Source organism: Dermacentor andersoni, chromosome 4 (assembly GCF_023375885.2).
Source record: "Dermacentor andersoni chromosome 4, qqDerAnde1_hic_scaffold, whole genome shotgun sequence".
Lineage (NCBI taxonomy): Eukaryota > Metazoa > Arthropoda > Arachnida > Ixodida > Ixodidae > Dermacentor > Dermacentor andersoni.
In genome coordinates, this window is record NC_092817.1 from 189,902,341 (window position 1) to 189,974,429 (window position 72,089).

The 72,089-nt window shown below is 49.0% G+C and overlaps 1 protein-coding gene across 1 annotated transcript; it reads right to left on the reverse strand.

Moving 5' to 3' along the window:
• Window positions 1-18,325: 18,325 nt before the first annotated feature.
• On the reverse strand, window positions 18,326-40,584 carry LOC140217190 (uncharacterized). The gene is made up of 2 exons (XM_072287583.1): window positions 40,156-40,584; window positions 18,326-19,626 (listed from the first exon to the last, which is right to left on the reverse strand). Exons 1-2 carry the CDS (start codon window positions 40,569-40,571, stop codon window positions 19,299-19,301), a joined length of 744 nt encoding a protein of 247 aa, XP_072143684.1. The 5' UTR covers window positions 40,572-40,584; the 3' UTR covers window positions 18,326-19,298.
• Between the last annotated feature and the right edge of the window lie 31,505 nt (window positions 40,585-72,089).

Below are 72,089 nucleotides of genomic sequence, written 5' to 3' on the forward strand. Positions count from 1 at the left end.
TACGGTCGGTTTATGCAGTAAAAGCGTACGGTGAAGAACTCGAAGGCACAAGGTCTACAGCGGCAATGTAAGCCCCAGGTGGGTCTCCGTGCGTGTAGAAAAGTAAGTGCACCGGCTCAGCTCCACCAAGCCACTCGCGGCGTAACAAATGAAGCGGGAGCGCCATTGGTTTACAAACACACAGAAGTTGCACCAGCACGGAAATCAAGCACAGCAAATGGCAGAGTAACAATTCGGCGACGGGTGAAGAAGTCAGAAGAGAAAAACTACCGTCACACAGGGAGTCGCATAGCAAAGGGACGATCAGAGACGACCGCGGAGGAATGTCGATGTCTTCCAGAATAATTTGGCAGGAGGCTGCTCTTCGAATGGCGCGTCACAAATAGGACAGAGCACAACCTCGGCGCGGGCGCATTCAATGACGTCGTGATGGCTTGAAAGAAAACATAATCCCAAAATGACGTCGTGGGAACAAGACGCGATAACAAAAAAATTCGATAACATAAAATTCCTCTTCAATAACGACTCGGGTTACGCAGGCTCCTAATGGCTCAATGTGTTGCGTACCAGCCGTGCATAGCGAAAGACCTGAAAGCTAAGTCATCACTTTCTGAAGTCTGTGGCAGAGGCCGGCATGCATCACCAAAACACTATAGGCAGGTTGCGAACGTAGTTCCTGCGCCTACTGGGGCGCCCCTCGCGACGGCGAGCGCGGAACCGGCAGGATACGACCGGCCCGCTTCCGTTCGGAAAGCCTGTATGCGCACTGTTTCGGGCGTAGCTGTTGCCTTTTCTGAGCAATGCCGAAGTGCAACTCGAGCTGTTGAGTAGTGGGCTGCAACAGCACGTACACCAACTCACGAGGAACAAAGTTTTACAGGTTCCCAAGCCGACCGTATGAAGCAGAATGGCGTCAACACTGGATAGCACTCGTCCGACGGCATAAGCTGTTTTATGTTCCGGCGTTATGCCAAGTGCGCTATAACGCTGAATTCTTTGCTTTTACAGTAATGATGGCAGCAACGGGACACCTGCAGCCAGTGGCGTAGCTAGGTCGTCTGGCACCCGGGGCCCATAGGTCTTCAAATACAGGTCTTCAAATACATTCGTATTTGGCGTCCTGTATGTACAGGGAAACTACCGCGGCGTCCTTGCACTTCCCTGCGATGCCAGCACGGCAATCGCAGCTCCCCGCTAGGATTTGTCTGCTGTCGCCGATCTTCAAGAATCAATGTCGCCTATAATTTCATGCGTCCACACCGTAGATAACGAAGTAACTTACGCTGAGCTTCACGCATCTCGCTGGTGCATTATTTTTCGTTTGCGGAATAAACCTAGCAGTCACTTCCGATCAGTGCGAGGTCAACACTTCCCTCACGTCGTAGACGTGCCCCACTTCAAATAGACGACTTCCTTTCTCTAAATTCTTTCACGAAAAAAGCTATGAGGATCTTGTAATTCCAGAAACCCGGTTAAAATTAATATTGGCACGCTGTTTCACGCCATCGCTACCGTTCGACAGGACGCCAAACACGCAGCGCGGGCTGCTGACGCCGTGAGTAATCCTACCACTTTCGCTCAACTATTCGTCAGACGGCGCTAGGGGTCGGAAAGACAGGGCGCCGCCTAGCACTTGCAACGTGCCCATACGTGCTACTGACTGTACTCCTTCCACGACCACATCAATCACGTTGCGAGGGGAAATCTGAGGCCTTGAAGATGTCGCAGGGCACGCAGTTCTCGCCTCTCGAACAGCGGTGACTAGTCTTCCTAAGGACGAGTGCTAGGCCGACGCTTCGTGGGCGAAATGCAGCGGCGGCGAGGGCAAGGAGATATAAGAATGGCGAAAGCGGATTCGTCCGATGGGCCTATAGAATCGAAACACAGATTCGGTGAAGCACGGCGTTGAAATCCTCTTGGCCGGTAGTTAAAGTCGGTTGCCAGAAGCGAGCGGTAGGTGGCATCCGATGCCGACAGGAACGCGCCGCGTGGCCAGCAATTGCGCAAGGGTAATGAATCGGCCGGTTGTCTGCTGTGCGCGATGGTTTGTGCACGCGGGGATACTGTGGCACTGACCGGGCGGGAGACGATGATCTCTGCGTGGGTGCATGAAACGCGGCACGGGTCAGCGCTGCGGACGCCGTGACGACCTATGCAGCTGATCGGCGCAGCAACAAGAGTGTTATAAAAAGCAAGGGCAATGCACTCAGCCACATGGCTCTGGATGACGTGCTGCAGCGTGCACGGACATCAACGAAGAGGAGGGCGTCTCGGGTCAGAGGGTACCAATGAAAGTAGGTGGTCAGCTTCTTCGCAAACCGTTTCTGCACCATCAGTGATAGAGTCATCGGCGGTAACCGTCGAGCCATAGTAAGAACCTGCCAGTGAATTGCGCATAGCGAGCCGCTGCTTGCGCAACTCATCATAGCTCTGGCAGAGGGTCGCTGCTTCAGACACAGTGCTGGGGTTCTTTGCCTACAGCATCTGAACGGCATGCTTGTGAAGCCCCTTTAATATAGGCATGATCTTGTCGCTTTCCGCCATTGTCCCATCGACACGCTTGCAAACATCCATGACGTCCTCAATGTACATACTGAATTTCTCACTGCTCTGCTGCGGTCGTTCTTGCAAACGTCGCTGGGCGCTAAGCTTGCGGACTGCAGGCCGCCAGAACTCCTCCGTTGAAGTTAGTTTCGAAAGCCACCCAAGTCGATAGGTGAGGTCCGTGATTGCGGTACCACAAGTTCACAACGTCGCTCAGATCGCAACGTCGCTCGTAGGAGGCGAGGCAGTATTCCTCGTCATAGTATCCGGTGCCGCTGAAAATTGCAGGGTCACGCTGACGCAATGCACCCGAGCAGGCCGTGGCAGGCATCATGACCTTAGGCTGTTGTGACGAGTCTTCCGCCACGATGGCAATGGATAGCAGATGCCTGCTTGGTAGTTCCAGGTTTCAAGGCGTACCCCGGCCCTCCACCAAATGTAACGAAGCTTACTGGACTTGTCAAGTGGCAGCCAGAAAAAAAGCGCCAGAAACAATTGCTCCGCTTCAGCAGCGAATTGGCCGCGCCACACGCGATGGTGACAGCGCTTTCCAGCGTGCCGTTCTTCTGGCTCAGAGACACGCGATAGCCACGGGACTTTCCAGTGCAATACTTCTTCCTTACAATGGGAATTTCAGGAGTAACGCCAGCCACTCACCGTGGCGTCCAACAAGAGGACTTCGCAAGAGTTACAAAAAATCATGAGGCACTCCACTCTGTGAATGTGGATGACCAGCGGAGCTGTTTAGCATACGACACAGAGGTGACACAGAATTTTGAACACTGGTGCGGACCAATTTACCGCGATTTTTATATACACTAGCTTGGTTGACAGGACCAACGACCCGAGCAGCCGCAGGAAACTAGACAAGCAAGCGCTCTCAACGCCAACAAACGTTCGAACGTAGACATCGCCGACGTGGGTCACAATCTGGTATCTGTTTTTATCAGCCTAATATCTGATGCGGGTTGTATTCGGACCCGAGATATTAAACTTATTCTCATCATTATTCTAAACATATTATCATCAGTCTGTTATATGTCCACTGCAGGACGAAGGCCTCTCCCTGCGATTTCCAATTACCCCTGTCATAGGCCAACCGATTTCAACTAGCGACCGCGAATTTCCTCATTTCATCGCTCCACCTAGTTTTCTGCCGTCCTCGACTGCGTTTCCCTTCTCTTGGTACCCATTCTGTAACCCTAATGGTCCAACGGTTATCTAACCGGTGCCTTACATGACCTGCCCAGCTTCATTTTTCTCTTGATCTCAATTAGAATATCGTCTATACCCGTTTGCTCTATGATCGAAATCGCTGTCTTTCTGTCTCTGAATGTTATGCCTAGAAATCTTTGTTCCATCGCTTTTTGCTCTCTTTGCGCATATGTCCGAGCGCAAATGGTGGAGGATTACCAAGAGCCACTTGTGTCATTCAGAACGATAGTTGCGACGGTATAGAAAGCCGTCGCGGAGAATGAAGTGGGGCGCTCGACGGCGTATTTACCGCGAGACAGGACGCAGCGTGGGTTGAACCAACAAGTCAATAAGGGAAGCAAGCCAGGGATCCTTCCTTTGCTCCTGAAGCATGTCGGTGATGGCTAAGGAGGACACCTCGTGGGAGACACAGACGCGGTCACAACACCAGGTGGGAGAACAAGGCACCTTGTTAAAGGCACCAGGTAAGCGGGACAGAGCGGCCGCATCAGAATGATTGCGTCCCGATCGGTAAATGACGCGAATGTCGTACTCCTGGAGCCGTAATGCCAAACGGGTGAGTCGACCAGGTGGCTCTTTCACGGAGGGGAGCCAACATAACGCATATTGATCTGTAACCACGTCGAATGGATGGCCGTAAAGGTAAGGGCGAAACTTTCCTAGGGCCCATATGATGGCTAGGTACTAGCATTGACAGCATTTATGACTGCCGGAGCAACGTCCATCATATCGTCGGCCAGTTCAGCGAGTTCCCACAAGGGCTTCTGCTTAACTGTGACGACAGCCATGCGTACGTTGGCTGGAAGACATTGTAGAAACAACTCACGTATTACGGCCGTGTCCAAGGAGTCTAGTTAAACACCAATGAGGTGTTGCAGGTGACGTACAAACTGAATTGGACGTCGGTCACCGGGCTTTTCGTTGTTTAGGAGCTGCTGTATACGCCGATCCGAAGGCGGGACGAGAGAGCGAAGAAGAACCTCTGATTGTTGTATATGCCGTTTCCTGATGTTGCTGGACGAGGATGTCACGTATCTCGGCTATGGCCTGTAGCGGCAAAGCCTCAAGCAGGAGTTCATATTTGCGAAACTTCGACATGACGCGATGACTGCCGAATTTGTTCTGAGCTTGTATGAGCCATAACGTGGGATCGGCGAGCCATAGCCGTGGTAGTGTAATGACAGCTGTAGCTCCTATAACAACCGTAGAAGGTACCTGGCCGGTCGTAGGTGCGTCTCGAAATCATGCGAAAAGATCAGAATATCGTCCATGTAACATAGGCACGTCTTCCACTTGAGGCCGCGGAGGGCGCTATCGTTCTTGCGCTCAAAAGTCTCAGACGCATTGCAGAGCTCGCATGGAAACACATTAAATTCATATAAGCAATCGGGAGTAACAAAAGCTGTTTTAGGGCGGTCGGTCTCAACCATCGGTACTTTCCAGTAGCCAGAGTGCAGGTATAACGAAGAATTCGGCTCCTTGTAAGCCGTGCAAGGTGTCATCTAGGCGAGGCAGCGGATAGACGTGAACTTGGTTAAAACACGTTGGCGGGCTAGTTGGTTAGAATCCATGGTAGAGTGTATAAGCGCGACTGGACGAGGACGAAGAAAGAAACAGATACACTCTATACACTCTATCATGGATAGACGTCCTTGCACGAGATCTTGTTCAGCTGGCGGTAGCCAACGCGGAACCTAATTGAGCCATCCGTTTTCTTTACGAAAACAACCGCTAAGGCCCATGGGCTATTTGAGGGCTGTACGACGCCGCCCTGAAGCATGCCATAAACTTGTTCTGCGAAGATGCGACGCTCTGGGGCTGAAACACGATATGGGAGCTGACGTAAAGGAGCTTGGAGTCCACTGTCGATGTTGTGAGCTAAGACTGCAATACGGCAAAAAGAAGGATGTAGGTCATCGAATCTGGTGCGAAAGCGTTCAAGTAAGGAGATGAGCTGTGCACGTTGCTGCTGCGTAAAATGAGCGTCGACGCATCGAGGAAGGACGTCGGTAAAGGATGATCGAGAAGGTACAGAAGCATCAATGGCGCCAATCTGAAGAGAAGACAGTGGATTAGGAACGACACCCCACAGTAATGTGGAGGGTCAGAGAAACGGATTGGGAACATAAAGATGGCACTGGAAGTATCGTCAATTTTCTGCATGGCGAAAGGAACCAGAAAGCACTTGCGACGAACAGCGGTTTTAGAAGGAGTAAGAAAATATGCAGATCCCACGCACTGTGGGAACAAATGTAAGCGAAGCTTTGTCTGCTGTTTACGTTTATTGACGTTATTTCGCGGTGCTATATTGACGGCATGCGACAGTCGTGACATGGTGGGAAATGTTACCGTGGCTGCTGCGCTTGTGTTTGTTGTTCTTGCTCCACCCGACGCTTTATACAGGCCCTCGTCTCGCAGACACGAAGTGCACGCTTCGGCGCCATTCTGGGTTATAGGGCTGAAGCTCACAGCCTCCTTTCTCTCTATTCTCTCTCTAACATTCTCCCCACCTCCTCCCTCTACTGTCGTTGCTGTTGCGCTTGAGCACGTAGACAAGCGCGGCAGTTCCAGCATAGCATCCGTGAAGGATCACGCCTAGTTAGGCGTCCAGAAGGCATTGTGCAGATGCCACGCAGCATAAATCTTGACACGAACTTCTCGGGTCGTCTTTCCTTTGTGCCATACTCCTGTCATGTGGGGAATTTTCTACCTGGGCACCGGCGGATGCACATCGCGTCGCAGCTGGCTCTGCTAATCCACCCTCAACCATCCGGAATCTTTCGCCATCGGCACGAAATCATACAACCATCGTCACCGGCAAGTCACCAGCTTTTATTTGCAACCAATATTTCTGGGCTGGACTCTTTTCTTAGCCCGAGACGGCGTTTGAAATCCCTAAGCGGCGGTCACCGTGTTAAGCTTACACGCGCCACCGCGACAGCGGCACGGCGGACGCGGACGCCGCGTCCGCATCCGACAAACCCTGCAACGCGGCTCCCAGGGTAGGGGCCCGAGCCGCGGAGATGTCCGCCAGTAATTCCGACCCGGCAGGCCAACTGGACTGCATGGATGCAGACGACTTGGAGCCCGAGCGCGACATCGAGTTCTGCGACTACCGCCCCGGCCGGAGCGGAGCAGGTGACATGCCCAATGATACACATCCTCAGCCACCCATGCCTCACACTCCATGGTACCGGGTGACCGACGCTCACCGACGGAGGGTTGTCGCCGACGAGTCCTTCAAGACTCCACCCGCCCCATTCGACTGACGCGAACGTCGACACGGACCCGGCTGGCCTCGACTGCCACGGCCCCCCGCAGGGGAACACAAGGTGGTTCTCCGAATAAGAGGAGGTATATCACTACAACAAGAAGCGGTCTTACAGCTGCGAGACGCGATACAAACCGCACTCCGAGCCCTGCTGCCTCCGGCGGCGCGCATACGAGTACGCAAGGAACAGAACATCGCACTGGTCAGCACCCCGGACCCTGACCTGGCGGAACAGCTTTGCCACATTCAGACGCTCCTGCTCGGCAACAAATCGTATCAAGTCTCTGCGTATGTGGCTTCCTCGGACAGCTCCTGCAAGGGGATAATCACAGGCGCCCTGCCTATACCTACCGAGGAAGCCCTCATGAATGATACGGTCACCTACCCCTATGATATCAACATAATCCAAGCCAGACCCTTCGGAACGAACGGAGCATGCCTCTACACCTTCCAGGGCAGGCGAATTCCCAGCTACGTGTACTTTCAACGCCTACAATTTCAATGCAGACCTTTCCGCCCAGTCACCCAAGTGTGCCACTGCTGCCTCCGAACTGGACATCGACGTGACATCTGCCCATGTCCACATGAACGGCGGTGCGGGAACTGTGGCTTGCTTAACCCAGATGAACACCACGAAGGTGCGGATCCGATGACCATCCCACCATCGACCTGAGTTGCCCGGCTCGTCAGAGGACAATTGGGCCCCTAGCGGTGAAAGAGTGGCGCCAGCGCCCAAAGGGACCTGATACGACTCCATCGAGGCGGAGTACCGATGTATCAACGACAAACCAACAACCTGACGACATTCCTAAGAATGCCTGCAGCCAAGCACTTCACAGCATCACCCGACCCAAGGAATCGAAGATATCATACCACGAAAAGAAAACCAAACAAGCACATGCTCAACCCCGAGTACCTCCTGCCATACGGACACCTGCTGCACCACTCACGAGCCACCCGCCACGCCCTTCTGTGCAGTGCGGCACGAAAATCGACGCCACGTGGCCCGTACTCCAGCAACCATTGCCCACCCATGCACCTGGCTCGGCGGCAAGAGGGCGTCTGAAGATTTCATCTGGTTTGGCAACCGGAGGGCGCCTGGATCCGGACCCACAGCTGTAGCAACGGCAGGACCCCCTGGCCGACACTGGTAAGTCACCCGTTGAGCAGGCCTCCTCAGTACCTCCCCACCCAGCGCCGCCCCATGCACCAGTCCTCTCACAACAGACCTGTGCACAATATTTCCAAACTCCAGAATCCACACAAGGCCTCACGCAACTAGTTCTAGAATTTGTAAGCGACAGCCTCGAGGCTGTCAAAACACAAATGGTTAAGGAACAAGAGCAGGCCCTACAAAGAGTGGAGACCGCGTTTAATCAACGCATCGAGAAAATAGAATCTGCAATTAATCACCTCTTCGATTTGAATGCCCAATCATCACCCACCCGTAAGCATAAAGAGCCCAAACCTGCCGCCGCCACTCGCTCCCCTGAGCCCACGGAGGAGGTGACCAGACCACAGTTGGGGGTTTCGACCCCCGTAACGACTCAACATGGCCAACTCCAATGAGCGACAGAATTCGGGTAGAGCGGGCTTAACTCCTCCACCCGGAAACCAAACTTTATCTGACCTATTCATATGGCAATGAAATTGTAGAAGCATCAAAAAGAAACTCGCCCAATTGACCGCATACATTCAACTTTTCCCGAAGCCGCCAGATATACTGGCCCTGCAGGAAACAGGGCCCGCGTCTCTATCCTCGCAGGGATATCACGGGGCATCTGTAACATCGCGCACCGCTATTCTTATTAATAATACCCTCCCCTTCATAGACCGAACACCTACCGGGGGTCTCTCAGAAGGGGGAACCGAGTACACCACTCTCGAGATTATCCCGTCCAACGCCCCATCGGAAAAGGACTGTAGTTTGTCATCATATACAGTCCCGCTAAAAATAAGGGCACAAGGATACCGGAAATTCTTGCTCAAGCACACTATAGACATCGAATCATAGTGGGCGACTTTAACGCCCGCCATACGGCACGGGGTTATATAAATACCATGCCGAAGGGCAACCTTATAAATAACACTATGATGCACCACGCACTTACTTTAATCAGAGATCCTACTATACCAACGAGAGTGGGCACCAGTACGCAAGAGACACCACGCCAGACCTCACGATGACAAGCACACATGTGGTAGTGAAAGCACATGAGGTCCTTCCGGACACATTAGGCAGCGATCACCACGTGATACAAACAATCCCAACGCAAAATTCCAAAATTTTTCGGCCTAGAATTCAGACCCTCGTTGACTGGGATGAACTCCACTCGTACGTCGCCGTGGAGGATACCACACTGCAGACCTTGGAGTCTTGGACTCAAAAGATACAATATGCCCTCGACAGAGCTGGAAGAAAAATTAAGAACACCAAGAATGCCCCCCAAGTAGACCCCCACCTCCTCCATCTGTGGGAGGCTCGTCGAAGCCTCTCCAAACAATGGAAGCGCCAGAGATTAAACCGCAAACTTCGCCTTCGTATCGCTGCGGTCACGGAAGAGGCTCCGTGACTGCAGCGATACAATATGCCACCCAGCTTGCTCAAAAACAAACTGGGCCAACTTTTGCAGCACACTGAAAGGAACGCTGCGCACAAAATGCACTTGGAACCTCCGGAGGGATCTTCTCGATCCCACTTCCACCAAAATCCACGCGGACACTACTACTCAAAAGCTGATTTACTTAGAGGAGCAAACGGGCACGGATATTATGGCACCCATCAAAAATCTGTATATTCCACAGCCCATACCTACACATCCGAACGCAGCCGCTTTAACGCCCCCTGATCCAGGCGAAAAGCTGGATGCAGATGCCACACTGCCAGAGGTGAAACAGGCCCTTGGCTATATTACCAGGAATACTGCACCAGTGCCCGACCGGATTACGTACAAAGTCCTCCGAAATTTAGATGACATATCTTTGCAAGAGCTCACGGATCTCTTTAACAAACACTGGCGAAAGGGCACACTGCCTGGCGATTGGAAACACGCCCAGATTAATCTTATTCCGAAACATAATAAATCCTTACTGCTTCAGAATTTACGACCTATCTCGCTCATGAGTTGTGTAGGCAAACTTTTTGAGCACGTGATTGCCCGGCGACTACAACCGCACTTAGAAGCTAAGCATTTCTTCTCCAACACTCACTTTGGCTTCCGCCCCAACCTATCGGCGCAGGATGTCCTCTTGCATTTTAAAGAGACCTTATTAAATCCCAAACAACGGACAGCCTGCACCAGAGCCATCCTAGCATTAGACATACAAAAGGTCTTTGACAACGTAGGACACGACCATATCCTCAGGACCCTTGCCATCACTGGTTGCGGCCGTAGGATCTGGCATTATGTCAAAGCTTTTTAGAGCGCAGCTCTTTGGCGTCCGTTCCTGGGTTTCGCGTCGTCGTCGGCGTTGTCGTCGGCCTCGTAACCAGCTCCGCCCCCCTTTCATCCCCCCAGCGCTAGCAGCGACCGACTGATACCGCTGGATGCCGCTGACGCCGCTAGAGAGTCAAGATAACGTGACTGCATAGAACACCGTCGCCGCCATGCAGAAAGAGGAGGAAAGGGTCCCCCCCCCCTGTTCTTGTGTGGCGGATAGGGTGCTCTTCAGTTGCCGACGCGCCGGTTATTTCACGTAGGCCCCGGCACGTCGACGAATACGTGACCACCTTCCCACGGCTAGACCTGGTTCTTAGCGCTGCGGAAGCGAGGGTATCATATTGTTTGTGTCGGCATCGGCGGCGTTGTCCCTGAAACCAACTCCGCAGCTGGGGTTGACTCACTATCGGCGTCAGCGGCATCAGTCAGTCGCTGCTATCTCTTCCCTCCTCCCTTTATCGTGTTGTCCGCTTGCTGCGCGCGCTTCTGCCCCGATCGTTTGCCGCTGGGTGTACACGCCGCCCCCCTCCCCCCTCTTCCTGCGAGTCTCCGGTTGTCAAAGCGCCGGCTCGAACTTAATTCCTTTCTTCGCTCCTCCTCCAATGCAACCCCTGTGCGGTGGCAATCAGAGAGCCAGATCGGTGGCGGCGGATCTGTCCATCGATCCACACCGATGTTAGTAGTGGGGGACTTTAATGTTGACATAGACAAACAGCAATTTCCTAACACTTATGCGGGAGAACATCCTGTTCCTCTCGCTCGTAACGCGTCCCACGGCTGTGACAACCTCGCGAGGCACTTGTATAGATCTCGTCTTTGAGAATCAAGCATTGGTGTACCAAGTCGAACATATATCAGTCTATTTCTCCGACCACAAAGCTTCCTTCATGACTGTCAAGAACTGTTAGTGGAGTCTTTGTTAAAGGAATACGTGTGAAAAATAAAAAAAAAATTCTGTGATAGCGCATACATGTGTTGCTCGATTTCTTGGCCTCAATCTATCGAAAAGGTGAAACAGCTTATTTGCTGCGCTCAAATTTCGCATTAGGAAGTAACGTAATCGTCGGTAATTTTTTTTGGAAAATCGTACCGCCGAGATTAGATTAGGTCTACTCACATCGGCCGCCTTTGCCCTCCCAAACAGGGGCCCACCCCAGGGAGCAGTCCTATCACCACTAGTATTTAACGTAGCCATGGCCCCACTCGCCAGAGAGCTCGCAGGTATCACTAAATTGCACCACGCTTTCTATGCTGATGATATGACTCTATGGGTGCCACAAGGCTCTATTGGGGAGGCCCAAGATGTCCTACAAACAGCTATCAACGTTATCGAACAGCATGTTCGCATAATCGGGGTCTTCTGCTCGCCAGAAAAGTCCGAATTGCTCACTATTAAATCCCACAAAGGCGACCCAGGCATACACTTGTTCTTACACGGTCAACAAGTTCCTAAGCTACATAGAATTAGGATTCTGGGTCTGCACATCCAATCTAACCTAGGTGCGGGTTTTACACTGAACCTCCTCGATAAGCAAATAAATCAAATCTCAAGACTGGTTCGCCGGATTGCGTCACGCAATCAAGGCCTGTCTGAAAAGGACACCATGCAAATTATTGAAGCTTTAGTGGTCAGCCGCCTTGCCTACCACCTCTCGTATGACCAGCTTACTCAAAAACAAATGGATCAGGCTAATTGTCTAATCAGGCGGGCGGTTAACACCACACTCAGGCTGCCGATGCGCGCTAGCACTACGCGCCTCCTACAGACTGCTCTCTATAATACCGTCCAGGAAATCATCGAGGCACAGAGGGGTAAGCAGCTTCTGCGCCTCACCCGAACACCAACTGGGCGAAACCTACTCCGAACTCTGGGGTATGAGCCAAGCGGCACGATTCCGTTTGAAGAGCCGTGGTTCCCCATTCCTGTAAGACTCGCAGCTAACATGCAACTCAAACCCTTGCCACGAAACATTAAAGGGATACGGACACAAAATCCGAACATTTTACGATAATACAGAAAATGAGTCCTCAGTGTGCGAGTACACCGAAAACAAGTCGTCACTTCGCTCATTTTTCAGCGGATGGCTTTATTTTTGGCGTTTTTGTGAGCGCGCGCAACGCCGCCCGGCCCAAGCGAGTTGGAAGGCGTGACGTCACGACACCCCCGTCGGATAGCCAGCCGGCCGGCCACGGTCATTCGAGGCGCACTGCCGCCGCAATCGCGAGCATGGATTCGGGTTCTGGTGCCTCTACCAGCGATGAGTACACGTCTGCAGACGAGGACCGTTCCAACTTAGCAAGAAATATAACCGCTTACGCTTACGAGCCTTCCGCGTCAAGCGGCAAAGAAGAGCAGGCGGCCTTGAACGTGCCGGTCAGGCAGTCCGGGCCTGCAAAATGGTAATTTCTTTTTCTAGTAAACTTGAAGTGCAGCAGCAGCAGTTCCTAAAATTATGTTACGTAGGATGCAAAATGCCTAGTTTCGTGACCCGCGTTGAGGCAGAAAGGGAGCTATTACGGCTGAATCGTAGGTAGCGTAGCTCGTCGCTTTGTGCTTACCTACGCTGTCGGCTTTCGATCGCTGCACACTTCGTTTTTACGCGACGAGGCATGGCATGTGTAGAATTTTCCAGCCGTTTCATAGCCCTGTGTTTACGGCTACTTTCACATTCACGCCATTAGAAGCCATTTACTGGTTGAACTCGTTAAGATGGGCGGCTGCGCTAGGGACCCGTCGACCAGATCACTTAGCTACATCGATTCTGTGGCCATAGACAAAGGAAAGTCTTTAGCTGTGACATTTAATAGGGAAATGCTGCGCGAACAACCAAGTCATGAAACCCGACGCATGATTATGCAGAGACCTATGAAAATCCGTAATTTCTTGCTTGAGGTTGAAAAGCAACGTGTGAAACAGCAATGTAGATAAATGTGCTGCGCATTTTAGATTCCTACACATGTATGCTGTTGTCTGGCGTTCATTCACTGGCTGTGTTTTGTATATTTGATCAATTAAAAGAGCGCTCGTATGCTGTCGTTCAATATTAGACGCAGCGAGAGTGCACACAACATGGCTATTTTGTTTTGTGATAAGCACATGCATCCGCAGGGTAAACAATTTCTGTCACAAGCCGAGAATATCTGTTCTTGCACAGCCAATGAAAGGGTAATTTCCCTTCTTTCAACAGGCACTCCTGCGGTCACCGCTGCGGCTACATGCATACAGAAAGAGAGAGGGTCTGTTGCAAGAACAACAAAAGTTGGCGAACACAGCTAACAGTTACGAATGCGTCACTAAGCACCCGCTCTTTGAATTGTATTGCCTCAACAGGAGCCTATTGAGCGGCATGCCACGGCTTTTGAGCACAGCCGGGGTAGCCCGGTCGCATAAGCATCGTTGACGAAGTGGTCCGCGCAAGTGAAGCCATTTTGTAGAAGTCTCCATTCTGGGTGTGGTGGCTGACAGGCACGTATGCAAAGTTCACGCACCTTGTCTCTGGGAGACGTGCTCGACGGCGTGTCACGACCGATAATGCTGTTATAACAGCCGTGGGCGCAGTAATGTCTGGGCATTTTCTTCCGCTACGAAGAATGCTTCAATACCGATCGACGACCGTGCGAACACGCGTGTAAGATGTACCACCTGCATGGAGCGCTGACGGGGATAATGTTTCAGACAGACCACGTGCGAACATAGCCGACGGCGATAAACAAACGCTGCAAGGGACCGACACTCCGGAAAGACTGCGCCGGCTGTGGCTGACCTTGGCCGCGCGCGCGCGTGCACGCGGGGGTGTCATGACGTCAAGTTTCAGCTTCTCCCGGCGGCCGCTTGGAGGCAAGGCGCAACAGAAAGTCGCAAAAGAAAGGTGTTTCTCGTTCTTTTTTTCTAAGCAGCTTGTTGTATTCGTCATTTTTAACAGTTCAACTTTTGTTCTGACGCAGAAAACCACCCACCAAATTTTGTGTCCGTATCCCTTTAGTTCGCACCGCTATCCGGGTCAACGTAAGGCGCGGGCTGATTACTACGCCCGACGTTACCAAAATCGCGAAGAAGTCCTTTATGTCGACGCCGTGGTCGGTCCGCTCAAAGGAACGGTCACGGCCGCTACCATGACGGTGGACGGACGCATTAAGATCTCTGCCTCGATTAAAACAGTGCGCACCGATGTGGCTTAGGGGGTCGCATTAGCCCGAGCAGTGGCGCATACGGCTGCGGATTCTACCATTACAGAAATCTGCACCGATTCCCAAAGTGCATACCGCTACTTCCTTCAAGGCGTAGCACCTAAGACGGTCACACACATTTTTGCAAAACATTCCTTCGCTTCCCCACCAGGTGATTATCACGTGGGTAGCTGGGCATGAGTGTGTCCCCGGGAACGAGCGCGTTAATTCGCATGTCCGAGGTCTTTCCCTCCGGACCCTAGACGACTACTCACCCAACCCCATGGAAAAACCAGGAGAGGGGATCTGCACCTACCACCAGATTACCACGTATTACAGGGATGGTAGACGAGACTTACCTCCCCTTCACCATTTGCTTACCGCCCATCAGAGTTCAATGTGGTGGCAGATCCAGACCAAATCATTTATTTCTCCCTATCTGGCACATTTATTTTATCCTGGTCTCCATAACCCACACTGTACCACCTGCCGAGCGCCCCGGGCAGATCTTTTCCTCTGTTTGTGGAGCTGCCCCACGCCCAAGGCGGTAGAGCCTATTCTCAACCCTTCCTTTTCCTCGTGGGAGGCCGCTCTTCGAGCCACTTGCTCGGATGACAGCTCTAACTTGTGGACCGTGCTTGCCTAGAGATGTCGGCCGGGGGGCTCCGGGACGTCTAGGGGCCATACCACATTTAAATAGATCCAATAAAGTATTATCCATCCATCCATCCTCCTGTCATGTACTAACGCGATAGCGTTAAGGGCCCCGTTTCGCAGAAAATCCTGTGTCGACGCCGTGGGCGTCGCTTGGCGAATAATCATTCTGAACCACAACCGCGCAGTCCCTCCACGTGGCGCATACCTTGTGTGGCATTCTTTACAAAGTTATTCCTCGACATTTTGATAATGACAGCTCATAAACAAATGTCACAAAACACAACACCGACAGCGCATGATTTTTTGTATTTGTGACTAGGCCGCGTCTCGACCACGTCCTGACGTGGCTGGCGTTAGCGGCGTGCCGGAAAGCAGCTGCTGCAGCAGCCCGCAACAGCAGCAGCCACAGAAGCAGCAGTGGGAAAGTCGAAGGAACATGCAAAGAAAGCTTCGTTTTAAATGTACGGTTGAGCCAGTAGGGTCATCACAAGAACGAGGTACCAGAGCGGATGAGAAAGGTGGTATCACAGTGTCAGCGGCAGCGAACATTTCTGCAGGCCGAGGCGGTGAGTCGACGAAAGCGAGGTCACTCAGCGGCGAAAACTCGAATTCAGTGCGAGCACAGTTGCACTGAAAGCACAACGTACTCGACAGTGTACAAAACATATTGAACAACACCGCGTGCTGTGCAAGCCACCTAAAATCGGATTCGTTGTGAGCTCACATTGCTCAGTGTAAAGTCAGAAAGCGACGTCGCTACTTTTCAGAGTTCACCACAAAGTTTTTCAGTCATTACAGACACTGCTGTTCCCGTTTTAACAAGGATTGGAACAGGCACACCTTCGACGCAGATGGCAACAAACACTGGACGGGAACAAACAAAGTCTTCAAAAGTTCGAAAGTTGCCCCCGGAACTGTGACTTCTAGTTTTCCGCAGGGTCAGGCTCCGTTTGTCGCAGCGTTGATGAAAGAGAACGGCGAAGGGGTGAAGGCGACTGGCGTTCGTTGAAATTTCGGCGAGTCTAAGAGAAGGAGCCTGCAGCAGGACCATATGAAGTATTCTGAGGTGTCAATGCAAAACTATAGTTATTTGGCCGTACGTCTTCACGAGACAAAAATCCATGCCTGCGGTAAAACCGTGCTACGTGCCTTGGGTGCCGCAGGAGTAGCATGCGGGGCGGTTGTCAGGGGTGCGCCACGTGTGTTCAAAACGATCGAGGCGCCGGTTGCGAGATAGGATGGACAGCCTGCTGCACAGGTTTAGGCGACGGGAGAAAGGAGCGTGCTGGCACGTAGGAGTTGCCGATGGGTAGAGACAGAGGCGTGACCACGGATCCCGCGTACTTGAGAGGAGCAGTCGCCGGCAGCACAGGGGCTGCGGGTAGCACCTCAAACTTGCTCGCGAACGACGCGTTGTATCAAGGGCGGCAGAGTTGATGGGGCAGCACCAAGGGCACAAGGCACAAAGGACAGCTGGCGCGGAACCTCCTAGCGTACGAACTGCTTAATTTCGTTAAGTAACACGGAATGGTCTCCAGCAAAACCAGCAGTTGTTAAAGCCGAAATGGCTTCTTCTGGCAAGCAGGGACCGCGAGTGCGGTCGCGTTGCTTGCGCAGCTCGTCATAACTCTTACAGTTGAATAACGTCGGCTACCGTTTGCAGGTTCTTGGTGACAAGCATCTGAAATGCATCGTAATTGACACCTTTTAATATGTGTTTGATCTTGTCGGCCTCTGTCATGGATCAATTGACACGCTTGCAAAGGCCGACCACATCTTCAATGTAGCTTGTGTATGTCAGGCCACGTTGTTGAACTCGCTCGCGCAAGCCCTTTTCGGGCACGCAACTTGCGAAGAGCTGGATGGCCGAATAGTTCCACGAGTTTTGTACTGAAGGCCAACCAGGTGGTAAGGTCAGTCTCATGGTTGCGGAACCACTGATTGGAGACGTGGGTCAAGTAAAATATGACATTGTTGAGCTTATGCGCGTCGTCCTATTTGTTGCGCTTGCTTATGCGGTCGCATGACTCATGCCAATACTCCACGTCCTGTCGCACGCTCCGTTGAAGAAAGCAGGGTCGCTCTGCCGAACGGTGTCGGGACAGACCACAGTCGGAGGCTGGGAAGCAACCGGCTGGTCTTCGTCCGTGGCCATCACAGAAATAGGAGGCAAGGTACCGCGGCGGAGATCCAAGGTGGTAGGGAACCAGCAACTTCCACCAGGTATAATAGGGACGTTTGGAATCAGTATTGAGACGCAGTCGTAGGAAGCCAACTGACAATGGTAGGACAAAGGAGCTTCTCAATCGTCATCTCCTTCTTGCACGAGTAGCACACTCTGCTTCCCCAAGTAGCGATAATATTCTTCACTGCGCTGCCTTTAGCTTTTTTCAGGTGGCTTAGTTACAGCAGTATCAGTTTATGAATGGAGTTCAGCCAGCGTTTATAGTTTTGCACAGTGATCTTGCGATAGCAGTATCTTGTATCTTAAGTTTCACGATGCATTCTTTCATGTATCGGATACAAATTCTGATAGACGTCTTGCCACACGAATAATAATGCAGATACAAGATAACCAAATAATATGTAAGACACAAGTATCTCGAGACTGCTCAGCACTGCATAAAAACAAGGTTTGTTGTTCCATACAAGGTTAACCATTGTCACCAGGAAAATAAGGATGTGAGAAGTGAGTAGAAGAGCGGAAAGATGGAAAAGTGGTAGAGAAAGAGAAAGAGTGTGGATATGAGAAGTGTACTAATTGCGTCATCGTAAAGCAACTGGAAGGAGTGAAGTTAAATAGGGTAGTTGTTGGCTAGTTCGTCGCGCTGTTAAAATAACTGAAGATTCCCAAAACAATATTTCAGTAAATTGCCTGGCAACCACATGACGCCAAAGATAAAAATAATTATGGTCCGACCGTCGATGGTGACACGGAAGGCGACTTCCCCCCCCCCCCCCCCCAATTAAAGTGGCAAGTGGGAGTGCCCAGTAATTAGATGTCTGTGTTTTCAATAGATGCCACAAGTAATATGATGCAAGCTTTTTATTAATCCGATGGAGCGCGTAGCATAAGAATATGGTGGGAATAAATGAAACCACCGTGTCAACATTACTCCATTCGCATCTGTGACAGCAGATGCACAAGAATCAAAGGCAATGAAACACATTACGACCACCGCCAACTCAGTATAAACGAACATGGCACACATGTGTTAGCAGATATCGCCTCTTTTGGAACAGCAAGGACAAATATTTTGTGCACGTTTCTCCAAGTATTTCGTTCCCCAGAGGCACCCTATCTCATGTTGAAGATCTCAATCAGTGCTGCTATTGGCACATGCGAAACACATACTTCGTACGGTTAGCACCGTGTTTTTTCCAGTCTAGCGGTGTCAGCGCTGTTCACGGACAGGTCACGAAGGTACAGGCCCGACGTCGCAATGGTGAACGCCGATAAACGTCCTGACAGTATATTTGACTTTGACGAGCCAGCGCGACTTCTCGCTTATTCGAACTAATATGCGTGGCTCTTGAGGTTATGCTGATATAGGAATGCGCAATATTACACAATGGCCACAACACTGAACACAATTTCTAAGCGCTCAAGAACCATCGAACTTTACACACGCAAGAACAACAGTGGCGTCACCAGTGAAATGATTAAATTAGTAAAGTGAAAGAAAAATGTATGCATATATATCAAGTATTCGTAAAGAAAGAAATCGAGGAGAAGACACATTAGTTTGCTTAGCTGAAAACGTACATGTGGGAGAGGACGATAGCAAAACACATGAACTAAGCGCCTCCTAAGGCGTACAAGCGCAATGAAGGTTCAGAACGAGAAGCACAGAATCGCATTCTGCCTAACAAACCTGACAGCGTTGTGGCCATCGAATCGCGTACGTTGTTTCTCGCCATGCTAGGTGAACAAAGAAGGTTAGTACGACTACACACAACGCTACGACCGGTGCAGGACCATTGACACACGGGTGGTCACTGCGCTACATGAGGCAGCTTCCCCGGATGAAGCCCGGTTTTGTGCGACACTCGAAGGCGCCGGCGAACTCGTCCATGTTGTGCAGCGGCAGGAGGCACATCTCCCGGGGCGTCAGCGGTCCTGGTGTCTGATCAGCCGTGCAGTGCACCATGCAGGCACGGACAAAGAAGGCCCATTGGGCATCGGGCCAGTAGGTGCTGAACACGTTGTAGTCGGGGGACGCGGCGCGGAAGTTCGCCAGCAGCGCGTTGTACGCCAGGCGCAGTCCTTGTGCCCGCCCGAAAATCTCAGAGTGCTGCTCGTCGGGAGTGCCGGACACGTTGTTCTTGAAGCTGTAATTACGAGAGATTGGGCACAGGTTTATGTCGAAGGAAACAGTGAGATGTTTGATTTCGATGCGGAAACCAAAGCCCCTAGTGTTCTAGTAATACATCCAAGCGGGTGTTGCCCAGTTTGAAAGGATACAGCTGCTTCTTGCAGGGAAGTGCTAACTCTTTTATCAGTGTAAGAAGATATTCATGGAATTAGGTTAAATAGAGATGAGTATGCTGTTTTGCCCAGTCCGGCTTGCTGCCGTGGGTCTTCCCTCATGCGACCCGGGAGGACGTGTTAACAGTAGGCAGTTATTTGAGCTAATCGATGTGCAAGACGAAGCACACACGGTGACTGGTTTTGCTGGCGTTTCAGGTGATGCTGGTACGAAAGCTCGCCGTCACACTGCGGGGAATGCACCGGCACCGATGACCGGAGTCGTCGGTACCGGTGAACCGTCCTCAGGAAGCGTCCATCGATGCAAAACAAAAATTACTAAACCACTGTTAAGCGCACAATAAATGTGGTAAGCTGTATCATTTATATAAGGATTAGGGTAGAACTGTCGTAGTCAACTGCACAAGTTACATTTATTCACGCATTACAACGCCTGCGTGCCTAACTTACGTTATAGCTGGCGGGAGTCTTACGTTCTGACTTTGCAGTCGTGGTTTACGCGTTTGTTTTGCAAAGGGTGTACGACCACTAGGATATAAAAATCACCTGCGCTACTCGTGGCGCTCGATACTCTCTGCACCGCTCGCCAGAGACCGCCAGACTGGTTGACCGAGAAATGAAAAGCCTGCTGACCGTACTGTAACTGCCTAGTGCGCAGCTGACACATGAACATCGGTCAACAGTGTGGCAAAGGAGAAAAGACAAAAAAGATGACAGGGATAGAAAGAAAGACAGAGCTCGGAATTGATAGCCCTACTGGCATACGATGCTTTGCGAGCACGAGACGCGCTTAGTAGAAATACGGAAAGCAACAAGTCCTGCTGCGCCCGCTTCCTTGCGGTCTGCCTATCCCGTTACTCGCGAACATTAGGCACACCGTGGATCCCGAAGGTCCTATGAACTTAGCGAGGCTGCAGTGGGCCTTATCAGTTATGTAGGTGGATCCTTGTAGCCAGAGTAGACATGGCATGCTGTCGACGGAAAGACCAAGCCAAGGGTTTTGGCTCCTGCGCTAGCTTCCATCCCCTTTGTCTTCGCTCTCTATAGAGACGGACACCCACTGCCGCAACCAAAGGGTTGAATATCCCTCTGTTTAACAGCCCAAGTCTCTTCACGACATTTCCGAAGCCTACGTGTCGAACGCGGGCGCGCGATACAGACGAGTAAGCTTGAAATTTCTGCGACAACTTGCGCACTTGTTGGCTTTGTAACTCTTGATAAGCACTAGTTTCAGTTGGATGAATTATAGCTACAGTGGCATAGTGAGCGCTCTCAAAGGCAATCAATCCTACATGGATGGCTGAGCGTTCTAGAGCTATAAGCTCTCTGAACGCCGCGTGCTAGGCTAAATTTAGCTCCGATTGTGTCATGCCCGGCACGACAACGCCGCCATCTGCGTACGCGATATATCCATGATTGAGTAATGTATTCTTGCCTCTACACAACGCTACCAAAATAAAGCGCACGGCGTTTATTCAACCAATGAATAGCTTACATGCTTAACTTATGATACAACTATAAAATGTTGTCGCGGTGCCACTAGAGGGACAAAGATGAGGATCACCAACAAGACGAAAGAGACGACGTAGTGATGCTAACCTAATGTTCGGGCATACTGGTTGTACCGGCCATATCTTCTGCAGAGTTAAAACGGTCCCATTTAACCTTATATCTCTGCCGGTTTCATTTTTGGTGGAAGTGCGAGGCACTGCAGAAGACGGAACTCAGCAGCGGGCTTGTCTTCGGCCGTCTTGCAATGCTGACAGATGACCAGGCCGCTGGGTTAAGCACGGTTTCAGCATCCGCGACACTGCAACCGTCAGTCGTCTTTATCCATCCGCAGTAGTCTTGACCCACCAGTCGTCTTTACCCATTTGTCAGTGCCGTTAGCTGCTCTGGTAAGGGTACCGACAAAGCCGACATCGAAGAATGGCTTGGCATGTACAAACGCGCCGCTGTAGAAAACCGATGGGACCTGACAGTGATGCTTGTGAATTTTCTCTTCTACCTCCAGGGCCCAGCACACACCTGGTATGACACACATGAAGAAGAGTTGACCAGCTGGGACGTAAGCAAGCAAAAACTTCGCGACCTCTTCAGCAAGCTCACTGGTCGCAAGTGCACCGCCGCGAAAGACCTATCTTGTCGGGCTCAGACAGCTACTCATACGTTGCGTACATTCTTGATGTCCTAGCGCTTTGCCGCCGTGTCGATGTGAGTAGGGCCGAGGGTGACAAAGTGAGGCACATTCTGAAGGGCATCGCTGATGATGCGCTTAACTTGCTCGTTTTCAAATACTGCTCGACGGTAGACGAAATTATCTGCGAGTGCAGACGTTTCGAAGACGCAAAGGGTCGTCGGATTGCAGCACAGTTCGTGCGGCTTCCCAACACCGCCGCTATGTCGTCATGCGAAGACGCTCATTCGGTCCTTGAACCGTCCTCTACATATAGCGTTGTCCGACTTGTGCGGCGCGAAATCGAGGCTGCGTCGCCGTCTTCTTTCGCGCGTCTTTCTGAGGATATGAAATCGACGATCTGCCTCATCCACACAGTTGTCCACGAAAAACTGGCCAACGCAGAAATTCAAACCGTGTGCTCCATAACACACCCTCTGGTTAGCCCTGCCCCTCTTCCTCGACCTCCACCGACGTTTCGACGCTATTAAGCTCCGGCCCAATGGCGAACACCAGACGACAAGCTATTGTAGCGATGTGGGGCACATTTCTCACTATTGCCGTTATCGTCAGCCTTAGTTTCCACGTTCCATGTTCTGCTACCTCCACAATTACAACCAGCGCCAGCGTTTTTATGTTCCAAATGACCCGACATACGATGACCGCGGCCCTTCTGCGTCCATGAGACCCTCGGGCCGTTCGCCGTCGCCGCACGATCGTCATTTCCGCTCGCCCCTACCCTGTCTTTTTCTATCGCCTCACCCTTCTGCACGCTCATCCCCGGAAAACTGACGGACGCAGCTCCCGGAGGTGACGCTGCATTGAACTCTCGACCTGCAAATCCTCTCCTTATCTTGCCGACAGGTCAGAACCTAATCGCCGTGGAAGTGGATGCCTACCTGTCACTGCCCTAATCGACACCGGCGCACACATCTCGGTCGTGAGCGCTGAGCTCCGGAAGCAGATCAAGAAAGTGCTCACACCTGGCGAATTCCACGTCGTACGAGTCGCTGATGGGCGAACTCCCGCTGTGCTGGGAATGCGTGCCGCTCGTGTCAGCGTTGCTGGTCGCCACACATCTGTATTATTTCATGTACTTGACCGTTGCCCGCATGACGTGATCTTTGGCTTTGCTTTTTATCTGCCCATTCAGCTATAATGAACTGCTCGGCTGGCGCAGTCAAACTTGATTTTCCTGATGTTAACGACCTTACTGACACCGTACCGACCCAGCTCCGCAGGCACTGACCTGCATCACTGCTGTGCCCAACCCCTTTGTACCGGATGGTGACTATGTCGTCACTCCCTGTGCTAGTGCCTTACTTTCGCACAACGTGTCGTTCCCTCACACCGTAGTTACCGTATCGGCTAACGAAACTTACCTTCCGCTCCTGAATTTGGGATTCTGCCCTCAGGTACTCCCCAAAGGGATCTCTCTCGCCCCACTGTCGCCGTCGCACGAGTAGGACCTTTCTTCCCTCTTGCCTTTTCCGTCTTTCTCCAACTCTTCCGCCGCTTGCAATTCTCATTCCGCCACGTCGCCTCCAGCGCAGATGATAGCCCTGGATCTTACCCCCACACAAACTGACAATCTTCGTCATCTGCTCACATCTTATTCCATCATTTTTCACCTTGACGGTCGGCCTTTGAGACAAACCTCCCTAGTTCAGCATAGCATACATACCGGCAATGCACCGCCTATTCACAGATGGCCCCATCGCGTGTCGCACGCCGAGTGCCGGGTAATACAACAGGAAGTCGATATGACGCTTACCAAAGGCATTATGAACCACCGTCGAGCCTGTGGGCTTCTCCTGTGGTCTTGGTAAAAAAGGACAACACCTGGTGATTCTGCATTGATTACCGCCACATAAATACGATAACAAAGGCGGATGTTTATCCACTGCCACGAATAGACGAGTCATTGGATTGCCTACCCGGTGCGACGTACTTTTCATTGATAGACCAGCGCTCCGGTTACTGGAAGATTGCCGTCGATGACAGGGATCGTGAGGAGACAGCATTTGTTACGCCAGATGGCCTTTATTAGTTTCGAGTCATGCTACTCGGCTTGTGCAATGCTCCAGCCACCTTCTAGCGCATGATGGACACGCTCTTGCACTGCTTTAAGTGATCTATATGCACTTTTTACCTCGACGACGTCGTCGTGTTCTCACCGACCTTCGCGACACACCCTTGAACGTCTTTCGTCTATCCTTTCCGTCTTCCATGCTGATGGGCTAAAATTAAATTATTTGAAGTGCCACTTTGGTCGCAGCCAAATTACTATCCTCGGTCATCTCGTCGACTCATTTAGCGTCCGCCCCGATCCCGCAAAAGTTCGCGCTGTTGTCGATTTTCCTGTGCCGAACTGTGCCAAAGACGTCCGCAGCTTTGTAGGCTTATGCTCTGATTTCTATCGATTTGTCAGAAATTTTGTGTCAGAAATTGCTAGGGCTCTGACTGCTGATAAAAGGCGCTCCCTTAAATTTGGTCCTGACCAAACTGCTGCCATCCAACACCTTATCACCCTGCTCGCTACTCCACCATTTCTTTCTCACTTCGACCCATCTGCCCCAACAGAGGTCTGTAGAGACGCTAGTGGCTATGGAATTGGCGCGGTTTTAGCTCAGTGGCAACGTAGGCGTGACGAAGTTATTGCGTACGCAAGTCGCCTGCTTTCAGACGCTGGACGCAATTACTCCATTACAGAGCGCGAGTGCGTCGCACCCATATGGGCAGTGAGCAAATCCCTGCCATACTTAAACGGTGGAGCTTTCACTGTTACCACGGACCATGACGTTCTCTTCTGGCTCTCGACACTTAAAGATCTAACGGGTCACCTAAGTCGCTCGGCAGTACTTCTTCAAGAATTCACCTACACAGTATTGTACAAGTCCGGTAGGCTTCACCCCGATGCCGATTGTTGTCTCGGCACCCGGTTGACGCTGCAGACTCCAGTGATGCAACTGCTGGAATATTCACGCTCTCCGCCTTCCACCACATCGGCGAGGAGCAAGCACGTGCCACATCTTTGCGCGACCTCATCAGCCGCCTCCGTTCTGACCCGTCAGACCCCTCGCTTAGCTTGTTCCTTGTTTTGGACGGCACCTTATAGCGCCGCAATATGCGCACAGAAGGACATGAACTGCTGATAGTCGTTCCTTCTCATCTCCAGGCAATTGTACTCGTGCAACTTCATGATGTCCTCCCCCCCCCCCCCCCTCGCTGGCCACCTGGGTGTTTCCAGGACTTACGACCGTGTCCGGAGACAATTTTTCTGGCCTGGACTCTACCCTACCATGCGAAGTTGTGTCGCTGCTTGTGAACCATGCCAACGTCGTAAGAACCCGGCTGTGCTTCCGCCTGGAACTCCCCAGCCAATTGATATACCCACCGAACCGTTTTATCGTGTTGGCCTCGACCTGTTGGGCCCTTTCTCTACCTCCAGAGCTGGAAATAAGTACATCGCCGTTGCAACAGATTATTCAACTTGCTATGCCGTCACACGAGCCATCCAGACCAGTTGTGCTACCGACGTCGCAGACTTCTTGCTCCAAGACGTCATCTTGCACCACGGAGCTCCTGACCAGCTTCTCGCCGACAGGGGCCGCTACTTTTTATCTCGGGTTATTGACGATCTGCTTCGCTCTTGTGCCACGAAACACAAGTTCACGACAGCATACCACCCTCAAAAGAACGTCCGCACTGAAGGCCTGAACCGAACACTTACAGATATGCTCTCGATGTATGTTTCCTTAGATCATCGTGACTGGAACGCCGCGGTTCCATGTGTGACGTTCGCGTACAACTCGTCATGTCACGACATCGATCTGTACTCCTCCTTCTATCTCCTCTTTGGTCGTGACCCGACATTGCCTTTTGAAACGCTCCTGCCAACTGCACTTGAGCGACTTCTGAGTACGCTCGCGACGCTATCGCTATAGCCGTCCAGGCAGGCCAGTTTGCCCATCGTCGCCTTTCTGAGTCGCAGACAAGACAGAAGCCTATGACACAGGTCATCGTGATGTCGAGTCCTCCACCGGCGACCTCGTCCTCCTTTGGACTCCTTCAAAGCGTGTGCGCCTATCAGAAAAAACTGCTCTCCCGGTACTCTGGCCCTAAACCCGTCGTCCGACAGCTCAGTGATGTGACTTACCAAGTACCTCCAACCGATGCTTCGCCGTCGTCCACGTTCACTGGTATCGTCCTCGGGGGTCGTCTCACGCCATATCATCTGCCCACCATCTAGAAGTGTTGTGTGTCACCGATCTCGGGGGCGTGCGAATGTTAGGAAAGATGGGGTCGGGAAACGCAGAGCAGCACAGCAAACAGAGTTTAACCCAAACTCAAAACCTCAAAATAAAACTCATGTAACTAAAACACAATGAAGAGACGCCAGCATCTAAGCCACCTACTTAAAAGGGACTAAAGATGTCCTTATTCCCGGCCACGTCAGTCCTTAGTGCTTTCTACGCGAAAGCCCGGCAACCCTATCCTATGGCTGCGCACTAACAGAAAGGATCATTCTTACAGACATTTAACGTCGCACGTATCCTCCGGGTCCGGTGCGTGTCAGATCTCTGTCCTAGTCAGTGCTCTCGCCGACTCCGCACGTGTTGATGCCTTATTGTTGGTCAGTCAACTCGCCCGTCACGCATGCCGGTGTCCCGAACTCCGTTGATGACGTTGCACTTCGGCCTCACCGGTTAGGCCTAAATCCGGCTTCCGCCACTACTTCGAGTGCCGACGAGACGCCCCGAGGGACTATCGTACGCGCTGGTCTGCCTCTGAAGGGGGATGCTTCCTGGAGTGCTCGGTACTGCCGTGAGAGGCTGCAGCAGGTCCAAGGAGCCTCGCTCGAACGTCGCCGAGGTCGACCGCGACACCCTGGCCCACCAGCGTTACGGACTTGACCGAACTACCATGGCTCCCGTCGTCAGTGTGATGCTGACCCAACGACCTTCTTGGCCCAGAGCCACGTCGATAACGCCTGCTCAGCGCCGCCTCTCTCCCGATCACAGCTTGGGTCACGCGCCTCGAGGGCTCGTGCCGTTCGGATCGATCCGCACACATCGTCCTCTTCCTTTCTTTCTGCGCCGCATGCCTCTTACATATGACAAGAAGGCGCTTTCGCCGCCGGGGGTTATGTCACGGTGCCACGAGAGGGACACAGACGACGATCACCAAGATGAAACATACGACATAGTGGGGCTAACCTAATGTTCTACCATACTGCTTGTACCGGCCATATCTTCTGCAATGTAAACACGGTCCCATTTCACCTTATATCTCTGCCCGTTTCAATAGGAAACACTGCACATGCACGGTAAACCTTTTGTGTACGATCCGATGACTAATACTATGACAGAAGTTGAACGGTTATCGACTTCTCGTGAGCTAAAGAGTGCTGTTGGTAGTAGATTGCCACGTAGATTGCCACCGCACGTAGATTGCCACGTGATACTTCTTCATAGGACTGTGCGAGAGGACTTGATTCTTCATCACCAAGTTGCATCGGTGCTCGACGTTTGGCCGGTCTAACCGGCAACGCGGGCAGTCTTCTTAACAAGTATGGCGCTTTTAATTCAGCTCTTGAGTCATGTGACGCTGATATCATGCCGTAACTGAATGTTTGGCTACATGCAAACATTAAGGATCATGAAGTTTCCTCGAATGCGTCGCACATTGCAACTTATCGATGTGATCGCACGTTGGGTCGGGGCGGTACTCTACTGCTAGCCATCAAAAAGAATGTATTGTGCCGACTTATTCTCCTGAACTCTCAACTAGAAAGAATTTCGCCAGTTGCCGAACTAGGTTATCAAAAATTGTATTTGGTGTTTCATATCGTCCACCTTCGTACACGGGTGACTTTGCCGGTAAGTTGCATGACCTGCTATGCACTATTCACATTCAATTATCAAACACTCTGTTCTTTCTAATGAGATATTTTAATTTCCCAAACATACAATGGTGTTCACTTCCGTCTACAGCTCATCCCCCTCCTGCTGAATCCAACAACGTTTTGAATCTCTGCAGACTGTTTGCTCTTTCACAGCTGGACTGTGCGACAACGAGACTGGCAAATGGAACAGCCAACTCGATGGACTTAATTATAACTGCCATGCCTTCAACCTGCGTCTCATATTTTGTACTTACCTGGTTTAAGTGACCACCTACTTGTGGAATTTAGTATTAGTACTCCTATCTTAACTGTTACAATCGCCTACACGCTGCATGTTCATAGCCCAGGTACTCTCACTGATCATGTTCTAATAAACGTCATTTCGCCTAAGATTGCTCGCACTGTTAACTTTGATATTACGGACCACTACCCCATTTTCTTGTAGGTCGAATCCCACAACATATGCTAAATAAAAACCATCAAAAAGGAATTTCTTCGACGCGAAGTTGCTTCACCAGAGAATTTCACACATTGACTGGAACGTTTTTATACATGAACCGAATGTTGAGGCAGCTTTTAAAAATTTTTGTGCTAAAATAACGGAAACGGTTAGCTCATGCTCGTCATTCTCTCTTACTTACAAACGGTACTCGGCGCCCAGAAGCCCATGGATCACGAATAACTTACTGCGGTGTATTCGTAAAAAGGATAACCTACATAAAAAAGTTAAATTGAGACCATTTATTCTGGCTTTGAGAAATCGCTTCAAAAAATACTCTCAAACATTATCTAGAACTTTAAAAACCGCTAAACGAGATTATTATCAAAATCAGATTATTAAAAATGGGAACAATAATGGAAAAAATTGGGAACTAATAAAAGAATTTTTGAACATGCCTAAACGACCTGTAGCAAATGAACTTAATGATGCTGGCCGCCATCTCACTAACCCTCCTGATATAGCTAACGCATTCAACAAGTTTTTTTCAACGGTGACCTCAAGCCAACCGACTCATGTTTCGCACTATGCTCGCTGCTCCCAATCATATTACTTACGACCTACATCACCGGAGGAGGATTTTCTTGTATTATGTGGTCTAAAATGCACTGGTCCAGGGTTAGACCTCATTCACCCATCCAAAATTAAACTAGTCGCCCATGAGCTATCGGGTGTTCTTGCTACCCTTATAAATAAGATATTTACCAGAAGTATTTCTCCCTCTGTACTAAAACAAGGAAAAGTTCTGCCTGTTTTTAAAAAAGGAGATCCAAGCGTTTTGGGTAACTATCGCCCGATAACGACCCCACCATTTTTTAGTAAATTTATCGAAAAACTTCTTGCTGACCGCCTCGTGAAGTACCTTGAACAATTTAACCTTTTGACACCCCATCAATTCGGTTTCCGCCCTAATTTTTCCACGGAACTTGCTATAATAGAATTCACTGACCACATTAGAAACTTCACTGACAACGGGTGCTGGGCCGCGGCGTTATTTATTGATTTTACTAAGGCATTTGATACAATTGACGACATCATACTTTTTTCTAAGTTAGAATCACTAAGTGTCACTGGACCTGCTCTAAACCTTCTACAGAGTTATCTGCTTGACCGTACACAAGTTGTCCAATTCGCTGATGCCATATCGCAGCCAATAACTACTAATCAAGGTTTTCCGCAGGGATTCATTTTTGGCCCTCTTCTTTTTCTTTTGTATATTAATGACTTGCCTAATTGTCTCAACGATTCAGAATGCATACTTTACGCTGACGATACAACTATATTTGCTGGAGATAAAGACCTTAATACCTTAACAACACGATTAAACAACGACCTTAGAAAAATCACGTCTTGGTGTCTTGACAATGCGCTACAAATAAACGCCACAAAGACATGCTTTATGATTTTTCATACTCATCATAAGCAAACCTCTTTAGTTCCGAGTCTTAATCTAGATAACCACGTAATTTATCCATCTGATACGACCACATTTCTTGGTGTTGCTCTTGACTCTCATCTAAAATTTAACAAACATACCATATCCCTTGTTAAAAAAATTGGTTTTGGTTTACGTGTATTAATCAAATCTCGACATTACTTTCAGCAACACATCTTACGGTCACTGTATTAAGCATTCATACATAGTCACCTGATATATTGTCTCACATCATGGGGAAACACATATGAAACGCACATGTCATGCCTTCATCACTTACAAAACCAAGCAGTACACCTTAATACATTTAGTTCTCATCTGGCATCTGCTCCCCCACTTTACCAACATCTACAAATCCTTCCCCTCATTTACTCATTACAGCTAAAACTTGGTCTTTAATTTACCGCATCCGAAATCAAGGTGCCGTCATTACAAATTTTTGGGGCCCCCAACTACTCAACCATAACATTACAAGATTCTCGGAACAAAATAATATGGTATTACCTAAAGTACGCACAAATTACGGCAAGCAGACAGCGCTCTTTTCGGGAATAATGTTTTGGAATTCATTGCCCGTTAACATCAAGTGCATCCATCCAGAACAATCATTTCATAAAGCATTGAAAATTCACTTGTGGTCAACAGCCTGTTAGTAATAAATAACGTTTATTGACAACGAACTGTGCTTTATTTTTACGCTTTACATTATGTATAACCGTCTAGCACTTAATTCGTTTTATGTACTTTTCTGTATAATTATGTTCTAATGAAGTTATGTATTATAGTTATTTAATTTATCTTTGCTTGTACTGTTTCACTGATCTGTAACACCACTGCCTGTCTGTATTTGATTATTTTTTTTGTATTTAGCACAGGAGGTCCCCTCGGCAGTTTGAACTCTGGGACCTCCTTCTGTACTAATATTTACCATATACCTTCCTGTATTCAATAAACAATAAACTTCCAACTTCCAACTTCCCCCCCAAAAAAAGAAGCACGCGAGTACTAAAGTTATCTTGGATTACAATAAAGCAAATTTTGAGGCAATTAACACTGAATTGTCGAATTGTCTCTACTTTATTCTTTACTAACTTTCACGTCCGGACTGTCGATAATAACTGGCAACTTTTCAAAACTGAACTCCATGAACTCGTAATGAAGTGCATCCCCTTGCGCAAGCTCTCCTGCAATATCCACGCTCCATGGTATAACGCCTACATAAAACCCCCAGCAAATCGAAAAAACCAGGCGTACCGTGCCACTGAGACTTCTTCTGACACACGATTGGAAGCCTACCATACTGCTAAGAGTACATACGTGCCCGCACAAACTCCTATGACATGTACATTCTTGAAGAAACGTTGCCTACCATGATAACTAACAATCCCCAAAACTTTTGGCGAGTGATTAACACTTCCAGTCATAGTAATAATAATAATAATAATATTAATAATAATAATAGTAATAATAATAATCAACCTGGCTACGTCCACTGCAGGGCAATGGCCTCTCCCATACTTCTCTAACTACCCCGGTCATGTGCTAATTGTGGCAAACTTCTTAATCTCATCCGTCCACCTAACTTTCTGCTACCCCCTGCTACCCTTCCCTTCTCTTGCAATCCAGTCCGTAACCCTTAATAAACATCGATTATCTTCCCTCCTCGTTACAGGTCCTGCCCATGCCCATTTATTTTTCTTGATTTCAACTAAGATTTCGTTAACTAGAGTTTGTTCCCTCACCCAATCTGCTCTCTTCTTATCCCTTAACGTTACACCCACCATACTTCTTTCCATAGCACGTTGCGTCGTCCTCAATTTAAGTAGAACCCTTTTCGTAAGCCTCCAGGTTTCAGCCCCGTAGGTGAGCACTGGTAAGACACAGCTGTTATACACTTTTCTCTTGAGGGATAATGGCAACCTGCTGTTCATGATCTGAGAATTCCTGCCAAACGCACCCCAGCCAATTCTTATTCTTCGGATTACTTCAGTTTCATGATGCGGATTCGCGGTCACTACCTTCCCAAAGTAGCTGAATTCCCTTACCGCTTCCAGTGCCTCGCAACCTAGCGCAAACTGCGGTTCTCTTCCGAGACTGTAAAACATTACTTTAGTTCTCAGCAGATTAATTTTTAGACCCACCCTTCTGCTTTGCCTGTCCAAGTCAGTGAGCATGCATTACAATTGGTCCCCCAGGTTCCTAACCATTGCAATATCATCAGCGAATCTTAAGTAACTAAGGTATTCTCCATTAACTCTTAGGCCCCTGAGTTACTAAGCAGGGCAATATTATCAGCGAATCGCAAGTTACTAAGGTATTCTCCATTAACTGTTATCCCCAACTCTTCCCAATCCAGGTCTCTGAATACCTCCTATAAACACGTTGTGAATAGCATTGGAGAGATCCTACATCCCTGCTTGACGCCCTTCTTTATTGTGATTTTGTTGCTTTCTTTGTGGAGGATTACGGTGGCTGTGGAACCGCTATAGATATCTTCCAGTATCTTTACATATGGCTCATCTACAGCCTGATTCCGTAGTGCCTTTATGACTGCTGAGGTTTTGACAGAATCGAACACTTTCTCGTATTCAATGAAAGCTACATATAAGGGTCGGCTATATTCCGCACACTTCTCTATCACCTGATTGATACTGTGAATATGGTCTATTGTTGAGGTGCCTTTACGAAATCCTGTCTGCTCCTTTGGTTGACAGAAGCCTAAGGTGTTCCTAATTGTATTTGAGATTACCTTAGTAAATGCTTTGTAGGCAACGGACAGTAAGCTGATCGGTCTATAATTTTTCAAGTCTTTGGCGTCCCTTTGTTATGGATTAGGATTATGTTGGCGTTCTTCCAAGATTCTGGTACATCCAGGTCATGAGGTATTGGGTGTACAGGGTGGCTAGTTTGTTTAGAAGAATCTGCCCACCACCCTTAAAAAAATCTGCTGCTACCTAAATCTCCCCAGCTGCCTTCCCCCTTTGCATACCTCCCAAGGCTTTCTTTACTTCCGGCGTTGTGGGATGTCAAATTCCTCTAGGCTATTCCCTCTCCCATTATTGTCGTGAGTGCCACTGGTACTGTATAAATCTCTATAGAACTTTTCAGCCACTTCAACGATTTTGAACGCTTCCAGTCACACCGCTATTAATCTTATTAATGATACCGGTGCTACTATATCATCATCATCAGCCTGTTTTATGTCCACTGCAGGACGAAGGCCTCTCCCTGCGATCTCCATTTACCTCTAATTATGGGGTTTAACGTGCCAAAACCACTTTCTGATTATGAGGCACATTTACCTCTGTCTTGCACCAACCGATTCAAACTAGCGCACGAGAATTTCCTCATTTCATCGCTCCATCTGGTCTCCTGCCGTCCTCAACTGCGTTTCCCTTCTATTGGTATCCATTCTTTAACCCTAACGGTCCAACGGTTACCTAACCGGCGCATTACATGACCTGCCCAGCTCCACTTTTTCCTCTTGATGTCAATTAGAATATCGTATATACCAGTTTGCTATCTGATCCAAACCGCTCTCTTTCTGTCTCGCAACGTTATGCCTAGCAATCTTCGTTCCATCGCACTTTGCGCGGTCCTCAACTTGTTCTCAAGCTTCTTTGTCTCCAAGTCTCTGTTGTCCCATATGTCAGCAGTGGTAAAATGCACTGATTGTACACCTTCCTTTGAAATGATCATGGTAAGCTTCCAGTTAGGGGCTGCGAATGTATGCCGTATGCGATCCGACCCATTTTTATTCTTATATGAATTTCCTTCTCATGATCACGGTTCCCTGTGATTAATTGACCTAGGTAAGCATACTCCTTCACAGACTCTAGAGGCTGACTGGTGATCCTGAACACTTGTTCCATTGCCGGGCAATTCATCATCATCTTTGTCTTGTGCATTTTAAACTTCAACCCCATTCTTACACTCTCTCTGTTAAGATCCTCAATGATTTGTTGTAACTCGTCTGCATTCTTGCTGAATAGAATAATGTCAACGGCAAACCGACGGTTGCGGAGATATTCGCCGTCGATCCTTACTCCTAAGCCTTCCCAGTTTAATAACTTGAATACTTCTTCCAAGCACGCAGTGAATCGCATTGGAGAGATTGTGTCTCCCTGTCTGACCCCTTTCTTTATAGGTATCTTCCTGCTTTCCTTGTGTGTAGAATAAGGTACCTGTAGAACTTCTGTAGATATTTACGTGAGCCTTCTGTATTTATTTTATTTATTTATTTGGTACATACTGCCGGCCTGAGTGTCAGGCCTTGGGCAGGAGTGGGTACATATGAATAATACAAGAATAAATGATCAATAGAAGGGTACAAAAATTCCTTATCAACGGCATCCTAACATTGCGCGTAACAGCACTCGGCAATGCGCAAAACAAAGTGAGTATTTGATATCACAGCTTAGACCGAACGCACATTAATGAAAACGCATGAAAGAAAAAATAAACGCTTGATAAATAGAAAGCAATTACTTATCGCAAACGATCAAGCCCGCACATGAAAGACGGAATAGTGGGGCTTTCGACCACCTCAGCGGGCAGGTCGTTCCAGTTACGTATTGTACGCGGGAGAAACGAGTATTTAAAAGCATTCGTTTGGCCAAATATTCACCGACTTTCCTGGAGTGAAAGGATCTAGTTTGCCGTTGCTGTACTGGTTGAAAGTATAAATGCTTACCTATTCCTTATTTGTCATGATACAGTAAATAGAGTAGTTTTAGTCTATCACGATACCGCCTTGTCTCCAAGCTCTCCAAATTGGCTGTCTGTATAAGGGCTGTAGGGGATGTTTTCCAACTATAAGAGTTACAAATAAACCTGACCGATTCCCTCTGTACTTTCTCGAGTTTTTGAATGTTAGTTTGTGTGTGGGGGTCCCAAATTACTGCAGCGTATTCGAGGATTGGCCTTGCATAAGTATTATAGGCCAAGAGTTTAATTTCTGTCGTTGATGTACCTAAAGATCTGCGTAAATATCCTAAGCGTTTCATAGCTCTCTTAATTATGTAGGCCACGTGATTATTCCAACGAACATCATAATTAATTAATAGTCCTAGATACTTATAACTCGATACTTCAGACATACTGGTACCATTGAGGACGTAAGCGAACTTAAAAGATTGAACCTTACGTGTTACTTGCATTGCCACTGTTTTGTTAATGTTAATATTCACTTGCGACGTGGAACACCATGACTGTATGCAATTTAACGCGTTGTTTATTAATTCCTGATCTGCCGGAGTGCGTATTTCTTTATAAGTAAACTGTACTCATTGATTACGTAATGCCTCTATGACTGCTGGTATCTCTACTGCATCAAATGCCTTTTTGTAATCTATGAAAGCAGTATAGAGAAGCTTATTGTACTCTGCGGATTTCACGATAACCTGAATAATGACATTGATGTGATCCATTGTATAGTATACTTTTCCGAAGCGAGCCTGTTCCCTTGGTTGACTAAAGTCCAGTGTTGCCCTTATTTTATTACAGATAATTTTGGTAAATATTTCATATAATACTGGGAGGGGGGAAGCTAATGGGTATATAATTTTTCAATTATTTAACGTCTCCCTTTTTGTGAATTAGTATAATGTTTGCATTCTTCCAGCTTTCTGGGACCCTTGCTGTCACATTTCGTGTAAAGAGCCGCCCGTTTTCCAAGAATTATGTCTCCTCCATCTTTGTTTAAATGGACTGTTATTCCATCTTCTCCTGCCGCTCTTCCTCGTTTCATGTCTCGCAAGTCCCTTCTGACCTCATCGCTAGTTCTGGAGAAGTTTCTGTATCCTGTTCATTACTATTTCTAATGGAGGTATCCTCCCTCCACTGGGTACTATAGATGTCAGTATAGAATTGTTCCGCTTCATTTACTATATCTTCGAGATTGCTGATGATATTAGCCTGCTTATCTTTCAGTGCGTACATCTTGGTTTCTCCTATGCCAAGTTTGTTTCTCACCGATTGCAGGCTGCGTCCTTTTTTACTGCATCTTCAGTCTTTCTCAGGTTATAGTTTCGAATATCACTTATTTTCACCTTGTTGAACAGTTTGAGAGTTCCGCGAATTCAATCCTATCTCTTCAGTTGGACACTCTCATTTTTTTATCGTTTCTTTATTAGGTCCTTTGTTACTTGGGAGAGCTTGCCTACTGGTCACCTTGGTGCCTTCCTCTGACTTCAATTGCTGCCTCTGAAGCCAGCCTAGTTATGGTTTCATTCATTAGCTCTATGTCGTTATCATCTCTCCGTTCTAAAGCTGTTTGGAAGATCCAGCCTGAATTTGTCTGCTTTTACCCTTACTGTCTCTAGGTTGACTTGTTTCTTCTTGACCAATTTTGCTCTTTCTCTCTTCAAATTAAGGTGAATCCTAGCCCTCACTAACCTATGATCACTGCACTTTACTCCACCTATCACTTCTACATCTTGCACTATGCTCGGATCAGCAGAAAGTATGAAGCCAATTTCATTTCTGGTTTCAGCATTGGGTCCAGGTCCACTTTCTGTTGCTAGGCTTCCAGAAAAAGGTGTTCATTATTTTAAGCTTATTCCTTTCTGCGAATTCTACCAGAGTCTCTTATCTGGCGTTCCTAGAGTCGACGCCGTAGTTGCCAATTGTTTGTTCACGAGCCTGCTTTTCTTCCACTTTTGCATAGAAATCATCCATTACTATAGTATATTGAGTTTGCACTTTTCTCATCGCTAATTCAACATCTTCATAAAACTGACCTACTTCCTCATCATCGTGACTGCATGCTAGAGCGTAGGCTTGTAGTACCTCTAATCTGTACCTCTTAAGTTTGATTACGACTACAGCTGCCCTCTAATTAACGCTGTAGAATTCGTCAATGTTGCCTGCTATGTCCTTATGGGTTAGGAATCCTACCCCGTAATGCTTCTTATCTGGCAGACCTCTATAGCAGAGGTCATGTCCTTTATTCAGCAATATATAAGCCTCACCAGTTCTAATCTCACTAAGGCCGATGATATCCCAAACAGTGTCTGATAATTCCTCAAAGACTCCTGCTAAGCTAGCGTCACTCGAAAGGGTTCGGGTGTGAAACGCTGCAAGGGTCAGTTTCCACTGGCGGGCTGTCCGGACCCAGAGATTCTTAGCACCCTCTGCTGCTTCGCAGGTCTGACCGCCGCCTTGGTCAGGTGCTCCGCAGCTGCTGGGGATTGAGGGCCATTGGGCAATTGAGTGATTCATTTGGGAGGGAGTGGCCGAATACTGCACCAGGAAGGCCAATTCCTGTTCTGGTGAGGGAAGTTCGTGTTGAAGCTTAGTGGCCCTTCCTAATTTGGTTGTCTTTCTTTCGGGGGGGAGGGGGGTGGGCTCTCATTAGAAAGTCAGCGCGAGGCACGTCGCTAGAGTCAGTTTAGGTCCATTTAGTATATCTGAAATACCTAAAAGCATGCTTGAATTATCCGCGGTATACGGGTTTTGATGATCGCGGCAGGCGGCATGGCATAGTATTTCTCAGTGGTTATAACATCGTGGTTTCGGAATCTCCCGTACGCAAGCGGCCATGAACGCGGCTAGATACACGATACATTTTCGGCGGAATTTCATGTCTAGCAGCTATATCAACTATATCAGATGACGAATGTTCCTTCGCTGTTAATGAACTTTTCTGCAACAATTTCGTCGTTGTTTCTAATTCACAACTCCCCACCGTCACACCATGCGCGTGCCTTCCTATGAACCCAATAATGATGGATCCATGCGGTGTTGCTAAGTTTATAGAATCACTAAATATTTCTTGCTCGCCTGGCGCTGACCTCATTAATTCAAAAATTCCAAGAAACACAACCTTGCATTTATAAATTATTCTGTTGCAAATTTATCAACAGTTTCTTGACAGCCACCACATCCACGCTGGCTGGAAGCTCGGGAAGGTCATTCCACTCCACAATTCTGGTAACAACAATTGGCTTAACAATGATCGCCCCGTCTCCCTAACCAGCATTCTCTGTAAAATATTTGAATATACTCTGTCTTCTCAACTTAGCTCATTTCTAGAATCGATCTCATTTTTTTCTTCTTCCCAACACGGCTTTCGAAAATCACTCTCTTGTAAAACGCAGTTATTCACCTTCACCTACAAACTACTCTTAATTCTGGGTCATAGTACATGCCCGATTATGTATTGTCTGGGTTACCCGAAGGCATTCGATACAATCTGTCACAAACTAGTTTTTTTGAAGTTAAGCAATATTAATATAGATTCCAATCGTAACTGGCTTGAGTATTTCTTGACTAACCATCTTCAGTTTGTTGAATGCAATGATTATTAAACCTGTCTATTCTGAGGTTCCACAAGGGTCCGTCTTAGGTCCCCTACACTTCCTGATCCATATTAACAACCTGCCTTATTGGGTTTCTTCTAACATTCTTATTTGCTGATGACTGCGTCATTTTCCGTGAAATTGCCAACAATAACGACACTAATACTCTTCAAAGTGATCTTGACGCCTTATGTAACTGGTGTGGCACATGGCGTATGCAACTAAATCTTAACGAATGCAAAGTTATACGTGTAACTCGAACCTCATCCACCTCCCCCTGCTTTCTCTTCAATAATGTTGTCTTGGAGTCTGTAGCTTCCTACCGTTATCTCGGCGTGAAGATAACATTTGCCCTAAGCTGGACTTGATCTGCAGAACAGTATCTTAATTAACACTGCTAACCGCAGGCTAGGTTACCTCCGTCGAAACTTCTCCTCTGCTCCTCTCTCCCTAAAAGTACTTCTCTACAAAACACTGGTCAGAACAAAACTTGAATAGGCGTCTTCCATACGGGATCCTACTTCTAACACTCTCATTACTGCACTCGAACTTGTCCAGGATAACGCCGCTAGGTTTATCACTGCCAACTATCACCGCACAGCTAGCATTCATGTAATGAAGGACACACTCGGACTCCCTCCACTTGCTTCTCGCCGCAAGCATTCTCACCTATATTTGTTCCACAATATCTATTAGCATATTCCACAGCTACGTTCTCACCTAATGCCCCCACCATGCCACACATCTTCACGCATCAACCATGTCAACAAGGTCGGGATTCACCGTGCCGTGCGAAAACATACCACCACTGTCTCCTACCGCGCACTTCTAAGGAATGGAACGGCCCTGCAGGATCAATCGCCTGCATTCAAGACCCTGTTAGTTTTTGCGCACTTATAGCCAAGAATGCGCCATAAATAGTTCGCACCATAGCTCTTATTTCAAGATGTATTTTTACTTTTCTGTGCATACCCTACTGGCAATCATGGTACAATAAAGAATTTGAATCGGTATCATATCATTTGTAGTTTGTTTCATTTTGTATCGGTTTTGTTTCCCATGTAATTTACTCTGTTATCCTATACCACTCCTCTCTATAATGCCTCCGGGCCTTGAGGGAACAAACAAACAAACAAACAAACAAACAAACAAACAAATAAACGAACGAACAAACAAAGAGACAAACAAACAAACAAATAAATAAATAAACAAATAAATAAGGAAATAAATAAACTGGTGGCGGTCGTACTGTCTAATCCTGAAGTCGTGCGCGCTCCTTATTCGTCGCTGGCCTGCCGGTGTCAAAGGTAGTGGGCGCGAGGCGGCATCCCTCGTTCTTTCTGTCCAAGTCCCTTCAGGCCATTTATTTGCCCTATGTGCCCAACGCGGAGGCACCACAACCACGCAAGCGTGAAATACCTACACAAAATTGCACACTTGTACGCCTTATATAGCTCCTGATGAGGCCTGGTTTGAGTTTGATGGATTGAATCTATCATGCCTGAGCGTGCTTCTTCAAATGCGGCCATTCCGCTCGGATCAGCAAACGTACTGCCCAGCGATGTATGCCTCTCTTAACACCGAGCGAAGGGCTAAATTTAGCTCCTATTGCGTCATGCGAGGCCCGACAGCGTCACCAACGGCACCAGACGTGCGCATAATTGAGAGATTGCTTCTGTCTTCTACGCAGTGATACCAAATTAAGGCGCGTGTCTGGTAGGCTGGTAAAGATATAAGCGAAACTAGTATATGTAACGTTTTTGTTGCGTGAGGTTTTAGCCAACTTTAAAATCGTTTTACGTCGACATTTAGGCTCGCTTCACGCAGCGAGCCATCTGTGCGTCCTGTCGTCTCGACGCCGTACGTTTAGCTCCTCGTAGCGCCCGCTTAGGTGTCGCCACAGCGTCATGCAAAAGATGAATTATACCAACGCTTGCAGTAACATATTGTGTTTGTACGTTTTTTTTATTCGACGACGACGCGCATGCCATATTTACGGTGTCAGGTTCGGCTGTTTCTTCGCAGATGTGCAACACCGAAGAGGCCAGACTTACCCGAGACTCGAGTGCAAGTCCAGAAGGCAGTACAGTCTGTCCAGGTAGTTGTCTTCGGTACCCTTTCTCCCTTGGCGCCGTCTGGCGACCCTAGCCTCTAGGGCAGTGGGTCCGACATCAGAGGCGCCCCGGCCTCGTGTTACGATCCTCGCGAGTTCCCAGGACAGCAGGGCGCCCAGGGTAACGTAGTTGACGTACTCCGGCATGTACCCGTCGGCCAGGGAAGAAAGGTACACGTACGGCTCCATCTGGTAGATGCCCGGAACGATCACGGCGCGGACGGCCGGCACGTACCGCAACTTGCCGGTGTGTCCCAGTCGCCAGAGCAGCGTCTGCAGCCTCGACGGCGGGTGCAGTAACAACACTCGACGGTCGTGTCGCATTGCCCGGAAGTAGGTGGCCACGAAATGCTTCATAGCCCACTCCGGAGTGTCGGCAGCTGCAGTCGGGCAGTTGTTGGTAAAGCACAAGTATCTGGTTTCTCGGACACTTTACAGAGATACGGCTGCGAATATAATATTTAAATGTGGTCGGGCACCTCTCGTGTCAGCCCTGTTAAAGGTAAGCTTCTGTCCTCGTGTTAACGTGCAATTTCTGGCTGGTTAGCTAATGTGGATTAGCAAACTGAACTCTGCGACTTCAGCGCATTAAATATATGTGCTTTTGCCTGAGCTGAATGAAGGCAGATTAGTCTTTTGTGTATCCGTGTAATATATGAAGCACCTCCATGCTTCATCCCCCCCTCCCCCCACTTCGCGTCTCTGATAGTTGCAGTTGCAGGTAGCTGGTGGACGATCTGGTGATCTGTTGGACACGTGCTTTCTCAGTGCCTTTACAGAGACACGACTCCGAGCATTCGTATTTGACTGCAGTTAGCTGCCTCGACGAAAGTAATGTTCTGTTCCCCGCACATAATGAGGGCACATTGTGTAGTGATGACGCATCATATACAAAGCCTCTCTACGCCTTGTGCCCTTTCCTCGAACTTTAACTAATTTAGGTCATAAATTTTATAAAACAACTTTGAAAAACCGTAGGTTAAGCAGCACTTCTGCTTGCAAACATTGAAAGGGGAGCTGTCTCTGGAAATTGCAGTTTCATGCAATGAATGACGTATGCGACACAGGATCGTTGTTACCCCACAGATTAGGATAAGACCATAATCTGCCGTCTTAGCACGGCCCAACTCTGACAGTTTACTTATTTATTGTTTAATGCACTCCCGCGGATGCATCCGATAGGGCGCTCTTGATAAGAGAGTGGTTTAAAAGAATAGTATTCGTTCACCGAAAATACTTCATGCCCGCAGTTTGCAACGCAGGGTAGCCCGGATGGGCCGCTCAAAAAATGGGGAACGAGATAGTGAACCACACATATTTCGAGTCATTCCCGTTGTGTGCTCCGATGTCAGCCCGAGCGACAGTGACGCGCTTTTCTTTTTCATTCTCAAAGTGAGAAATCGTTGCCTATTCGTTTACGCACGAGAGAGTTTGAACGGTCATGTTTTGAACCTGCCTGGGGTGAAATTTTTGTGATCTGCATTCCGAGCATACGATAACTTTTGCGAGATTTCTCCGTGACTTGGCGTCGGACCAGTCGGCCTGCACCGGAGACGACGTTTCTCCTACATTGTCGAGCACGCTATCTTGGCGCAGTGCCGGAAGCGCTGTTGTCCACAGACGCCGGCGCATCTGGTGACGAGTAACGTGAAGTCCCGAGAACGTGATCACATGCTTGAAATGGATTGTTACGAGCCAGAGAAGAAGGCTGCAATACTGCGCGAACAGAAGGGGACGAAGACGAAGTCTGTGGGGGAGATAAAAAAAGCGGTCGCAGTTTCACTCGAAAGCCGAAGCTTCGATTGCGATAGCAAATGAGTACGCAGCTATGCGAAGTAAGAATAGTAGATTTATCGGCCGTGTAAACTTGGAAACATTAGCTTGCTAATTAAATTAGCAAACATGGTGTCGGGGTGCACGAGTAATCACGAACACATCAGACTCGATGAGCGCGGACACGCACTGTAAAGCGCTGTACGCTGGTGTGAACAAGTGCGGCAGCAGCAGCCAGCGAAGTTACTGACCTTCGTGCAGTCTATCGCTTCAAGGAATATTCCAAAATGAATATTCAACGAAGGTATGAGCCATCTGCAAATCCCTTTCAATACACGGCGCGCGCGACCGCGCGCGGTTGTGCAAAGTACGCACTTGTTGGCGGAATCGAAGCCGCCCCTCCCGTCCCTCCTGTGCTGCTTCTCGGCTTTCCTCCATATATGGCGCGCGAGAATGAGCCGCGATCATGAGTTTTCCTTGCGCCCGCTCGCGAAATGCGCAGTTGCTGCGGGAGCACTACACCGCCGACACTTGCCTCCCTCCCTTCCACGCCTCACAGCCTTTCGCGCGACGAAAGACGGCGCGTTTGCTCTCCACTTTCTCCTTCGCGCGCGCCAGATTGGGCCACGATTTCACATGTAGCATACGATGCACGGCGACAGCGTTATCGCCCTTGGACTTCATATGGAACATCACGGCGACAGCGACGCCGACAGTAAAAATATGCGTAACCCTTTAGTGGGCTACCCTACCCCTTCCTACTTTGATCTGTCTATGTGATCTCAATACGATAACAACGTAACAAAAAATACATATGTCCCGCTCGAGGAATCCAACTCGTAACTGTAGCATCCTAAGCGAGTGCTTATCGCCATTACAACAGTTGAGAAGAGGAGCGGAATACGCGCGACAGTATAACCGAAGAGGAACGCCACCGTTCTGCTGTAACGACATGCCGTCAACGTAGAACATGAATTGGGCAACTTATGTGATTCTAATATGGGGTTCCTTTTTCATAGTCTCTTTTTGTCTGCGTTATTCGTTGACGTGCTCTGCACCCACGCATTGTGACAAATGCAGAATAATTCTCCTTGCACCCGAAAAATCGAATGCACACACACTTACTTCATGCAGTCACATTGTCGCATGCTGTTGTGGGCTGTGATATATTCCGCCTCCAAAGCTGTGTTATGATGTGTATGCGATACAACTAAAGCGTTCAAGAGCAGAATGCACAATCATAGGGCACGTTTCAATGTCAACAAAATTGGTAAACCCGATATTTACGAAAAGCAAAACAAAAATTTGCTAAGTTCGGCGCGAAATATTATCCCCCCAAATAGGGGCTGAGCCTTCACCTAGAAGAAATATATTCTTATTTAGAAAATAACCGAAAATGGGGGTGAGAATAAAAGTCGAACAAACCATGCCGAATTCTGGGAAAAGAAGAAAGAAAAAGACGAAGGCACTGAACCCGGACTATACATCACACGTGGAGGTATATCGATTGTGATGACATCAATTGTGTGGGCGTGACGCGAGGGAGAGGCAACGGGTGGCCACCAGAGCGGCGTGCAGCTCGAGCGAATGGAGCTTGGAGCGACTCGGACGGCAGCTCGCTGACCGATGGTTCGAGTCGCGACCTTCCACAACCGGGCGTCCTGCAGCCCCGCGGACCTGGTGAGGCTGATATCCGCTCTGCGCTCGCTGCTCACCCGGTGACCGGCGGCCTGCTGTCTCAGCGGCCTGCAGTCGTATTTGATCTTAGGGCCTGGTGGCGCGGCTTGGGACCAAGAAGGCACACCCGCCTGCGGACCAGCCGATCCGATGTGCCCGCAGCCTGCAGTAACAGTGGCTGGCAAGCCACTGACTTGTAGTGCAGCGGCCTGGTGTTCTGCCAGTCTGATGTAGACTTCCACTGCTGCTGCCACGTCATGCTCTGGTAAAAGCCACCTCTGGTGCTGCTGGACTCCCGACTGTCTCGCGGGGCGGCTACGACGACAGCCTCCGCGGCAACGACGGTGACACACCGGCGAGTAGGACGATTGATGTGTGCTTAGGCGAATTAGAAATTCCAGACATTCTAGTTTATTAGGATCGCCATTGTTTTGTTGCTCATCGAGCGTGTAAATTATCGTGTCTGTGAACTATTGGGGGCGAGCTCCACCAATGGAAAAGCTGGCGCTGCCATCGGAGTGACGTGGTATGAGGGATCACGTTGGCACAGCGGCCGCATCGGCTGCTTATGAAGCGCCGTAGCAAACTGAAAGGGAAAGTTTAAAGTCCCACGTGTACTGCGGTTCGGATTAAGAGGGGATGTTTTCCCGCTTCGGCTGTCTGTTTCGGCAGCTGTGATTTGTCTGACATGGTAATCTATTGGTTTCAATTAGGAATTCTTGAGTTTCCAAGCAAATATTTCTGTGATTGAACCCGATAATGGAGGTTCCAAAAGATAGGATCACAGGCACTGATAAATTTAGACCAATATTGCGAAGCGGGATTTTCAGTATTTATTGGGTGCTTCTTCAGCTCTATATTATCAGCATCATCTGTGTGCCCTTAATTTTCATCGCGCGTATGGGCGCATCATCAGCGTCGACTGTGCCGAGGGTCCTTCACCGTGTCTCTCGGAATCAGCAAAGCTAAGCCCTTTGTGTGAGGATAGGATAGGAAAAAAGTTTTATTTGTCCAACGGTTATTGCTGTTGGTGCCCGGGGCTAGGCTGCCAGGGGTCCATCGCGCGAGGAATTTATATATATATATATTGACACGTGTACTTATCTTTATCGGGCGACCACGTTTCGCCGCTTAACAACTGTAATCGCACAGCGACGGACGCGCCTGCATGTATCCGACGTTTCTGGAAAGTTATCGATGCTTCTACCCGGCTGTCTGTTGTCGCCGAACCTTGTGTTATCTGATTTCATCGCGTAACGCGAATGGTGTAGAACTTTGTGGAAGGCACGCGGGTCCAAACGATTAGTCTGGAACATTCGACGACTGCTCTATAAAAGCCGACGCACTTCACCCGCTGATCAGATTTTCGACGATCGCCGACTGTGTTCACCGCTTTCGTTGTGCTATAAGTGTAGCCTGTTTTGTGGGCACAGGTTCGCCCAATAAAATCTAGTTTTGCCTTTCACAGTATTGCCACTGTGTTCTTAACGTCACCACCACGTGACAATATATATATATATATATATATTATAATGGTAACGCCACAACAAGTGAAATAAGAGGAAGAGAATGGCAAGCAGAAGGGCACCGACCGACTGTGCGTCTGCCTGCATGTCCGCGCCCAACCGTGCCGTGAGCTTTAGGCCACGGCATATGAGCACTTGACAGTATCCAAGCAACCATAGTTGCGTGGGTCCTATGAGAGCTGTTCAAAAATATTTTCGTCATATCCAGGGACTTCGATGCCTACGACAACTTTTGATATGCCGTTGCGACGATTCAATCTCTTTCTTGTAAATTCTTGGACGTTTCAATATCATTATTCCTGAAGTTGCGTTGCACTGTATGTTTATCGGTCTTCTCCGCGAGCAATTTCCGGCTGGTTATTCTTAATCAAGTGCATTCATTGTTTAGTGCGTGCTAACACAAACATGAGCATATGCCATGCCTTTTAACAGCGGAGCTGTTAAAAGACAGACAGCCAGACGGACGGACAGCCAGACGGACGGACAGCCAGACGGACGGACGGACAGACAGACAGACGGACGGACGGACAGACAGACAGACGGACGGACGGACAGACAGACAGACAGACAGACATCTGTCCGTCCGTCTGTCCGTCCGTCTGTCCGTCCGTCCGTCCGTCCGTCCGTCCGTCCGTCCGTCTGTCCGTCTGTCCGTCCGTCCGTCCGTCTGTCTGTCTAAGGCAAAGTGTATAATGAGCGCCAGCAAATCTATCTATCCATCCGTGTGATAAAGCCAACTCTATATTCTGCGCATCTGTATCTCGCTATACCAATTTGTGAAAAACAGGGGGAAGGCGAGAGATGGAAATTCAAGATGATGAGCAAAACGAGAACAAGGAGAAAGCGGGAGGATATCTACCTATCTGTATCACTCTGCATTTGGATCAGTCTGCGTGCCCTATCTATCTGTCGGCGCGCTTCTGATGTAGTTAGTGGCACGGGAAGGGCTCCATTCATTTTAGTGTCATAACTTTTTCTTTTAATTCATAACGTTTACTCCACGTAACGAAACTGTGTGTCTGCTGGTATGGTGTGTGTGCGTCTATGTCCTTGCGCGTCGCTATCGCGTGGATTCGGCCTGTCCATTTCGCAGAAACTGTCCTATATCATTCCGTCCTGATTCGCTTCGCCCCACCTTCAGGGCTGTGAAGGAAATACGAGTGGGTTGAATGTTTTCTGAGCCTTTCCTCGCAATTACAGCACTTCAAAGGTGCTCTAATTGTACGCACCTTCTGCTAACGTATCTTCCACAAACAACGGAAACGCATTCTACGTGCTGCCAGCGAGCTAATAGAATGGGCTCGGTGTCGGGGGCCCAAAAAAAATATATTTCGGCTTTGAAAGTGACTCTAACAAATGTGGGTGTTGGAATAAATGACTTGCCATTTGCTGAGGTGTTGGCTTCGTCGCTATAAAGGCCGCTGTAGTCGACTCCTTCTTCAAAGGAGAGCCGCACCGCCAGAGACGTGTTGCCGATCGCGTCAATGATCGCCAGTCGCCCCTTGTTACCGGTCCACGTGAATGCCCCGACTCCCGCAGAAGCCTTCTTGAGGCTCTCGAAAACCGCCTCGGCCACAACGGCCGATTCATGGGGGACCGGAATCAGCTTGGCTGTGAGCTGCGGCCAACTCTGTCTCAGCACGCCCCAGGTTATGTTCAGGCAGAACATCGCCGTTCGCAGTTCGTCATGCCTGACCTGCAGACGGACGCTCTCCATCCAGGCGGCGTGCATGGCCAAATAGGCAGAGAGGTACAGTGCCGCTTTGCGCACGCCGTAGCTGGTGAGCACGCTCAAGGATTTCCGGATCTGGAACGATAATAAATTTAAACGGAGAGGTTTACGCCCCTAAACTGCACATTGAGTTACGAGGGACACCATAATGGAGGACTCCGGATTAATTTTCAGCACCTTGGTTTCGTTACCGTGCACCCGAGTCTACCTACGTGAGTGTTCCTGCATTACGGCCCCATCAAAATGTTCTGGCTTTCGTCATAACTCGCAACGTCGTGCTCAGCAGCGAAATGTCATAGCCACTGGGCCACCGCGACGAGTTTTTGGTTAGCCATTAGAGAGTTGTAGTATAGCATGTTCAGCGCAATAGCAACCTTAGCGAAATAGCGGCTTCAAATTGCGCACGCGCACTTCGAAACTGCTATTTGAAGCCGGTTCGTAGTAGTGCTTGCAAATATACGTCAAACCGGATATCCAGTTTAACCGGAGGCAAATGAATCCGGTCTCGAAAACCGGTTATCCGGATTTTAAGAAACGGATATTCAAAATATCCGGTTTAGATAACCGGTTAGCCGGATATTCGGATATTCGAATCTACTAGATTTTCCCGCTCAAATTAATCCAAGCGTCAACTATTCTCGTCCAAGCGCCAGTGAATTTAATTCAGCTGCCATACATTTAAACTCAGAGCCCAATAATTTAATCCGGAGATGCATTTGCGGTGGTGTTCTAGGATGTTCAAAATAATGACGAAATGTTATAATTATAAGTTTATAATGTTATAATGTTAATGTTATAATGTTAGAATTATAATTATAATGCGCTGACCAAACATAACTGAAGAGCTTTCTTGCGGAGCATTTTCATGGGACTGCAGAAATGCCTTTCCCGCGTGAAATATCATCTAAATATTGCACTGATATGGACATTGCTTCTGTTAACAGGGTCATGCAGAACGTAGCTATTTGATGGATTTGCTAACATGCATTGAAACAAAGGGGCATCTAGCAACAAACTGGTGATTCGTAAGCTGATAAAAACAGGCTGAAAAGAGCGTCACGCGACCTCTCATCATTTTGTTTTGTTTTTTACAAGGCCCGTTAGCATGGATATCAAAGTGAACGAGCTTCGAACAAGCTCTGCGATTATAGCCACGTAACGCATCTGACATTACGTGGAAGAGGGTGTTACGGGATCTCACGTAACGTTCGCCAGCATATTGCTGATTCTCAACTATATTGAAATGGATATCAAACGATCGGGCTTCGAAGGATCTCTGTGATAGTATCCGCGAAGGGTACGCTACACCACGTGGCGAAGGATGTCACGTGCCCTTGCATACCTTTCGCAAGCCCAGATGTGATTTACAAACAGAGTGAGATGAGTGTCAAACGAACGGGAACCGCAATAGTTATGCGATGGTCGGTACGCAGCCAACGTCAAATCAGGTGGGAGACGCTGTCCCGTGACCTCACGTATATTCGCTGGCCCTTGCGTGATTCTCAATCACATTGACATACATATAAAACGATCGGGCTTCGAAAAAGGTCTGCGATGGCACGCACTTCGCGTACGCAATACCACGTGAAAAAGAGTCACCTGACATCACGTGACTTTAGCCAGACTATGGGCAATTACCAACCACGCCGACATGGATATCAAATAAATGGGAATCGCGAAAGCTATGCGGTGGTACCCACGTAGCGAAATTCAAATCACGTGTTAAAGGGTGTCACGTGACCTCACGTACCTTTCGCAAGCCCGTGCATGGTTCCCAACCAAACTGACATGGATATCAAACGAGCGGTCTTTGAACAAGTTCTGCGATGGTACGTATTTCGGGCACGTCAGACCACGTGAAAGAGAGTCACGTGACATCACGTAACTTTAGCCAGACCATGGGTAATTGTCAACCATGCCGACATGGATATCGAACGAACGGGGAAATCAAAAGCTATGCGATGGTGTACACATAGCTAACGTCAAATCACGTGACATCACGTATCTTTCGCTAGCCCATGCATGATTCCCAACCATACTGACATGGATATCAAACGATCGGTCTTTGAACAAGGTCTGCGATGGTACGTATTTCGCGCACTTTAGACCACGTGGAGGAGAGTCACGTGACGTCATGTAAGTTTAGCCAGAATATCGGTAATTGCCGATCATGCCGACATGGATATCAAACGAGCGGGATTCGCAAACGTTATGCGACGGTACCTAATTGCTTGCAAATATCCGTTAAACCGGCTATCCAGTTTGACGGATATCGGGAAGTGAATCCGGTCTCGAAAACCGGTTATCCGGTTATCCGGATTTCAAGACACCGATAATCAGGACAACTGGTTTGATTAATTGACTAGCCGGATATTATAATATTCGGACATGAATATTTGGAGTCGCTAATAGGTTTTCATTCAAATTCTCAGTTCTATTGCATGTATCCTCGTGCCACATGCACAGCTGATTCTTTCAGCTTCTATAAGATTGCGTTATCTTCCCCAAAGTACAAACAAAAATGATGACGCGACCTTGTCGCAAAAGGCCCCTAGTTCATTGGTCTCCCTACGACGCTGCACTCTTCCTACATGAGGCATAGCCCACACGTAACAGCCACAGCGAAGCCGTTCCAAAGCGAACCGGTAAGGAATACGGCCTCGGAATGTCAAAATAAACAAAAAGGATATATGTAAATTTGGGAAACGGACCCTCACACACAGAATGACTTGGGAGTGCGCTTATTACGTAAAGAAAATTGGCATTTAACTGTGCCTACTTTCTGAAGGATATGCCTACTCAGTACTGTTTTTACCTTGCTATATAAGCGGATATTTTGTTCCCGAAATTGACCTAACAAATTACGACGTCAGACATCAGGAAGGAATGATGACTGCTTCTCTTTCTTCAAAAAATTTGGTTGTGAACAAAATCGCTTAAGGTGTAGAAAATTTTCTTTGGAGCATCAAAGAAATATAAGATGTGCATTTGAATACCTCCTTCAAGAATGATGTGAAGCATGGATGTTACGTTCACTCGAAAAGATCGTGGAGTGCACAGAAAACTTAGCTAGAAGAAAGATGCAAGGCGCCTGGTTCGGTTATATGACTTCGTTCTTTCCACAGACGAATACTTAAAGGGTGAAATGTATGGGAAACATCGTGGGTAATATAGAAGATTTATTTATTCGACTTCTGTCGTTTTTAGATATCCATGTACGCCCTATTTTGGTACAAGAACACAAGGGAGCTCACATTTTCCGGTAAAAGGCAGCTTCTTTTGGCAGTGATTATATTTCCAGCAGTTGAAAATACGCGCTCTGAACTTGCAGATGAGGCTGGGATGCACATATATTTTTTGGCAAGTTCCGCCACTAGGGGAAATTTGGGTTCATTGTCCTTCCACCATTTAAGTGCGTTCATGTTGTGCCCCAGCTGGGGCTCGGAGAGGTATGCGTCAAATTGAGCGGACGGGTCACTGACGCGCGGCTGTTCATTAAACAGTATGTCGAGTGCAGTTGCTTCGGTCTGGGTAGTACCCATCCCGCTTTCATCAGCCGAAGGCGACAAGAGATTTAACATTTCTCTAACATTGCTACGGATTGCCTCTCTGGCATCTGGCTCCTCATACTGGAGGCATTTGTACCTTGGATCGAGAAAAGAAGCTCTCTGGCGTGCAGACACCGACCTCTGCTGGGCGTCCCAGTCCAAGGAAAATCGCCTAGATATCTCCATCCGAACTACTTCTTTGAAATTCTCGACTTGCAAGTCACCCGTGCTCTGAAGCTCTAGTTTCTTCACTACTGCTTTCGCCACTGGCCGAACCATGGAGACAGGGGACACCGTGTCGCTGCAGAGCATGGTGGTTGCAAGTTGAAGAGGCTCAAGGACCTCACAAAGTTCACTGATTACATTCCATTCTTGCTGACTGATCTCTAGGTTCTGCGCTTTTTTTGCTGTGACAATTGTTCGGTCAGCAAGAACACTTTGTATAGCAGACCGATGCTTGATAAGCTTTGTAAGCATCTGGTAAGTCGAGCTCCATCTTGTCGGACAGCTTTGCATGAGGCGCTCTGTGGGTAAGCCGAGTAGCTCCTGCCGCCTACTCAACTCATCGCTGGCGACGGTCGAATGCCTAAAGTGAGCAACCAATCTTCCGCTCTTCTGGCAGAGGCCATCGATCTCCGTGTTAGACAGAGCTTTTTTGATACTCAGGTGGAGACTGTGCGCTGAACAGGTAACGTCATTTGGCTCTAATATACCTTGCAGCGCATTCACAGCATTAATGCCATTAGATGCATTATCAGTGACAACAGCCGTTACCTTGCCGTCCATCTTCCATGCCGAAATTACTTCTTGCATTCGCTGCATGATGTTTTCTCCTGTGTGGCGTTCTTGCATCTCCTCCGTTGCTAAAGTGAATGCTTGCGACTTCCACTCGCTGTTCAGAGTGTGCGCAGTCACTGTAATATATGAATCCTGCGCCCTCGACGTCCAACTGTCTGTGGTGAGGGCAACAGTTGTGGCTGCGTCGATTTGAGACATTATCTTGTCTCTCAACTGATTATGCAGAAGTTTTATTCGATTTTTCAGCTTAGCAACTGAAGGTGGCCTATAACTTCGCTCCACTACTCCCATAAAATGCCTAAATCCGGCACTGGCTGTGAATGCCAAAGGCAACTGGTTAACAGCGACCATTTTTGCTAGCGCCTGGTCAATCTCCTCCTGTCTTTCAGTGCACATCTTCCGTCGTTTTCGAGGCTTAGGCGCCGCAGACGGCCCAGGATCAGTAGCAGAACTGATAGTTTCATTACCATCAGCCGGATCATCACCAGAAACTTCATCAATATCGCTGACACCCGAAGTTGGTGGCAGCCTGAAAAAAGTAAATATAAATCGGTGAAATCCTCTCTACGCCACTGATTAGGACAGTTATATAATTGAAAGAGTCCGAAGAATTTTATTGAGTAATTTTTAACTAAATAACAGGTCTACTAAGTCTAACTCAAATTAAAGTTTGGTAATCATGTGTAAGTATCATCAACAAACTGAGTTTCTAAGGCGACCATCAAAAGGAGGCAATTTGGGGGCATTTGGGGGAATACTTGAGGCGAAATTTAATTTTTATAGTTTAACTGTGCGTCCTGAGCCTAATAGCAAGCGCGAAAAAATATGTTTCTCATGGAAGCTATAGAATCTATTTCGCCAACAAAGCTATCAGTTAGGGCAGGTATCTGAAGCATTCCTCATTCAGAAACAAATTCATGGCAAGAAAACTGCTCTGAAGTACGTCCTCCTAAAGATATATCATCCAGAGAACAACGTCGTTTCGAAGTGTTTTCTTGCTATTAATTTGTTTGAGAGTGACGAATGCTTTAGATAAAAAAAAGCACAGAGATCACGTTTGGTACAAAAACTCGAGTACCTAAACTTTGCATTCTATGAAGGGGTAATGGTGACGTTCGTGTCGAGTAATGGCCATGATATGTTCAAGAGAGTCAGGCGCGCAAAACATAATTTCTGGTATATCTGATGAGCTGGGTAGACTCAGTCTTCGCAAGTACGACAAACTTCTTTAATAATAATTTTAATGACCATGGATTAAATTACGTGAATGCGTAAGGGAACATTTATATCTCCCCAAGGCCTGCTGCGAAAAGCAAGTAATCCATCGAAATGACCCATTTCAACAGGTATTCGAATAGAACGTTCTACTTACGTGTTACGGTTTGCTGGCTTCTTTAGAAGTGCATGTTCATTTCGAAGGTGCATAGCGAGAGATGAGGTTGACATATTAACGCGAAACTGCTCATTACAAACGCCACACTGTGCCGTGGTGCCGTCCGAAGATCTTTCGGCATGTTGCCATACCCAACTCCGCAACCTGCCCATCACTAGTGATGAAGCGATCCAGCACACCACTATGGTGGCTAGAAGAGTAGGTGTGGGTGTCCGGACCGGTCCGTCTGGAGCATAGTTCGCCACTTCTCCGCACCATGAAGCAAAAGTGGCGCTTCGCTCAGTGCAATGGTTCTCAGTGGCGCATGTCGTCTGGTACTTCTGGCAGACGGCGCGCAATAAATGAAGCACGCAGAGTGAAAAACTCATCTGTAGCCTTCAGTTTGTTCAATGAGGAGATACGGGTCTCTGTTATTGCGTGTTTGCAAGTTGCTAAGATATGTTGAAGCTTCTACGACCAATAGGCGAGCGGCATTGCTAGCGGAAGCTCATATCCGATGGCGAATAAGCGGAGCCCGCACCAAAGAGTGGCGGCATTTCTGCTTCAGAAAAGATCAACATACAAATTTATTTCTTCGCTCTGAACTATAAATCATGGGGGCCTAACGCAGCAGTGGACACTGCTTGTGGGTGAAGGACACTTTCAGGAACAGTTCTTCAAGCGCTATTTTACCCATGTTGTCGACTACGATAAGTTTCTCAAAGATGCAATAATATGATGCTTCCGCTACCTATCTATAATATGATGCCCTAGTATTTAAGGGCGAACATCATTTGGGACTGAGATTACATCACATCATTATGATCACAAACCGTCGGAGAGATCAGAGCACCAAGCTGCGAATGAACCCTTTGCAGATTGCGACGTCAATATTTCTGTGTCGGCGCTTGCGGGGCTACTCGTCGCGTACATATTGCATCATGCTTGGCCACTGGATCTGGAAGTGGAAGGTTCCACGGCTGCTGCATATTCTATTTTAACGAAATGGTTGCTTTACATCACGCTCAATAATTATAGCTCGATTGGAAGCGTGTGAATTTCTGTGCAAGGAACTGACGGCTGCACCCCATAACTCGGAGGAAAGGTAAGTTCGCTTGTTCCTGAAATATTGCGAGCTACGACGTAAACAAATATAAGGATACATTACTACTCTTAAAAAATAGGGACGACAGCAAGGCTTAATAACAACGGGAGTTGTAAATTCAGCACCAAGTGGCATATCCTTGCTCCAACCGGAGTTCTTACCCGCCGTGATGGTTGAGTGGTTAGGGCTGTGTTGCTGGCGATGAGGTCGTGGATTCATTTATCTGCCAAAGCGGTCGCGTCTTGAACGGGTCGGAATACAAAACGCTCGTGTACTTAGGTTGACGCCGATGCTAACGACAATCAGGGTACACCGCAATGCCCCGCGATGGTGTCTCTCATAGCTATCTCATGTGATTCTGGACGTTGAACTTTATTTATTTGATATAACGAAAATTGGCTGCAGGAAATCTATTAAAAACATCTCAGTAGTTCACAGTCTAAAACTCAAAAATAACTCCGCACTCGTTCAAAGCTTCTAAAGCTGTCAGGTTTTTGCATAGAAGCTGAAAAAAATGTTTCAGCACGTCGTGTTTTCTGAAAATATCACAAGTACCCATAAAGCTTTGCTTGAGCTTGACATAATGGTATTTTAAGCATATCAGCGATATCCTCAAACAGGCATTTGAATTTCCTGCGTACAGACACTCTTCCCTACGTACAGACGACGACGCGTGCAGGAGAGCCATTCCACTGACTGCAGCGCCATTTTTTTCGTCATGATGCGGAGAAGCTGTGCATTACGCTCGGTCGGCGCATTTACTCCTTTGCCACCATAAAGACGCAGTGCTATTTCTCCAGCGCTCTTCCTCCTTTTCTCCAAGCTGTTATACATGGTTCAACCGAATTTAGTGCACCACTTGCTAAAGAGATTCGTTAACAAGAAGCCAGATTGAGAAGCCTCTCTTTTACGTCCGATGGGAGCAGACGACGGACAGACAAGAAAATAAAGCAGCTTCGCGCCATTCTCGAGTTCCAAAAGCAATCTTTTTCGTTCTTTTGTTGTTTGAAAAGAGTTGCAACTTAAATTAATTGCTTCCGTCTGAAACCCGTTGTCCTGATTATCGGTGTTTTGAAATCCGCATAACCGTATAACCGGTTTTCGACACCGGATTCGCTTCCCGATATCCGTCAAACCGGATAGCTGGTTTAACGGGTATTTGCAAGCAATTAGGTACCACCCCATAGCTTTTGTGATTCCCGTTCGTTCGAAATCCATGTCGGCATGGTTGGCAATTACTCATGGTCTCGGTAAGGTTACGTGATGTCCGGTAACTCTCCTCCACGTGGTCTGCAGTGCGCGAAATGCCCACAGTCGCAGACCTTGTTCGAAGCCGATCGTTTGATATCCATGTCAGTATTGTTCGGAAGCGCGCATGGGCTGGCGAAGGATACGTGAGGTCACGTGACGCCCTTTCCCACGTGATTTGACGCTCGGCTCTTGAGTACCATCGCATAGTTTTTGCGAATCCCGCTCGTTTGATATCCATGTCGGCATGGGTGGTAATTACCCATGTTCTGGCTAAACTTACATGATGTCACGTGACTCTTGTCCACGTGGTCTGAAGTTTGCGAAATACATACCATCGCAGACCTTGTTCAAAGACCGATCGTTTGATATCCATCTCAGTATGGTTGGGAATCACGCATGGACTAGCAAAAGGTAGGTGAGGTCACGTGACACCCTTTACCACGTGATTTGAAGTTAGCTACGTGTACACCATCGCACAGCTTTTGATTTCCCCGTTCGTTCGATATCCATGTCGGCATGGATGGCAATTACTCCTGGTCTGGCTAAAGTTACGTGATGTCACGTGACTCCTTTCCACGTGGTCTGAAGTACGCGAAGTGCGTACCATCGCAGACCTTGTTCAAAGCCCGATGGTTTGACATCCATGTCAGTATGGCTGGGAATCACGCATTGTCCGGCGAAAGATAGGTGAGGTCACGTGACACACTTTACCACGTGATTTGACGTTAGCTACGTGTACACCAGCGCATAGCTTTTGATTTCCCCGTTCGTTCGATATCCATGTCGGCATGGTTTGTAATTACCCATGTTCTGGCTAAACTTACATGATGTCACGTGACTCTCGTCCACGTGGTCTGAAGTGTGCGAAATACATACCATCGCAGACCTTGTTCAAAGACCGATCGTTTAATATCCATGTCAGAATGGTTGGGGACCATGCACGGGCTTGCGAAAGGTATGTGAGATCACGTGAGACCCTTTACCACGTGATTTGAATTTCGCTACGTGGGTATCCCCGCATAGCTTTCGCGATTCCCATTCATTTGATATCCATGTCGGCGTGGTTGGTAATTGCCCATAGTCTAGCTAAAGTCACGTGATGTCACGTGACTATTTTTCACAAGGTATTACGTACGCGAGGAGCGTGCCATCGCTAACCTTGTTCGAAGACTGATCGTTTTATATCCACATCAGTGTGATTCGGAATCACGCAAGGGCCAGCGAATATACGTGAGGTCACAGGACAGCGTCTATCACGTGATTTGACGTTCGCTACGTGCGTAGCATCGCATAGTATTCGCGGTTCCCGTTCATTTGACACTCATCTCACTGTGTTTGTGAATAGCATGTGGGCATCCCAAACTTACGCAAGGTCACGTGACATCCTTCACCCCGTGGTCTAGCGTACCCTTCGCGGGTACTATTACAGAGTAATACTTGTTGGGGGGCTAGTTGGTGCATGTTTCCAGAAGAGGGTTATAGCGCCGAAAAAACACAACACACAGCAAGCGAGACGGGATGCGCCTGTCCCATCTCGCTTGCTGTGTGTTGTGTTTTTTCGGCGCTATAACCCTCTTCTGGATACTATTACAGAGCTGCTTCGAAGCCCTATCGTTTGATATCTATGTCAATATGGATGACAATCAGGAATATGCCGGCCAATATTACGTGAGATCCTATAACACCCTCTTCCATGTCATCTCAGATGCGTTACTTGGTTATAATCGCAAACTTTGTACAAGCTCGTTCAATTTGATACCCAAACACGGCGTGATACACCGGTGATACCCAAACAAGGCCCAAACAACGGGCCTTGTAAAAAACAAAGCAAAATGATGAGAGCTCACGTGACGCTCTTTTCAGCTGTTTTTATCAACTTGGGAATCACCAGTTTGTTACTGGATTCCCCTTTGTTTCAATGCATGTCAGCAAAGCCATCAAAACGCTACGTTTTGCATGAGCCTGTTGACGGCAGTAATTTAATGTTCATATCACTGCGACATTTCCATGATATATCGCGCGGGAAAGGCATTTCATTAGTTCGACGAGAATGCTCTACAAGAAAGCCCTTCAGTTTTGCTTGGTCGGCGGAAAATTACGATATTTCGCTATTATTTTGAACTGATATAACACTTCCGCAAAAGCATCTTTGAATTAATTCACTGGCGTTAGGATTAAAATACATGGCGCGTAGAATATATTATATGGCGCTGTGATTAAATTGACTTACGCCTAGAATAATATAGCTGGTGCTTGGAATAAGTTCAGGAGGACAACCTGTGGTACTATTTTAGAGAGAACAGCCAATTCGGAAAGATAAAATTAAAGAACGAAAGGTAAGGAACGAGACAGGAAATCGGGCTCGCGCGAGCGGCTGCAAAAATAACCGCAAGAGACTAACAGAAGAGAGGAAAAGGTAATTTGTGCAGACGTACAGATGCACAAATACCAGGGTATTCGAATATCCGGCTATCCGGATATCCGGTTACTAATAACCGAATAACCAACCGAATAACCGGTCACTCCGGTTATCCGGTTTTCAAGTTCGAATAACCGGCGAATCGAATAACCGGATAACCGGTTTTTCCGCAAAACCGGTTTGACGTTGCTGCACTAGTTCGTAGCCGCAGCTAGAAAAGCGAGAAAAATGTCCTGTAGACGCTTTATTTTGTTCCACGTAAATTTTGAATCTGCACATCGCACGACGCAGACAGCAAACAAGGACCGTTTTCTCGGTCAACATGTTTCGGGGAAGCTTTTTGCTTGAGGTAGTGCCCTGCACAGCGCCTCATTGGAGCGATAAGCACGTGGGCATATCTCCCCCGGCATATCTAGGCAATATTTTCGAAAGTGACCAGCCACGAATACGGCGCAATTAAAAGCTCCAGGACAGAGACGCGCTTCGATTTCATTGCAGAGTATGCGGCGGCGAAGTTTTCTGTTGACAGCTGAGTAGAAGACGAGGAAGTGGTGCAGTCAGGATCATCATCATCTGTGTGTTCGAATCAAGGGGGAAGTAGTAGGGGCCGTTACCATGAGGAAGCCGCCTCGTCCTTCTCTCTACATTTTGGCGCCGTGAAATTAGGGCAAAATTACCTTCAGAGTTTAAATAGAGTGGTCCTTGCCAGTTTGCGACCGTCTTTGGAGCCGGGAAGAGTATCGTGAAGTCACCGAAGAGCGACGCTGGTGTACGAGGCCTACAGCCGAGGCCTACAGCCGTACGAGGCCTACAGTACGAGGCCTATTCATGCTGGCAGCGACTAATGCCAGCTTGGGTCTTTAAAGTAAGAAATATTCATTACAGACGATTCTACGACGCAGATTTGCATCGTTACGCAGCGGATTAGTGATTAGTGATCACCTACATTTCTGGCGGGGGAGCGGATCATGGAGGCCCTATTCGAAAGGCGGTGCCTGAACGCGAGGTCCTTACGGAAATCCTCGCAAGCGCACATCTTTTCCATTTATAGTGCCCATTATTACATGAGATGCAGGGCCTTCAACGCAATTTAATAGATCAGTACCATTTGCTCACGCGAATATATGGAGAAGTCGAAGGTGTATCGTACACACCTACGAATTGGAAGCTGAGATGGAGGAAGCTGACAGTTACGAGCGTGTGATCATTCTAACAAAAGTCAGGGCATAATTTAAGATCCCTGATACGCTAGAGGCTCAACAAGTTCCCATGGTATCAATGAAAAAATGGAATGCGACTGAACTACGGCAAACAATGCGCAGTCCGTCCTTGTAGTCAACGCGTCCTCGACCTCAATAGAAGTGTGCAAACATTGCCAGATGCGTCGCCTTCCCGATTAAGCGTTCGACGAACTGGAAGAAGACAAATTACCTGAGCTGAAAGCACGATCCCAGAAAAAAACAACAAAGAGGAAGTGGGACTCGCAGAGAAAACGTCTCACTCGCCTCGAGCTCTCGCCAACGCTGAGCATCCGTAACACTGCTCTGAAGGCAACAGCGACAATCCAGGCGTGCATTTTTCCTTTGATTTAAATTCTTCAGCGTGACTTGCTTTCAGAACAACAAGGACGTGCTGTTTAGGTAGCTATACATAAGATAAGTATGATTTGAGTTTGAGTTCCCACGTGCTATGCAATAACGTGATTTTTTTTCGCAATCACATCATTGCGCCATAGGAAGGACGTATGCTGCTGAATTGAAATTTAGCCAGAACACTTTAAAAATATTCAATGGAGTGTATTTTGTCTATGTACTAAATACTTGTTAAATCTTGTGAAATTACTTATCTTTTATCATTTATACAATGACAGAGAATGGAAACAAGTGCGACTTGCTCCATAATGTGGTTAACATCTTTTTAGTTCTATGGTGCTCCAATGCAGGGTGCGCGAATATATGTAAACTTTGGGTCATGTTAGCTGAGACACCCTGTATATACCGCGCGTGACCCCGGTGCCCATGGGAACTTCCGCAGCAGTAAGGATTTTAGCGGTTAATTTACGGGAGCCAGGCTTTGATAAAACCAGAACCATGGTTTGCGAAAAACTATAGGCTTCAACATTCGGATGGCTGCGCAAAGGACTAGCAGCGAAACACTTCGCTAAGTGCTGCCACTTTGCTGAAAAACGCAACGCGTGATTATTAGCCATAATTACCTGATCTAAACCTGTTGTCAGCACGAGGTCCGAAGAACTGTTGAGCTGCCTCGAAGGTGGCAGGATCTCGTTGAAGTACTGCAGCCAATCCTGGGCGCCCACTCCCTCGACAGCGTTCTCGAACACATCCGAGAAGGATACTTTGGCTTCGAGATATCTATGATCGTCGTCGACGATAATAGAGACATCAAAATCGATCTTGAACAGCATCTCTGCTGTTTTCGCGTGACTGCTGACATCCGGAAATGCCTTGAGCACTCCTATTACAAGGTCATTCAACTCCTGGCGCTTGAGCAACAGGAGGAACCTGGCGATCAGCGACTTCCCAGAAGACAGGTGCAGCAGTGCTTCGGTCCCTTCGCGTACCACGCTGACAATGACCACGCTCTCCCATCCTGTCTCCAGTGCCGTCCTTGCAAAATTTGCAGCGAGAAAAGAAAACAGAAAGAACAAGTATACAGAAGCAGTTTAGCACAGTGAACCCTAATGCCATGAATTAAAGCATAATACTACAAAACTCTATGATGAATGAAGATGTGAATAGAAAACACATGGCGCAATATAATGCTCAACGGAGCACAGGATTACACAAGGAACTACTCTTGCGCACATGGCAGAAATGTCATTTCAGGTTCTTCTTTCTGGTGAATCAACTACAACTAGTTTCTTTGTGAAAGAGCTACAGGATAACAAAGATTGAAAGGGAGCTGGTGCGTTATGCAATATTAGTTTGAAAATTCATGCCTATTTTATTCTTCGATTTTAAATTAAGAAAATAATCAGTGTGTCTCATTCTGGCACCTTGCATTCGTATTCAGTAAAGTGTAGAATACAATATTAAATGCGAAATAAGGAAAACATCCCATTTTTTCACCCGCCAAGGTGCAAAACGAAACGTCGCCAAAAGAGAAATGCCTCAATTTTGAAGTGAATTCTGTAGTGTTACGTGCGGAAATCCCGATTTTTTTATAAGACACGCCGTAGTGGAGAAATCTGGATTCATTTTTCCCTCGAGGGGATCTTTAACATGCCCCCGATGCACGGGAAACGGGCGTTCTTGCACTTCGTCTCCATCGATATGCGGCCGCCGCGGCCAGGATTTGATCCCGTGACCTCGTGCTTCGCAGCGCAACACCACAGTCGCTAGTGTTGCGACTCGGGGTTCGAAGACGTGGGATCCCCTTTACTCGTGGAAGATTGAGTGAACGTGAGGCAGGGGTCTGATATTCAGGACATTGGACAAACACTTATATATTTACATATGTACAAGAAAATGCAAAGAAATACAAAGAAATGCAATTAAATACAGGAAAGTTTATGATAGAGAGGTAGTTGCTCATTTCCTGCCGCCGTCCCTAGCTCTTTTTATGCCGTGTGTGATCTTTGTTCAGTCACTTCCCCCAATCCGGTTCCACGGGGTCGGCGACATCAGGTCCAACCAATCCGGTGTCCGGAGGCCGCTGACATAAGGTCCCAGCAATCCGGAGGTACCTCGCCTTTTTCGCCGACGCCGATCGTACTCTGAGGGGTGGTGGCCGGGTCATATTGAGCGCATCTATGGCTTGGACACGCCAGTTTGTGCTGCTCACAGGTGACAGCCGTATCATTGCTAATCGCTGAAACCTCTCATGAACGAAGTATTGCCGCGCTGGTCATAATTCATCCGTCTCGAGAACCACCTCGACGAGGTCGTCGGCCCGTCCCCCGTAATCGTGCCAACCGTGACCGAAGGCGGTCGCGGGGTCAACGGCCGATCACAACACTAGACAACCGCAGATGGTGCTGATTTCCACAAGCTAGACGTTTCCAGCATGCCACGTTATTCGCAGCCCATGCACTTAATCACTAACCTCTTTCATTCTTGCGCCATAATTGTTCCCGTAGAAGACATTGCCGGTTGTTTGTGCGAGTGAGTAGCATGAGTGCAAAAGCGTTTGCACTAATTCAATGATGATGACAAAATGTATTTATTAAAGGATGGCGCGAAGGCCTATAATGGGGAATAGGAAGAGGGGGGGGGAAGGCGTATTCAGAGCCGTCCTAGAAGCGGCGCGTCCTTGGCGAAAGCCAAGAGCGAGTCCAGAATGGCCCTGTCAGAATCCATCGAGCCAGTTGCCGGTCTAATCCACTCCTCGTAGGACGACACTCGCACCGCCCTCAGGTGGTGGTCCCGCTGTTGAGCGTGTCGCTGGCACTCCCAAAACAGATGGGCTGCGGATGGCCGCGTGGCCATGTCACAGTCAGGGCACCTGTGTGGCGTCTGGAGCGCTTCTTGGTCCGCGGAGGCTGTGGGATGGCCGGGTTCCTGCGATGGAAGGGAGTTGGGAGACGTAGATGGAGGGCGTCTTTCCCGGCGTGGCCGGTACTGTCGCCACCGTTCCAGCACATCCGGTGTGAGGACGAAGCCGGAACGGAGCCTATGCAGCAGCACCTGCCCCGACCTGGGAAGACCCGCTGGAAGTGGGTCTGGGTCTAAGGGCACACTCGCACGGAGTTCCCTCTTGCGTCGGTTGGCTGCTGCTCTCAGAGCTCTGTCTGGGTCATACGGGGCTCCATTTGTCGTGTTGCTTGTGCTGGTTGTGAGGGCTTCTGAAGGATCCCGGGAGACGACGCGGTTGGAAAGAAGGGCGCGCGCCGCCTCGTGGGCTCTCTCATTTCCCTCGATGCCCTGGTGACCAGGGATCCAATGAAGTGTTGCAGTGACCCCGTGGGCTTCCGCACGCCTGAAGGCCTGCTTGACGAGGAGTACTTCCGATGATGATGTGTGGCGCGACTTGCAGGCATGCAGTGCATACTGAGAGTCGGTGTATATATCGATGTGTTTTGCTTGCGTGGTGCTTGAAACTCTATCTAATGCCCTGACTATTGCGCGGAGTTCAAGTTCCGTTGGGTCGTCAGCATTAGCAGTTGTAAAGGTAGAATGTGTCTCACAAGAACCCACTACGTGGTAGGCGACTGCTCCCTCGTTGGTGTGTGGGTCGAAAGCTGCGTCAGTGTACACTTGTTCATGGCTTGGCGGTGCGTCTGTCAATGTCTGCACATGACGCGCAGCGGATGCTGCCCGGCGGTACGCATGTTGGGCACCCATGTTTCGGGGCGTTGGTGTAGTGTCGGCGACAGCAATGTCATCCCACGGTGAGATGTCGGATGGCAGTTGTGGCAAAGTTGATACACCCTTTCCCATGTAGGCCAGTAGAGTCCTGCCTTGTCTGGTATGCTTCAGGCGTTCCTCGTGTCCTGCCTTCGATGCTTCGATGGTTGCACGGAGGGTAGGCAACTTCGCATAGCGATGTAGCTCCTCGACACGTGTGTGTTTCTGGAGCCCTGTGATAACACGGAGAGCTGATCTGTGGAGTACCTCTAGCTGTGTCCAGTGCCGAGCAAGCAGGTCATAACAGCGCGCTCCGTATATCGCTCGGGATGTCAGCAAAGCACTAACAAGCTTTCGGCATACGTCGGTACCAGCACCGCCCATGCGGAAACAGATTCGTTTTATGAGGTGCAGAGTGTTGTGCCATGCCCGACGAAGGTCTGCGAGCCACGCATCCGCTGTGCCTGTGCGGTCAATAGGTATCCCGAGAACGCGCACTGATTTTTCTGCTCGCTGCAGCGTTTCGCCTGCGAGAGTGAGCGTGAGGGCTGCTTCGTCCTGCGTTGAACCTCGGATCACTACATAGGTTGTCTTCTCTGGAGATGGCCGCATGCCAGTTTGTGGCAGGTAGTCGTCAATAACGTCAAGTGCCGCCTGCAGGGTCTCCTGCTGCTCATCAATTGGTCGTGATGCAGTCCATAACGTGATGTCATCTGCGTAAATTGTGAAGCCCAGTTCGGAAATAGCCTCCAGTCGCTCAGCCAGGCCTATCATAGTCAAATTAAAGAGGCGAGGTGATAGTATGGAACCTTGTGGGACTCCCACTATGTTTGGGTAAACCTTCCCGACGTCTCCGTCTACCCGTATGGAAAAAGTGCGATCTTGAAGGAAGGAACGCACAAAGTTGAGGGGGCGGCCCGTGATTCCGTGCCTCTCAGCTGCCTCGATGACTGCCTCATGCGTCACAGTGTCAAAAGCTTTACGGAGGTCCACCGCCACCAGGACGCTCGGGTGTCGCTTTGCGCGACCGACTGTCTTTCGACGCAGTACACCCTCCCTCACAAGTAGGAGGCTGTCATGAGTGCCAAGGTTTGGTCTAAACACTGTCTGGGCTGGATGAAAGCGACCCTCTGTTTCTAGAAAGTGAGATATGCGTGTCAAGGCCATTCGCTCCGCCAGCTTACACGTAGTAAGTGTGAGAGATACAGGGCGCATGTTCGACAGTACATCTGGCTGTTTGTTTGGTTTCGGTATGGGTGTGACTATCGAATGCTTCCATCCTGCTGGGATTTCACCGTTGATCCACACTTCATTAATCTCCTCGAGAAGTTGCTTTTTTGCGTATTCTTCCAGATTCCTGAGAACCGCCCACGTCACGCTGTCATAGCCTGGCGCGCTGCGCGCGTTGATGGAAGAAAGAGCCTGTTCGAGCTCGAATAGTGAGAATGGGGCCTGGATGCCCTCATCGGTCACTGGCGGCGTTTTCCGGTAAATGTCGACGTTCGGGGGCGTCGCCGGTTGGGGAAAAAACGTGTTCGCGGCATCATCTTGGAGTTGGCTGACTGACTGGCTAGTTTTGAGCAAGACATTTGAAATAGCACTGCGTGTTTTACGCTGACCTGTCATAGCCTTGAACGTGTGCCACACCTTGTGGAGGCCAGTTCTTTCGTTGAATGATGAGCAGTACTGGCTCCAACGTTCCCGATACAGGCGCTTGGCGTATCTTCTAGCGATGGCAGTGCGACGTCGAAGTCGCACACGGTCGCGATGTCGTCGGCCATTGGCTTCGTACGTCAACTGTGCTCGCTTGCGCGCATCCCAAAGGTTTAGCATATGTATGTCCGGCGCCGGAGCATCAGCTCTCACCTCAGTCTCAGTAGTGGCCTTGCGCAGGGCGCGTGACGCCCGCTCCCGTACGGATGAAGTCTTGGGTTGCTCCGCAAATGCTCTTCTGTAGGCATCCCATCTGATCGTGCGCACAGTGCGCCCGGCCGCACGCTTTCGTCCCACGTTCAAAGTAATCCACAGTGGATAGTGGTCGCTGCCCCAGGCGTCCGGATCGCATCGCCAGTCTTTCACATAGGCTGGTGTGTATAACGTCAGGTCTGGGGTCGTGTTACGTTGTCCACTATGCAGGGCGGCGCGGGTGGGGTAGTCGGTGTCATTTGCGAGCACTAAGTCAGCTGACTCCGTGGCATCTGCGAGCGCCATTCCGCGGGGCGTGTGATAGTCATAGCCCCACTGCGGATGCTTGGCGTTGAAATCGCCGCCTATCAGGAAGTCGTCGTTTGGGTAACGTCTCCGCAAAGCCTGAATCCACGTGAATGAACCGCGTGTACGGGAGCTAACTTCAGGGCGCATGTATACCGATACCAGCACTGCATTTCGCTTTGCAATCTTGCAACGGACAGCCACCACCTCCTGCACGGCAGTCGAGTACTGAGAAGTGTCAATCTGCGTTTGCGGAATGTCTGTGCTGACAAAGACAGCCACTTGTCCCCGTATTAAAAATTTTTCGGCTGCACTGGCGATACCATTGTGCTGCGGGTTTCGGTGTCGTTTCCTGTTTCTATGCTCTATTGACGGTTGGTAATAACCATTAAACTGTCGTAGTGTCCGATCTGTGCCATTAGTTTCTTGAAGTAAAAGCGCAAGGGGGCGTCCGACACAGTCAAACAAGAGGTTCAGTTCTGTCGCACAAGTGCCGAGCCCTCGGCAGTTCCACTGTAAAACGTGTGGAGTGGGACTGTCGAGGGCTGTACGCGAAGCCGGGTGGCTATTGACGCGAGGTGAAGAGCTGTTGGAGCAAGCCATATTGTCGTTGGAAGTGCTTCTCCTGCGCTTGGAGGAGAGGGTGCAAAAGTTGTTGTACCAGCAGAGCCAGGTCTGTCTGCTGTGTGGTAGTAGAGGTTGTTTCTTGCGTTTTAGTGAGCTCCTGCGGATTGCATGGCTGCTGCTGTCGCTTGGCACGAAATTTAATAAAGCTATCAATAGGGGCAAATTCCCGCCAATAAATTTTATTTCCTTAGATTGCGTTATATGATCCTGGAATCTTGCTTCATAGTTTGATAGAAAGCACTTGCTCGTCCTCCTACGTCGACTACCACTTTACCTTGCACAAGTGTCCCCTTTTCTCTTTTTACAGCAACGATCTTAGATTCTAGTCAGTCGGAATTTATCGCGGTGCGTTCTAACGGAAAAAAATACATATATACCTTCAGCGATTGAAGCGAAACGTCCATACATTCTGTGGTATCACACATACAATATGCAGCACAGAATTCATTTCAATATAGAACAAGCACAACACAAGCATCCAAACCACATCATTGATGATAAGGCGCTCCTGATAGCAATGCGAAGCACATAGCGCTCCCCGCATACGCTTCCCGGTAAAGATTAGTGTAGCGCAAGCTGCTGCGGCTCGGGGAGTGATGTCATCGGCCTTTCACATACAATATAACCAGCCTAGCAACTGATTTTCTTGTTGTTGCTGCATCGCTAGGGGCAGGCAAACCATAGTTAGGACTGCCCAGGAGCAGTGTGAATACAATGAATGGCAAAGAGAAAGGAAACGCAAATACGACAAGCGACGGCGTGCTGCCAAAATTACCATTACTCCCATTACTACCATGACTAATTGCATTAAAATTAAATATATCCTGTGACTCGGCGTACCGAAAGTTTTCTTTCTAGACAACTTTCGAATGAAGCATGTCTGTCAACGAGCGCGTTTATGCATTTTTAAAAATATAGATAATTTCATTACACGCAGTCTTGTATCGTTTCACCTGCAAGTCGAGACACGCCTACACAACTGAATGAAAAGAATAAAGCAGGGCAACAAATATTCTGCTCATGAAAAAAATTGTTTTAAGCTCCTCGTAGCCTTCTTGGAGCCCTTAGATATTTTTGAGCTGTAGTTTTAGAACAATAATGTCACCTCGATTGCTTCAATAAATGATTTATTTATTGGATGGTTCCTTGACCTAATGTGTTAAAAATAAGAGTCTGGAATATTTCGCTCAATGTGGGTAGTATTAGAATCTCGCAAAAATTAGGATTACTTTGTCAAAGTGCCTCTCACCACGCTCCATTATAAGGTTCCTTCGAGGGAGCATCTTATCGCAACCATTTTTCAAATTGGCTCATTATTAGAGGCAATAGCAGCAACAGAAATACAGTGTTGCAATACTGCGAGCAATCAAGCTTCACTGCCGACATTGACAGTCTCCCATTCTTGGCGGAAAGTTCTTATTTTCGGGGGGTGGCTGAGGCCCGACCATGATTGCGACCCTCATATATTGTGAAGAAGAAGACGCGTCTCGCGGTACAGCCGCATCGCCAACGCGTGGCTCGGCTCGCGCTGCTCATTGCTGGCGTCGTTTTGGACAGGGCTTCGGGCTGCCTCGCCGCTCGCAGTCGCTGTGCCTTAGCATAAGAAGCGGCAAATAAGCCTCTTCTCAATTGGGGGAAGTGCTGGGCTTCAAACCCCGTCGCTCGAAACCCTGAAGCTGCGATCAAGAACGCTACCACCCGCCATGACCGACAGCTCATCCCAAACGGCACCGACTCCACAGTCAGTCACCTGCTCCGGCGTTCCACGACAACGGGACCCCAAGATCTTCAGATCCTTAGAGGACACCTGGCAATCGTCCCATCTGTTATTCTTGTTGCACTCCCGGACACGTCGCCCGATATTGCCGCCCTCGCCCTCCAGCGTTTGGGGACGCCTCTCGGCCCTTTCAGTACGGCAGCCAGCCCTTCCGCCAATACGCCCCTCCTTCCCCCCAACCGCGTGCGGACCTCCCAGAATTTCCGTCGCGTCGCTCGCCATCCCCTCGCCGACGCTCGCTCTCCACAATGCGTTGGCGTCCCGCACCATCCGACCAGGAAAATTGAACGTCGCCGTTCAAGAGGCAAGAACTGCGCCCCCTTCGAACTGTCTAAGTCCTCACGCCTGTCCTGCTAACGTGCTCGAAATTTGTGTAGAAGGAGTTCCTGCATTCGGTCTTGTGGATACCGGCGCAGCCGTTTCTGTGATAGCCGTGAAACTGTGCCGTTCACTACGCAAGGTGACCACGCCGCTTTCTGGACTGTCGCTTCGTACGGCAAGCGCGAAGCACCTCACTCCGCACGCATCCTGTACTGTACGTGGAGTCATTCATGGCATTCTTTATATCGTCGAGTGCGTTGTTCTTCCCGCCTGCTCGCATGAGCGCCACTCACTTCCATACACCTACGCTCCAGGTGCTCTTGTGTGGCTGTCTGTCCCCTTTTTAAACACCGGGGCTTTCCTCGAAACTCGTCCCAAAATTCGAAGGGCCTTACCGAGTGATGGAGCAAACATTCCCGGTGAATTTTCTGAGCCACTGTCACCACCTCGCGACTTGCGCCAGCGCGGACGGTACATTGTCCACGTATCGCGTCTCAAGCCCTACCACGACCCACTGCCTCCCGATTCCTAAGTCGCCGGATGACTCTTTTTGTCATGGAGAGATTGCGCAGAAGAAGACGCGTCTCGCGGTATAGCCGCATCGCCAACGTGCGGCGCAGCTCGGCTCGCGCTGCTGATTGCTGGCGTCTTTTTTGACGGTGCTTTGGGCTACCTCGCCGTTCCCGGCCGCTGTGCCTTTGCATAAGGAGCCGCAAATAAACCTCTTCTCAATCAGTATATTAACCCGCCGTGGTTGCTCAGTGGCTATGGTGTTGGGCTGCTGAGCACGAGGTCGCGGGATCGAATCCCGGCCACGGCGGCCGCATTTCGATGTGGGCGAAATGCGAAAACACCCGTGTACTTAGATTTATGTGCATGTTAAAGAACCCCAGGTGGTCGATAGTTCCGGAGTCCTCCACTACGGCGTGCCTCATAATCAGAAAGTGACTTTCGCACGTAAAACCCCATATTTTTTTCAATAAGTAGATTATCATGTAGTAGTGACGGTGAAAAGGCAGCAAAACCGTGAATGACGAAACTAGCGTGTTAATGGGCGAACCTGTGCTCTCAAAGACAAGTTACACTCAAAGAACAACGATAGCGGCGAACACAGTCGGCGATCGGTGAAAATCTGATCTGCAGGTCAAGCGCGTCGGCTTTTACAGACGAGCCATCGAACGTTTCAGTGTAATAGCTGGTGCCCGCGCGTCTTCTAGAAAGTTCTGCACCATTCGCGTCGCGCATGCTTGCAATTAGGTTACACAAGGTTCGGTGGCAACAGGCAGCGGATAAAACCATCGCTAACATTCCAGAAACTTTCGATACATGCTGACGCGCCCCGCGCTGAGCGATAACATTTGTCAGATGGTGAAAAGCGCTCACCCGCAAAAAGATAAACAAGTCCACGGGTCAATGCTCCCTTCTCAAAAGTCATCGTCCCGGTGCTAAAAACTGGACAGCGAAACACAAATGGACACTTTTTTGAACACAGTCCAAAAAAAAAAGGGAAGTCCAAAGGTCAGCTACGCAAAGTCGCAAAGTTCATTAGCATTGGTAGAACGGCTTAAGTGGCACATGTGCTATTTCAGGTGGCGAGCAGTGCCGCTGTGATAGCGAATTTTCGTTAGGTACGACTTAATATTCGAGTGCACCAATGCGTCCGATGATCTTGTATGGTCCGAAATAGCGGCGTAAAATCTTCTCGCTAAGTGCTCGTCGGCATATTGCGGTCCAAACCCAAACACGGTCGCCGGGCTGGTACTTGACCTAGCGTCGTCGAAGGTTGTAGTATTGGCTGTCGGTCCTTTGTTGGTTCTGGATACGCAGGCGGGCGAGCTTTCAGGCTTCTCCGGCGCCCTGCAGATAGTTGGCGACGTCAAGATTCTCCTCGTCGGAGACGTGCGGCAGCATGGCGTCCAGAGCCTTTGTCGGATTACTGCCGTAAACCAGCTTGAGTGGCGTGATCTGTGTTGTTTCTTGTACCGACGTGATGTAAGCGAAGGTTACGTGCGGCACGACGACATCCCATATCCTGTGCTTGACGTCGGCGTAAATTGCCAGCATGCCGGCGAGGGTCTTCTTCCACCGCTTCGTAAGAACATTCTTGTGCAGGTGATTCGCAGCTGTCCACCTGTGGCTTGTCTGGCTGTATTACAGAATGGTTTGGGTGAGCTCTGCTTTAAAAGCCGTTACACTGTAAGTGATAAGGACTTCTGGGGCCCCATGTCGCAGCAGGATGTTCTCGACGAAGAATTTCGCAACTTCGGCTGCGCTACCGTCCGGCAGAGCTTTCGCTTCAGGGAAGCAGGTGAGGTAGTCCGTCGCCACGGGGATGGACTTATTTCCGGATGTTGACGTCGGAAAGGGTCCCAACAAGTCCATCCCGAATAAAATGCTAGTTCAGTCATTCACGGTTTTGTTGCCTTCTTCACCGTCATTACTACGTGACATATGGTGGAGGTGCTGGGTACGTTCATGTACCGAACGTCCCCCCAAAGCTGCGCTCCAAGCCCGAAACACGATGAGAATACAAACGTCGCCAAGGACCAGCGAGCTAGCCGTAGGCAGCAAGGACTGCTGCCGGAATACGGACCTTTTCCTGAAATGACAAGAGGGTTCAAGCCCACGTGAGCAACCCCAATGCCTGCCCTAGCGTCCCCAATTCTGCTGCAACCATCGCGGGACCCATCAAACTTCCATTTATCATCGCCTGAAGATCCGGAAACCTGGCTGGAGACCTATGAAAGAACTGCGACCCTCAACAAGTGGGACTCTGACGACAAGCTGCGACATGTTCTTTTTGCATTGAAAGACGCCGCCAGAACGTGGTTAGAGAATAGAGAAGCCACCTTAACGACATGGGACCTGTTCCGAAGCGGCTTCCTGCAGACACTCACACGAGCGTTACGAGCCTAAGCTCTACCAGAAACCCTAGTGCAGCTGCCCAATGAGGCCATCGCGATCTCCACAGAGGAGACGAGCCGTCTATACCGCCACGTGGATCCGGAAATGTCCGAGCAGAAGAAAGTCCACCCAAACATGCGTGGTGTGAAGGCGGAATTTTTGGCCAGAATGGTACGAAGCCCAAAGACCGTCGATGAAATTTTTCGCACGGTCACCAGCATGGAGAACACACTGGCAATGCGAAAGAGGCAATTCGACCGCCGCACAAACTCAACTCAACAAACTACGCCTGAGTTCAGTCACTTGGCACGGACGACCTGCGCGAGACTATCAGAACGTTCGTGCGGGAGGAGCTTCAGAAGGCTGTTCCATGTTTCATAGCCTCAAGTGGATTTGATTGCCGGCGTCGTACGCGAGGAGCTCCAACAATCACTCTGAGAACCTCAATCGCCGCAGCCTCAGCCGGAAGTGATGACGCACGCTGCCATAGTCCCCCGTCACGTTACCCCTCCATGCCTGTGCCAGGGCCCGGTAACGCCACAGTTCAGTCATCCCCCACCGCCCCGCGAGGCGTTTGGCGAGCTCCCGACCACCGTCCGCTCTGCTACCATTGTGGAGAAGCCGGCCGCATCTACCGCCGATGTCCTTGTCGCGAGATGGGACTGTGAGGGTTCGCTGACCACGCACCGCGCCCTCAGGAAGGTGAACGCCCTCGTGATATCGCCGACTACCTCACCGTTACTCAGTGGATCCTTTCGCCGTCAACAGGCCGCTACCTGTCGTTGCATCTCCGTTCATACACTGGCCCAGCCCGGGGCTGGTCCGTCAGCCCATATCCGGAAAACCAAAAGCAGCAACCGATGGAGGTGCAGTTGCTGTTCGTCGAACTGACGACGATCCTCCGCTGTCGACGAAGATGCCGAAAAGGCTATCTGAACGACAAGACAACGACACGCCGCCATCCCGACGAAGCCAGGAAGCAAAGGATGCACCGACTAAAGACCTGACGACGCGACGTACGAGCCACACGTCAACACGACGCAGCCATGATCTGACGCCAAGACCTAGCTGCATCGCAAGATAAAGAACAATCGACTTCGACGTGCTTCTCGGCGGCGACGCAGCAGTGACCGCCTTAGTGGACACCGGAGCCAACTACTCCGTCATCAGTGGATTATTCACTGCCAAGCTGAAGAACTTCAAGATTGCATGGGACGGCCCTCAAATTCGGACAGCTGGAGGACACCTCATAACGCCGACGGGAATCTGCACGGCAAGAATTACAGTTCATCACCGGGCCTACCCAGCACCTCCGCCAGATGTCACATAGTAGTGACAGTGAAGTAGGCAGCAATACCGTGAATGACGAAACTAGCATTTTATCGGGCGAACATGTGCCCTCGAAAGCAAGTTACGCTCATAGAACAATGATAGCGGCGAACGCAGTCAGCGATCGTCGAAAATCTGACCGGCCGGTCAAGCGCGTCGGCTTTTGTACACGAGTCATCGAACGGTCCAGAGTGATCGC

What these genes read in the sequence shown, in the direction of transcription:
- LOC140217190 (XM_072287583.1), bottom strand. Translation starts at nt 40,571, where the DNA reads ATGAAGCATTTCGTGGCCACCTACTTCCGGGCAATGCGACACGACCGT. An exon ending in GACTTGCACTCGAGTCTCGG is followed by an intron (nt 19,627 to 40,155) that starts GTAAGTCTGGCC and finishes TCGTAATTACAG; the next exon opens with CTTCAAGAACAACGTGTCCG.